This window comes from Magnolia sinica, chromosome 1 (genome assembly GCF_029962835.1).
Source record: "Magnolia sinica isolate HGM2019 chromosome 1, MsV1, whole genome shotgun sequence".
Classification (NCBI taxonomy): Eukaryota; Viridiplantae; Streptophyta; class Magnoliopsida; order Magnoliales; family Magnoliaceae; genus Magnolia; species Magnolia sinica.
Window position 1 is genome coordinate 97,121,628 of NC_080573.1, and position 72,089 is coordinate 97,193,716.

The window sequence follows — 72,089 nt, forward strand, 5'->3', positions numbered from 1 at the left end:
TGTGTAGCACATTGATATATATGTTCAAGGCAATGCATCTCATGCTCAAGGACAATGCTTCAAGTCAAGTACAATGATCTACTTCAAGAATTGCAAGATCAAGTACATTGTTCTCTTCTCTAATGCTTCAGAGTTTTTAAGCTACGAGATCTTGTTCAAGACTCAAGGTGAAGTACAACACAAGAACTACAAGTTCAAGCTTTCAAAGATCTCTGAAGTACAACTCAAGAACTATAAGTGCAAGCTTTCAAGCTTCATCAAGTGTCTAGATCTCAAGCTTCATGATCTTCAGAGATCATCCGTCATCTGAAGAAAAGAATGTTAAATGTTCATACTTCATGTCTCAGGTATGAATGACCTTAGATTGACCTTAGGGTAGGTCATTTAGGATTCATAAGTCAATTACTTATTTTATATGTGTTTTGTTCTGTTCTTAGACTAGTCCTGGACTCTGTTCGACTAGTCCTAGAACTGGCTCGACTAGTCTAAGAAATTCCAAGACCAGTCCTAAGTTGTTGCAAATTTTTAAAAAATTTCGGTTGAGCTACGACCAGTCTTGGAGTCTGCTTGACCAGTCGTGTGAACAATGCCAACTCATTCACGACCAGTCCTGTAGTTACTACTCAAACTCCAGTAATGAATTCTGATTTCTCATGACTAGTCGTGTGCAGGTCACGACTAGTCGTGGAGGACTCACGACTAGTCCTGAAGTGCCTACGACCAGTCGTGAAATGGTTTTATCTGATCACGCTCAAAATTTCAAAATGATGTTGGTCCTATGACTGGTCGTAGTGTCCACAGGACTAGTTAAAGATGTGATTTCTGCAACTATAAATCGAGCACGAATTTCAAAGTTTTATATCCAATTAAAGTAAAATTAAGGCATCACTCTGAGAGATAATTTTGTGTTCTTTTTAAGCTACATTGTGCATATTTAATATTCTCTTTTGTTAGCTTTTTATATTTTATTTTGTTTCAGCATTCCAATCTGATTGGAAAGAGGAATTGTGATATTCCACTTCTTGGAATCAAAATCAAATAGAGCTAGCCCAACTTGATTTAATTTAAAATCAATTAGAACTTAGAACCATTTCAAAGTAAGTATTGGACATTGAACTTCTCTATTCGAACTTCTACTCCGGTTTGGTTCTTTCAGGCTGCTACAAAAGGAGAAATCCCAGTATTTTACATTTGTGTAAATCTTCTATGTTTTTAGTTTCTTTGAGATTAAGCCAGAAAAATCTCTATGTGTTGGTTATCTGAGGAGAGCAAGAAAACTCAAAGTGTGGGGTTTTTGAATTGTGTAAGGCCATTAGAAAGACATAATTGTGAGGGTTTTAGGTGAACCTGAGAAAAACCTATTTTCATAGTGAACGTTGATATCCCCTGTGTGAGGATATTAGGAGTGGAGTAGAAAGCTATGTGGCTGTTGTTTAATAGTTGGTGAACACACAGGTGAACCACTATAATTCTTTGTGTCTTGTGATTTGAATGTTTGTTTATTTTCTATATCTTTTATCATTCAAAGTTGTGGGATGTATGTGTGGATGTGAATGTTGTAATATTTACATTTCAAGCATTATAGGGAATGTTGTAATAGTTTAGACTTCCATTCCTGCAATTTAATTTTTATTCCTCTTCTGCTTGAGATATTGGTACTTAAACTGTTCTAGTAAGGTTGTCCTGCCATAAACCCTTGGTTTTTATGGTGCAAGGTTGTCCTTAGAGCAACATTTGTATCAACCTCTCAAGACTTGAATTTTGGGGTTGCTTTACATTTCCGTACTATGATTTCTTTAAAGTGCTATCTTTCCTTTATTCGTTTAAATTCTATTGTTAAAGATTTAATTTGGCATAGTCCTATTCACCCCCCCCCCCCCACCAAGGACATATAGCTTGGCCTTTTCAAGTGGTATCAGAGCCTAATTGCTCACCTTAATTGTTATATTTTTTGGATTTATTTCCTGAGCTAATCGATTTAAGCTATTTATAAGATGTCAAATTTTGATAACCTTTCAGTTACTAGGCCTTCTCCATTTGATGGCTCCAATTATGCTTATTGGAAAGCTAGAATGAGAATTTTCTTAAAATCCATGGATGAGAGTGTGTGACAAGGCACAATGACTGAATGGATCCCTCCTACCATTGAAGTAACTAGTATCAATGGATCCAAATCTATGAAAATCTCACCTTATTTTTCTTGGACCACTCTTCAGAAAAGTGAGAGTAGTGCCAATGTAAAAGCACTAAATGCAATCACTTGCGCACTATCACCAGATGATTTCAAAAGAATTATATCCTGTGATACTGCAAAGCAAGCCTGAGATATTTTAGAAATGACACATGAGGGAACATCAATTGTCAAGAAATCTAAAGTCCAAATCCTCACAACCAATTTGAGGAAATACATATAGAGGAAAATGAAATGTTCATGGACTTTTATACTAGATTAAATGACATTGTGAACTCTATGTGGGGTCTTGGTGACAAAATCCCAAAAAGTAAAGTGTGTGCAAAGATACTACGTTCACTTCCTGAACAATTCAATTCTAAGGTAACTGCGACCCAAGAACTTCGTGATACAAACAACATGAGTGTAGAAGAACTAGTTGGCTCTTTACGAACCTATGAGTTAAATTTTAAAGCTCCTAAAGGTAAAGTTATTTCCCTTAAATCTTCTAAAAAAAGTTCTCAAGAAAATGATAGCAATTCTAATTTAGAAAACTCAGAAGATGAAATGGCCCTTCTAGCGAAAAAGTTTAACAAAACTTTCAAAAGTAAAAAGAGGGTTGATTTTCAAAAAGCAAATGATAAGAAAAAATCTAAAACTAAAACTTGAAAATCATTAAAAGATAGTCAATGTTACAACTGCCTTGAATATGGGCATTTAGCAAACAAGTGTCCTAAAAAGGACAAACTCAAAAAGAAGAGTATGTTGGCTACTTGGGATGAATCTTCTGGTTCTAAAGCTTCTTCTGATCAGAAGATTCTGAAACCGAGTCGAGCAATAAAGTCAAAGCCCTTATGACTCTAGCCAAGTTCACTTTTTCAGATAATAATGATCTAACTAGTGTAGAAAATCTGAATAGTGATCATGAAAATGAAGAAGATCTTTAAGATGCTTATAATGCTCTTTACAAGGAAAGTTGTAAAATTACTATTAAATTAAAACTTCAAAAAGAAAAGTTTTCAAAGCTTAAAGAAAAATTTGATTATCTTATTTTAGAAAAATTCCATATTTCAGATTGTTTTGAAAAATGCAAATGCGATTTAGATTTCAAAACTTCCCTTATTGCTTAAATCTGAAAATGAAAAACTTAAACTTGAAGTCTCTTCACTTTTGAGTTTAAAGGACACATGGAGGTATGCCCGAGGTGATCCAAAGTTAGAAATACTTTTATCTGGATCAAGAAAATGTGGCAACTGATCTGGTTTGGGCTACGATAGATATATTCCTTCTAAACAGACAAATACTCCTCCTAAGTTTGTAAAAGGAGAGTCCTCAAACTCAAAAGAGAAAAGTTCTAATCAAAATTTTTCTAAAAATACCACAATATTTCAATCATTTAAACCTAAAAGTAACCATATCAACTATAATAATCAAAACCAAAATCCTTTAGTTGAAAAAATAGTTGATTTGCTTAAGGATCTCTTAAAATCTAATTCAGTGGGTCATTCTTACAGCAACTACAAACATAAGAAGACCAACTATACTCTTAAACCCAAAATAATTTTGAAATGGGTTCCTAAGGTTACGTGCTTGGTTGCTCACATGACTTTCAAAGCTACAAGTCATTCAAAGTGGTACTTAGACAGTGGATGCTCAAGGCTTATGACTGGTGATAAAGGTATACTCACCAATCTTAAAGACATGGCTGATGGTTCAGTCACATTTGGTGATGCTAGCAATTGTAGGATTATTATCTAAGGTACGGTTCAACTTTCTAATCACCCTTTATTTGAGAATGTTTTATATATAGAAGGTTTAAAACATAACTTGTTAAGCATTTCTCAAATATGCGATAAAAATGACAGCGTAAAATTTTCTAACCTACAATGTGAAATTTTAAACAGAAAGGGTTTAGTAATATTAACTGGTCGTAGAACTTCTAAAAACTACTACATCGTAAGTGATTCTAGCTCATCTAATCAATTGTATTACATGGCCCATACCGATGAAACTGAGTTATGGCATAAACGTCTTGGACATGTACACTACCGCAATCTATATAGATTGAGCAAAAGAGAATTGATAAGAGGTCTACCTAAATTACAAAAATTAGACAAAATATGTGGCGAATGTCAGATTGGTAAACAAACTGGGAGTACTCACAAAAAGGTGAACTCCAATGCCACATCAAAACTGCTCCAGCTTTTTCATATGGATCTTATAGGACCAACCAGAATGGAGAGTCGAGGTGGCAAAAAATATATACCGGTAATCGTGGATGACTATACCAGATTTACCCGTGTAGCCTTCTTAATGGATAAATCATAAACCCTTGATGAAGTAAAAAGAGTTCTCAAACGAATCCAAATGGAAAAAGGTTCTCAAGTTTGTAAGATCCGTAGTGATCATGGATCAGAATTTGAGAATGACAGTTTTGAGAAATTCTGTTGCGATCAGGGAATATCATATGATTCTCTGTACCAAAAATACCACAATAAAATGGAATTGTTGAAAGAAAAAATAGAATGCTTCAGGAAATGATAAATGTAATGTTGAATAATATGAACCTCCCTAAAAATCTTTGGACTGAACCCATAAATACTGCATGCTATATAATCAATCGGGTTTATAAAAGGAAAATAAATAATAAAACTGCTTATGAAATGTGGTTCGATAAGAAACCTACTGTCAAATACTTTCGAGATTTTGGTAGCAAATGCTATATTTTATGTGACTGTGAAAATCTGGGCAAGTTTGACACTAAAAGTGATGAAGGGATCTTTTTAGGGTATTCTTTTAACAGTTGAGCATATCGAGTACTGAATATGAGGACTGATGTTATTCAAGAGTCTATAAATGTGGTCATTGACGATCACTTAAATACACTTGCCTCAAGTTCTGATAATGATGAAGTTCTTTTAATTGATAAGCCAAATACTTCATCAAATCAAACTAACTCTGAACTAAGGACTGTTAAAGATCATCCAACCACTCAAATTCTTGAAAACCCTCTCATTGGTGTGCGCACTCGTAGACAACTAGAAGATATATGTAATTACGTATGCTTTACATCCCAGATAGATCTAGCTAACGTAAAAGAAGCTCTTACTGACGAAAACTGGATAGTAGTGATGTAAGAAGAGCTTAACCAATTTGTGAGAAATGATGTTTGGTATCTTGTTCCTAGACGTAAAGATAAACATATTATTGGAACTAAGTGTATGTTCAAAAATAAGTTTGATTAACTTGGTAATATAATTCAAAACAAGGCTAGACTGGTTGTACAAGGGTACATTCAAATTGAAGGCATTGATTATAATGAAACCATTGCCCCAGTAGCTCGTCTTGAATCAATCAGACTATTTATATCTATTGCTTACTTTAGAAAATTTAAAATTTATTAAATGGATGTAAAGAGTGCCTTCTTAAATGGCGATTTATATGAAGAAGTTTATGTTGAACAACCAACGGGTTTTGAAGACTCTAAGAATACTGATCATGTCTATTGCTTGAAAAAGGCTGTCTACAGTTTGAAACAAGCTCCCAGGGCATGGTACGAAAAATTGATTAAGTTTCTACTAAGTCATAATTTTCAAATGAGTAGTGCTGATAAGACTCTTTTTGTTAAGAAACCTAACGATCATATCTTAATAGTGTAGATCTATGTTAATGATATTATTTATGGATCTACCTATACTAAAATGACTGTTGAGTTTGCAGACTTAATTAAATCTAAGTTCAAAATGAGCATGGTTGAGGAATTGAATTATTTCTTAGGGTTGCAAGTAAAACAACAACCTAATGGTATTTTTATTTCTCAAACCAAATATGCTCTGAACTTAATTAAAAAGTTCAGATTTGAGAATAGGAAAAATTTTGATACTCCTATGAGTACAACTTTAAGACTCTCAAAAGACTCTACAGGTAAAAATGTGGATCCTAAATTATATCGTAGTATGATTAGCAGTTTACTTTATTTAACTGCAAGTAGACTTGATATTTCTTTTAGTGTTGGTATTTGCGCTAGATATCAATTTGACCCTAAAGAATCTCATCTAACTACTATTAAGCAGATTATGCGATACGTCACAAGTTCAGCTAATTTGGGTCTCTGGTATCCATATGATACTAGTGTTCACTTTGCAGGGTTCACTGATGCTGATTGGGCTGGAAATATCGATGATAGGAAATCAACCAGTGGTGGTTGTTTCTATATCGAAAATTGCTTAGTTTCTTAGTTTAGAAAGAAGCAAAGTTCCGTATCGCTCTCAACTACTGAGGCTGAATACATCGCAGTTGGAAATGCATGTACTCAACTTGTATGGATGAACAGAATGTTAAGTGATTACGAAATTGTATAGGATTCAATGGTTTTATATTGTGATAATTCTAGTGTGATAAATATATTTAAAAATCCAATCCAGCATTCATGAACCAAGTACATTGACATTAGATATCATTACATTCATGAATTAGTGGAAGAAAAAATAATTTCTTTGGATTACATTCCAACCGAGACTCAACTTGCTGACATTTTCAGTAACCCGCTCGACAAAAGAAGGTTTAATAAATTGAAATTTGATCTTAGTATGTGTAATTTAAATTAATTATTCATGCATTTCTGTATTATAGTTTACATATTTATTAAATTATAATTTTAAATTTCAGAATTATGTGAAAATGCATGTTTTTGTCTTTACACGACCAGTCAATGACGTACTCAACCAGTCGTGGCACGACTGGTCGAGGACGACCCACGACTAGTCCTGTAGTGCATTGGACCTTTTAATTTGGAGAAAAATCCTTTCTTCCTCATTTCCTCTATCTTCTCTAATGGGCCGTAGCACGACTAGTTGTACCCAAATATTTGATTCTTCAAGGTTAGTGCATTATTTCAGTTATTCTTGTAGATTCAAGCTCTAATATTTTCATTTTCTTCCTTAAAGTGCTTGGTTTCAAGTTTCCTTGAAGATTTTGGGGTTTTTCTTCACCCAATCTAGTTTTGAGAAAATCCATTCCACATCTTTTACAACTCATTGCTTCGTTGATTTTCTTATTGCAAATGGATGCTAAAGGAAAAAAGAAAACTTCCCGTGGTGCTTCCTCATCTAGATCGACTCCTTTAATAAGGCGCCATCTTCAGTCACCCTAAGATGATCCCTTACATGTGCGAGATTTAAGAATGCACAATGTTATTGTTGAGTGACCTGTTGACTTGAACACATTGCTCCTTTTGGTCTCCTTCCACTTCTCCAATCTATAGGTTGGGCTAACATCTTACATTGGGGTGGGCCAACATACCAATCTATTGCACAGGCTATGTTTATTTGCATTTCTAATTTTTTGACTGAAAATTTAACGTTTAAAATAGCTACTAGAGAAGGTCCATTTGATATAGACTGTCATCTGATTTTTTCTCTAATGGACATACCTGTTAATGACGAGGATATTCTTATTCATACTTTAGTTGAGAAACCCTCTGAATCAGAAAAACGTGTACTAACTAGAGCATTATGTAACATGGATGTGCAATGGACTCATAAAGGGAATGCGCTTGCTTCCAAGTACTTGTTACCCAAATACAGGGTTCTTCATTGAATACTTATTTCAAATCTGTATCCACGTTTTGGTAACAAAACAGAACTGACTTCGTTTATGGTTCAGGTTTTGCATTCCATCGTCTCTGGTACTCAAGTTTGTCTTCCATCTTTGATCAGTCATTTTATCATTCAATTTCATCTCCATCCTGGACACAATGATATTCCTTTTGCCTATCTTATGATTGTGTTAGATACTCACATGCTAGTTGCTATGCCTATTGGAGAGGCTCCCATTCATCATCTTATTTTCAACAATTTAAATATAAACAAGATGAAATTGGAATTGGCACCTGGACAAGTGGATGTGGGTGGTGGTGGAGCTGAAGCAGGAAATGTAGAAGAAGGTGGAGATCTTCCTCCTGATGATATAAATATGGATGACATTTTTGATGAAATTGAATCAGACTCTACAAATGATCCTGACTATGAGCCATCCGATTTTAATGCTCGTCTTCGTGCACTTGAGGAGAAGGTAGAGAACATAAATGTTGCCCATGATTTACAATTTAAATATATGCGCAAGTATCTTAGGTGCTTAACCAAGGGCCTTCATTAACTTGATCCTACCATACCTACTCCTTCTTCAAGATCTGATTAAGTGTTTTTATCCTATGGTCTATAATAACTCTTAAACAACTTTGGTTTCTTTCAGTTTGTGAGACTGACTTTGGTTGACTTTAGTTACTGATATGTGATTTTTGAATTTGCTTACATATCTTTCATATCTGGCCTAATTAACTCCTTTATTACTCTCTTGTTAAGTCTTCCTCTTCCATTTCTTCTTTGCTTCCTTTGTCATATTGTGACAAAAAGGGGGAGAAATATTTCTTTAGATTGATTCTTTATGGATATGGAATGGATGTGGATGTGGGGCAGTAACATACCATAATTTGCATAATTTTTATAGGTTTATGTGTGCTATTTAGGGGGAGTAAGTAAGGAGGTATTTTACCTACTTCATGATGATGTTTGCTAGTTGATGATAGCTGGTGCATGATTCTTTAACCAGGCTATAACTGATTTCCTTTTATAACTGGTGCATGATTCTTTATTGAGATGCTTTTCTTATTTTTATTGAGTGTGTTTTATCACAAATTTGACAAAGGGGGAGATTATAAGTGCTATGGTTATTTGCTCCTTTGATTGTCAAATTTTGTTGTGCTAAAACCATAATCTGTCTTGTGTAGTGCGTTGATATATATGTTTAAGGCAATGCATCTCATGCTCAAGGACAATGCTTCAAGTTAAGTACAATGATTTACTTCAAGAATTGTAAGATCAAGTACATTGTTCTCTTCTCTAAAGCTTCAGAGTTTTTAAGCTAAGAGATCTTGTTCAAGACTCAAGGTGAAGTACACCGCAAGAACTACAAGTTCAAGCTTCCAAAGATCTCTGAAGTACAACTCAAGAACTACAAGTTCAAGCTTTTAAGCTTCATCAAGCGTCGAGATCTCAAGCTTCATGATCTTCAAAGATCATCCATCATCTGAAGAAAAGAATGTTTAATGTTCATACTTCATGTCTTAAGTATGATTGACCTTAGATTGACCTTTGGGTAGGTCATTTCGAATACATAAGTCAATTGCTTATTTTATATGTGCTTTGGTCTGTACTTAGACTAGTCCTGGACTCTATTCAACTAGTCTTAGAATTGGTTCGACTAGTCTAAGAAATTCCAAAACCAGTCCTAAGTTGTTGCAAATTTTTTAAAATTTTTTGGTTGAGCTACGACCAGTCTTAAAGTCTGCTTGACTGGTCGTGTGAACAGTGCCGACTCATTCACGACCAGTCCTGCAGCTACGACTCAAACTCGAGCAATGAATTCTGGTTTCTCTTGACCAGTCATGGAGGACTTACGACTAGTCATGAATTGCCTACGACCAGTCGTGGAATGATTTTATCCAATCGCGCTCAAAATTTTAAAATGCTGTTGGTCCTAAGACCAATCGTAGTGTCCATAGGACCAGTCGAAGATGCGATTTCTGAAACTATAAATAAAGCACAATTTCAGAGTTTTATATCCAATTAAAGTAAAATCAAGGCATCACTCTGAGAGATAAGCTTGTGTTCTTTTTATGCTACATTGTGCATGATTAATATTCTCTTTTGTTAGCTTTTTATATTTGATTTTGTTTCTGTATTCCAATCTGATTTGAAAGAGAAAATGTGATATTCCACTTCTTGGAATCAAAATCAAATAGAGCTAGCCCAACTTGATTTAATTTAAAATCAATTAGAACTTAGAACCATTTCAAAGTGAGTATTGGACATTGAACTTCTCTATTCGAACTTCTACTCTGATTTAGTTCTTCCAGGCTGCTACAAAAGGAGAAATCCAGGTATTTTATATTTGTGTAAATCTTCTATGTTTTTGGTTTCTTTGAGATTAAGCCAGAAAAATCTCCAAGTGTTGGTTATCTGAGGAGAGCCAGAAAACTCAGAGTGTGGGGTTTTTGAATTGTGTAAGGCCATTAGAAAGACACAATTGTGAGGGTTTTAGGTGAACCTGAGAAAAACTTATTTTCATAGTGAACCATGATATCCCTTGTGTGAGGATATTAGGAATGGAGTAGTAAGCTGTGTGGCTGTTGTTTAATAGTTGGTGAACACATAGGTGAACCATTATAATTCTTTGTCTTGTGATTTGAATGTTTGTTTATTTGTTATTTGTTATATATTTTATCTTTCAAAGTTGTGGGATGTATGTGGGGATGTGAATGTTGTAATATTTACATTTCAAGCATTGTGGGGAATGTTGTAATAGTTTAGATTTCTATTCTTGCTATTTACTTTGTATTCCTGTTCAGTTTAAGATATTGATACTTAAACCGTTCTTGTAAGGTTGTCCTACAATAAACCCTTGGTTGTTACGGTGCAAGGTTGTCCTTAGAGAAATATTTGTATCAACCTCTCAAGACTTAAATTTTGAGGTTGTTTTACATTTCCGTACTGTGATTTATTTAAAGTGTTATCTTTCCTTTATTCATTTAGATTCCACTATTAAAGATTTAATTTGGCATAGTCCTATTCACCTCCCCCCTCTAGGACATATAGCTTGGCCTTTTCAGTTGTCCTGTCGAAATATGATTCCTCTGAACCCCATTCTTATCAATGAAGCATTTGATTGATGGGGCATTGATTTCATGGGACGATTCTCCAAATCCTTTGGGAATATTTACTTGTTAGCAGTGGACTATGTTAGTAAGTGGGTTGAATCGATCCGGTGCCAGAATAATGATCATAAAACAGTCATTCAATTCTTAAAAGAAAATATCCTTTCCCGGTTCAAAATGCCTCGGTACATCATTAGTGATAGAGGTTCACACTTTTGTAATAGGCCATTTGAGAACTTAATGAAGAAATATGATATCCCTTATAAAGTGAGCACTCCATACCACCCGCAGACAAGTGGGAAAGCCGAAATTTTCAATAGGAAAATTAAACAAATTCTGAAAAAACGGTTAACCCTGACTGTAAGTATTGGTCAATCTATTTGACCGATGCTTTATGGGCTTACCGTACAACTTTTAAGACCCCCATTGAAATTTCTCCCTTTAAACTTGTCTATGGGAAAGCCTGCCACTTTCTTGTGGAGCTGGAGCGTAGAGCCTACTGGGCTATAAAAAATTGGAACTTTAACTTGGACAATGCTGATTCACAGCACAAGCTCCAACTAAATGAACTTGAGGAAATCCAGAACGATGCTTATGAGAACTCGAGAATATACAAGGACTGGATGAATGTGTTTCATGACAAGATCATCCTTCAGAAATCATTCATAACCAGTCAAAAAGTCCTTTTGTACAATTCTCGGTTATATTTTTTCCAGAAAAATTTCAATCTCGTTGGATCGACCCTTTCATTGTTACTAATGTATATCCTTATGGGGCCATCGAGATAAAGAATCTGACACATGGCAATGTTTTCAAAGTGAATGGGCATCGTCTCAAGCCATTTGTTAAGAAGTTTGATTCAGAGGACATGTTCATGCCTCTGACTGATCCTGTGTACTAGGATTAACCTCCTAGTCTGATGGAGGTGTAGTTAGGTTTATTGTTTGCATAAGATTTAAGATTAGGATAGTTTGATTTCAATTTTTTAGTCTTCGTGCTAACCCATTTACATGTTATGAACTTTGGAAAAGCTTCAATTCTCCTTCTTCAGGTATTATCTTCCCATCACTTCCCATTTCTTTTCATTGTCTCTATGCATTGCATGCTCATATCTTTTACATTGAGGACAATGTAGGTTTTAGGTTGGGGGAGTTGATTAGGTAAACTAATTAGTGTTTTCATGGTTTTGAGCAAAAATTGTGAAATTTTTTAAAATTTCAAGTTAAAAACATGTTTGAGAAATGTTAATTTGTGGAATTAAGAATGCTTTGAGTATGATGATAAGATGGAGATTGAACTTTGAATTGTTGGAGTTTGATCAACCGAGTAGACTATTATCTAAATTCTTGCATTTAATTGATTAAGAGGAAATTTGAATATCATGTTAATCTAAGTCACAAGTGTTGAGTGTCAATTATTGCATATTTTTCCCTGTTTATATCTTGATTTTATGAACATGATAATGCTTAAAGAAATATTTTGTGCATGTTTATGTTGCAAGGTGAATCTAAGAGATTAGATTGAAAAGAATGTTGAAAGCATCGATTTTGATACTCAAGAAATACCAAGGCAAAGAATGGATCTTTGGAGATCAAGATTGAAGACTTTAAAACCCCAAGATTCAAGAAAACCAAGTGGAGAAGGAAGGAAGTCGAAAGAAAAAAGTGTTGTAATTCACTTCACTGTCTGTGTCATCGACCATCGTTCGATGACATCGAAGCCATTGTTCAATGACATCGAATACAAGTCGATGACATCGAATTTTTACATGAAAATCAAGTTGGTCACTGGACATATTAGGTGTAATTCTCGATTACTCGATGATATCGAAGATTTGCTCGATGACATTGAAATTTCTAAAGAATTTTGAAGCAACTTGCTGGACTGTTTTAGACACATATTTGAGGACTCGAACACCGTTCGATGACATTGAAGGAGTGCTCGATGACAAGAAGAGTTACATAGTGTGAAATGTGAAAAGGCACGACATCTGGATTAAAATCCCTTCGATGGCATTGAAGATTGTTCAATGACATCGAAGGTGTTATGCGGAGTTATGCGGACTGCGTAAATTTGATGCGGTTTTTCGATTTTACACAAAAAGGCTATAAATATGGGTTTCTTAAACACTTCTGGGGATATCGAGGGTTTCAAGGAGCAGAGCAAAAGGGTAGAGTCGCCTCCCAAGAATTTTTCTTCATTTCTTTCCTAGTTTTAATGCTTTCTTTGAGGATTTTAGATCTAATCATGTCTATGGTTAGCTAAACCTCTTATTTAGGGCTAAGAGGTGAAGCTTGTAGCGTGTTGGGATGCTTTTCTTATTTTAATTCTTGTTCTTGTTGAACTTCTTTGATTCTAATTTGATATTTAAGGAATACTTTCAGTTTTTAATAGTTTGTTGTGACTCAAATTACAATAGATCTACAATAACTTTGAGTATCTTCCTTTTTTATTTGAGATTGTGGGATTGGTAAATCCTATTATTCATTATCATCTCCTGGGCATGGTAGGGTGATGGAATCCCTTCCAATCCTCGCAATTCTCCTTCATTGAGAATTAAGTCAATGAAAGTTTAAATTTGATTTTATTAATATATCTTCTAATTTGATAGGATAGGACTTGTTCCTTGAATCAAATAAGGAAACATCCTGATGCTATAAGTGGATCCTTGGCACCTTAGTCTCTACTTTTAAATTCACAAGTTTCAATCTACAATATTCATAATTACTCTTCTAATTATTCAGATTTAGTTTTAGATCTTCTTCTAGTTTTAATTCAAATTACATTCAGAATACGCACAAGTTTAGTCCAATTGGATTCGACCTCGGTTTACCGAGATTATTACTACATCACGACCCTACACTTGGGGTTGTGAACAAGTTTTTGGCGTCGTTGCTGGGGATTAAAGGTTGAGTTTTTCTGAATTTAATTAGTTTTAGAATTAGGTTAAGATTAGGGTTAACTTTCTGTTTTATTTTTAGGTTAAGAATTTTTCTGCTTTGATTTTAGAAATTGACTTTGTTTTCTGTTTTGTAGGATTCTAACCTAACAACTCCTACCTGGTAACTTCGTTCTAACTCTCTCTTTCTTACTGCATATTTTCTATAGTTTTCAATTCTTAGATCTTAGGTTAAAAATTTTGAAATTGAGGGCTGAGAGTGTTTCATGCCTAAGTGGGTCCGTGATAACACTCTATGTCTCTTGAGTGACGGAGGATTAGTTGAGGGGTATCTATCCATCACAGGATTAGACACCACTTGAGATCCTCAGAGTCAATTGAAGTGATGGTTGCCAATCAACTGGCCAATTAACCTGTAATTCCTCCAGTTAAGGAAGTTCAGGATGAGAATGAGGTGCATCAAGCACCCCCGCCTCGTACTTACGAGATTATTTACAACTGGTGGGAGTGAGCACACTTTCCTATATGGTTTTTCAATAAAATACAGGAAACATGGATATCAAGCCAGGAGTGATCCAACTCCTTCCAAAGTTCCATGAACTTGAATATGAAAGTCCATATTTACACATGAAAGATTTTGATGAGATTATAACCACTTTATATTTTCTTAACGTGTCTGAGGACACGGTTAGGTTGAAACTTTTTCCCTTCTCTTTGAAAGAGAAAGCTAGGACGTGGTTGCACTCACTACATCCACGATCTATTGGCAGATGGAACGACATGATAAAGGAGCTCATAAAGAAATTACTCCCATATCATAAAACGAACACCCTTAGAAAGTCGATCATGAACTTCACCCAAAAGGAAGATGAAACATTCTTCCAATGTTGAGAGCGGTTCAAGGATCTCGTCAGTTCATGCCCACAACACAGTTTTGAAACATGGCGCATAACAAGTTTCTTCTACAATGGACTGAATCTTCCATGCGCCAAATGGTTAAGGCGACGTGCAATGAGGAATTCATGAACAAAGATGTCAATGATGTGTCGGATTATTTTGACAAACTTGTTAAAAACACGCAATCATGGGATTAGTCATTAGGGCAAATGAAGGAAAGACTGCAAACAAAAAGAAGAATAACAATGAATCAGAGGAAGGAGATTGATCGCAAAATCAATCGATCGAATGATAGATCACGATCACGAGTCGTGCACGCGTGCGCATCATTGGGAAGCGCCTTCCCTGTGCTCGGAAGACTCCGGAATGCTATCTGGTGCTTACGCGTAGCTTAGCAAGAAAGATTAAAGGTAGATATACACAAAGTTTGATGATCTGATTATCTCGTGCTACTCTTACCCTACTCAGAATGGTTACTGGACAAGGGCGAGGTTAGCTACACCTCCCGTAGAACGGATCATGTCATAATCCGCCTTCAGCCATCCGTGCGTGCACGCGCGTCATTGGGAAGCGCCTTCGCTGCACTCGGCGGATTTCAAAATGCTATCTGGCACTTACGCACAGCTTAGCAAGAAAGAGTAAAGGCAGCTACAGAGAGAGATAGTGAGCTTAATGTGGAAACAATTCGAGGACTCAGCGGGAAGATAATGAATTTGCGGATGCAATGACGCCCTCGATGTTTGAGATTCCAGATGGAGATGAACCAAGACTTCTCTCACTTTAGCATCCTCAAATTAAAAATCCTTGGAAGCATGGTCCAGGAAGTTTCCCATGGTAACATACTCGTGTGCTTTTGGCTATCTCTGACATAGGATCAATAATCGTTCCAGCAGAGTCCGGGGGCTAGCCACTGCAGAGCAGCAGGGCATAGCGATGCCCTCGTCTGGCGCCATTCCTGGACAAGTCTGATTACTTGTTTTTCTTTCTAGTTAGAGGACTTTCTTTCTTCAAAGGCTGGAGAACTGAAACTAACCCTAACGTTTAATCTGGTAGTAATGCGGCGAGCTTACTTACTTAAATAGAACCAAAGGTTCCCATATACACTTACCCCTTCGTCGAAGCTTCTGGCTTTTGATCAAGGCTCACTCTTTATGCTCGTTTAAGTAAGGGAATGTACCTCTTGCAGGGAGTCTTTTGTCCCTTCGGGATCCCTCCTCATTCTTTAACGGGACGGAATGCAATATGCAGATCCTGGCGAGTCCATAATACCATCACCTCATTCAGGCTATGCAATATAGAAGCATAGTAAACCAAATGCTACGTGTTGAGGATGTAATGTAATATGCGGTGTGAAAGAAATGACCAAGCTGAAGTGTGAAGTTTGGATGATAGTACGTAGTATCACAAGCTGTGGGGTCCATCACAAGAGACTTCTATCCAAACTAGTCACATACTTAAATTTGGATAGCTAGACTCAATGTGGTAAACTCCTAATCACAGGTTGGTCGTGTGCCCAACCGAAATCCTGGTCATTGCAAAGGTACACATAATGTAGTTGCGCACCACTAACCCGAGTGGACAGTGCATGAATGAATGAATGAGTCAAATGATAAATATGTAACTCCACATCTCAGTACAGTACATCTTTAGGATCATCACCGGGGTCTAGTACACTCTGCGCTAGCTTGCCGCCCCACCAATACACAACTGGATAAGTGGTAGAGACCTCACTATCCGCCTGCAAATTATTAGCCCGGCTCGTCGATAGCAGACCCATCCCTTAAGCTGGTCAGACTCAGCCTAGCATTGCTTACTCCCTCAGGCTGGTAAGGCCACACCCCCTCCCAACCGACCATGACACAATGGGGGATATGGCCCAATTGGTATACGTCCCTCATGCACTCATGTATATCCACTCGGTCTAGACATTGGAGCATCCCCTGGCCTCAGGGGTTTAAGAATTTTCACCCAAGGACATCTATCAGCCCGTATGCTAAAATTAAATATTTTCGGTGTCCCATCTAGCCATCTACAACATGTCTGTGGAGGCCACGACCCTAATGTCGCTAGGGCGTATGGTGGTCATATCACAAAATGTGAGATGCATGAGTCATACCATCTAGTCATGCATCAAACTTATACGCACTATGCACTCATATGAGGTAACTCCGTCTTTCAGGGAGTCCCATAAATAATTAGCTCAATGATGCATGCTATGCTCAATCACTCCTCATAACAAGCATGCAGATGATGCGTATGGGCATGTATCATGAAGTATGCCAAGCATGATTATAATCACATACATCATAGTGGGCCGATATAAGACGACCCATAGCCTATATAGGTGAATGTGTGGTGTGCAATAATCACCTACACATGGTGGGCCTCACACATACAATGGGCCTCACGCATATGATGGACCTCTTACATCACAATTGGGTCTCATAAAATCATAATGAGCCTTATATAATCATAATGGGTCTCATACAATCACAACGAGCCTCGTATGATCACAATTAACCTTACGATGACCTTATACAATCATAATGTTATACTAACACATACTTAGTGTGTATACTAACATAGTCGTAATCAATAATTAGCCTATATATGGTGGGGTCTATAGAAGGATAACAGATCTAATCCATGACATGAGGATCGGTCTTCAACAGAGGATATACCAAATCTAATACCACAGATTCTTCTACCCATGGCCAAAGGTGATGATGCATCCTCCTCATAACAAGGATAAGTCTAGGTGGCCTAGTCATGGGCCTAAGAGTGGGCTTCTAGGTTTAAGTACTTCTACTAGTATCAATGGGGACCCAAAGAATTGGGATAGCCCAATAAAGCGAGATGGATCATACTAATAATAGTAGGGCCCATCGATTTGTGTTAGCCCATTAAGGAGAAATGAGAATGAGCCTAATACAATCACAATGGGCCTTATACGATCTCAATGGCTTGTACCATGATGTTATACTAGCACGTACTCATAGTTGGCATCGATAACCAGCCTATAGACAAGGCGAGGTCCACAGTAGGACCATGAATCTGATCTATAATGTGAAGATCGGTCCTCATCAATGGATATACCAAACCTGACATCATGGATCCCTTCTTTAATGGTGATGATGAACTCTCCTCATATCAAGGTTGGGCCTAGGTGGCTTACATATATTCCTAAGGATCCGGAAAGGGTTCCTTCTCCATACTATCATATAACCCGCTTGATGCCCTAGGGGGCCCAAATAATCCTACAAACAACCAATGGGGGGCCCAACATCTTAGGATAGCCCAATGAGAATAGATGGATCATGTGAATATCAATGGGGCCCAATGATTAAGGTCAAACCACTTAGAGAAGGATGAGAATGGGCCTAACAACGGCCTAAGGGAAGGTCATAACGTGGACATTTAACCAACATTGCTCCCAAGGAATGACCCTCATAGGGCCGAACATATAGTGGGGCCCATGGCCTCACATAAGGGCCACGCATACAACATAATGGGCCTCACACAAGAGCCTTATATACATCACAATGGACCTCACACAAAGGCCTAATATACTTCTCAATGGGCCTCATCATATGGGCCATATATATATATAATAATGGGCCTCACTCATGGGCCATATACATCATATTGGGCTTCATCATATGAGCCATATATACATCACAATGGGCCTCGCCAAATGTGCCATAAATACATCACATTGGGTCGTAAATATATCATGGTGAGCCTGCACAATTCAGATCGGCCCCACTAAATGGACAGCTTGGATAAAACACGTACAATATGGTGGGCCCATGCACCATCGCCCAAGGATGAAAGGTGTTGATATAATACATAAATCTTGATGGGCCACGCAGATGGGGTCCATGTCAAACTGGATTGGATGGTATGGATAAAACGATACATCATGCGGGTCCCATGGACGGACAGGGTGGATAAAGCACATATATCACCGCGGGCCCCATGGTCTAGATGGTGTTGATACAACACATGCATCATGCCAGGGCCCACCGCCCAATCCCTACTAGACGGTGCTAGTACACACGTGCAGGGTGGGCCCTGCAAATGGATGACATGAATATACGACACATATATTAGGGTGGGTCCCACCGTCCAGGGTGCTAGACGGTGTAGATAAGACTCATACCTCACTTATGGCCCCACATAGCACTGTCCATGAATGGATGGTGTGGAAATAGAATACATACATCAACATGAGCCCCACCCTCACACGTGTAGTACGTGTGGGGTGGGTCCCACATTATGCCAAAACGGATGGACGGTGTGGATTTACCACATACCTCATGATCATGATTAGACGCAGACTTGCTGACGTCAATACAGCAGCTAAAAACTGGGGTCCCCACAGACGGTGCCCAGGTGGGTGCCACGCATCAGGGCAGGCCTCACACATGTGGAAGGTGGGTGCCACACATACATCACAGTGGGCCCACCGTCCAGTCTATCTTGACGATAGGGATAAAACACATATATCACATGGGTCACACGTCCAGGGTCTAGACGGTGTGCACCACCTGATATTTGGATCTGCCTCAAACCATAGATGGACAGTGTGGGTCCACACGTGTAACGAGATGTGGTCCATGAGAGTGTGGCCCACCAGAGCTTTGGATCAACTGATATTTGTGTTTTCCCTTTGATCCGGGCCAGTCCAAATGGATTGCAAGTGTAGGCCCCAGACATGGCAACAAGGTGGGCCCCACATGGACAGCGGTGCATCCCACGTGATGGATGACATGGATAAAAATACATGCATCATATGTGGGCTATCATACAAGGGAAGAGAGAGAGAGAGAGAGAGAGAGAGAGAGAGAGAGAGAGAGAATTGAGTGGTGAAGGGAGCTCCGCCACTATGAGCTCCCCTTTGCAAGATACAATGCATACATCAATAAGGTCCCACCACAAGTGGGCTCTCAGATAGAAATTAAGGATGGAAATCCTAAGATCACCCACCATTGGTCTTGTTCTTTAGCTCCTTAGACTCCTTAACTCCTAAGCTTCAACTTTGATGGAAGATGATGGAGATTGAAGGGCTAGGATGAGAGATGAGGGGGTAAGAAGTGGGCCACACCTAGGTTCTTTCTCCTTAGAATTTTTCTCTCATAGTAGCTTGGGAAATGGTAGAGAGAATGAGAGAGGAGAGGGTGTTGTAAGAGGGATGGGATGAGAGGAATGGGTGTGTGTAAGGAAGGGATGGGTGGTGTAAGGAAGAGTTGACTTTAGGGATGGCTTGTGTAAGAGAGGGATGGGTGTGATGGGTGGAGTGATGGGTTGTACTTAACTTGTGATTGATTGATTGATGTGATATATTAGTAGAGATTCTCTCAGGATTTGCGAATGTGCGATGTTTCTTTAAAATTTTTGTGGGCCCACAACTCCTGGCCTGGGTATCGCATCGGTGCGTAAGACACGGTGTTGGAACTACGGCAATGGTACGGTCATAATGGTACAAGTCTCGGGTTGAGTTGACTCGAGTTGACAGGATGTGACTCAGGGTTGTGTGCAAATGTTATCTACGCATCGTGGGTCGCCGAAATTCGACCGGGAGGACCACGGGATCCTAAGGAACGGTACGGAGTAGGTTACAGGCCTTACAATGTAAGTGATGTACAAATTGAAGACCTAGAGGACCATCTCCCTAAGGAAGATTATACTGAATGAATAAGAAGATAGTTTTATGATTTAGTTTTAAATTTTCGCTGCAAACTCGATAATGTAACAAGCTCCCATTAAGAGAGCATTTGATAATTTGTTAAATTCTTTTAGTCAAAGAAAATAATAAATACAGTCGATTTTATTCTTATGAATGGTTACGTTCATGAATGTAACTGGATGTGATCTAAATGAAAAAAAATATGGTGCGATTTTTAAAGCACTCAATTTACACATTATTAACACTCAAAATTCTCAGGCATGAGTATGTACAGGCCACGAAAATTCAAGATGTTACATAGTTTGTAGTACTATCGATTAAAAATTCTGTTATTAGTAATGAGAAATCGTCTTTTTGACAAGCATCATTCAGATCTCTAAAGTCAACGCATACTCTGATTTGTCCATTTTTTTTAAAAAAACCGGGACAATATTTGATATCCATTTAAGATATTTGAATTCTTTAATGAACCGACTTTAATCAGTTTGTTTACTTCTTCTATTAGAGGAATTAGATCGGGATGGAATCGTCTCTGGGCTTGTTTAATCGATTTGTTATCTTTAGAGATATTTAGCTGATGGATCACTACTGATGGTTTCAGACCTGACATTTTTGCATATGTCCAAGCAAACACATCTTTATTTTCTCTCAAGAGTTTGATGTATTGATCGACTTCTTGTTCGGGAAGACTGACATTTATAAATGTATTTTGTAGCTCTTCTTCTGTACCCAAATTTATTTATCGCAGAGTGTTAATCGTCAGCTGCTCCCCATCTTTTATCTGCTTCGGAGCTGTTTCTGGACGCTTGACTACTTCAAAGTTTGTTTCTTGACTAACTGTCAAATTTGCCGCAATCACATTTACTTGTGCTCAGGAGGACGATGCTCTTAATTCGTAAAAATTTTCTTATTTTTCTTCATTCACTCCAATCGAGATCTGGATGCCTCTTCCATTGTTCAATCCTATCAGTTCTTCGGAATTGAAGCCCATGCTTTGCATAATCTTTTTACTGACAGGACAATATCTTTATAAATCTTCCGATGTCAAGCTTTCACAACTCGCTTTATTGTCAGTCTTTTCTTCCGTCTTTACCTCTGACATGGCATAAGACCACAAGAATATGTATCTAACATCTAACCTGTCGTAAGATCACACTAACATGTATAAAGGGTATATACAAATTATTAACTTGATCCAAAACTTCTGTATCCCCAATAAGTTTTTAATGTTGGGCATTCAATTCCCACCATTTTCTATGGTGTGGTCCACTTGAACTACAGATCTGTCTATTTTTGAGTTGAACTATGGATCTGTCTATTTTTGGGCACCTTAAAATGAGCTGGCAAGCATGGACAAACTACAAATATCATGATGGGCACCATAATTTTTATACGTGAAAATTGTACAAATGACTTCACTAAAGTTGGAAGCTCTCTGCCAACATCAACCATAGGATAAATACTATAATTAGTTGGGTAAATAATCATTACTTATTTACCCTGAAGAACACAGTGTAAAACTAAAATATTGGACGCTTCAAATTCAACATAGAAATACCCATTGATATTATCATAAAATCATCCAAGTAAGTAAGTTTTTAACCGGTACCCATATAGAACAGGATACATTATTTGGAAAGCTTATATTTAAGTACATATATGCCACATCTGCAGTAGCACAACTGATTAATGACCAAAGAAAACACTAACATTAGTATTGCAAAGAAGGTACGCCCTGCCAAAAAGATCATCTGGCACAAAAATTTGGTCTTTTGGCCGTTATAATAAGGGGAAATTGACCGTACTCGCTTTGAAGTTTGAGCAAATTACCTAAAAGGCTACATCATTTCATATATTCTAAGAAAGGCCTTCTGACATGCTTTTGAAAATTACTTGGACCAAAATGCCCTTATCCTTGTTTCAGTAGTTGTACAGTTTTCTAGGGAAGAAGAAGTTACGTTGTATTTAATTCCAAGAAAGTAATGTGTACGGAACCCTTTTGTGCGTGCGGGCAAGGACCAAGCTCGTGGGGCCCACATTGATGTATGTGTATAATCCATGCCGCTCATCCTTTTTGCCGTGTCATTTTAACAGCTAGAGCCCAAATATCAGCTTAATCCAGAGCTCATGTGGGCCACATAATAGAAAACAATGGGGATAATGGAACCCACTGTTGAAACTTTCCAGGCTCACTCATTGTGATCTTTGTTAGAAGAGGACACTGCCCAAGTTAGGAATTTTTTGGGCCCATGCCGAGCAGGCCGACAAGGTGGACGGAATGGATCACCCCATTGTGGGCCTTAGGCTATTGTATCAATGGCTATCCTTTCATTTGGTAGTAAAGGATGTGAACATGTAACAACTGCGACCCATATAACATGCGAACCACGACCCATAGAATATGATAACTACGACCCATGAGAACCACAACCCATGACAACTACGACCCTTACCACATTACAACCATGACCCTTACTGCATTACAACCACGACCCAGGTATGGTTCATGGTAGCCATGAGGTAAGGGTCTTGGTTGTCATGAGGTAAGGGTCTCGCTATACAGGTCGAAGTCTTCATTTTAGAGGCCTTAGCAAGGACCATCTAGTGGGGCCTACATTGATGTATGTGAATAATCCATGCCACCTATCCTTTTTGTCGTGTCATTTTAGGGCTAGGTGGATGGATCAGATCACCCCATGTTAGGATTTTTTGGGCCCATGATGAGCTGGCTGGCAAGGTGGATGGATCGAATTACCCCATTCTGGGCCTTAAGCTATGGTACCAATGGTTTGGTAAAAGAGGAAGTGAACACATGGATACCACGATCCATGCAACATGACAACCACAACCCATATAACATGACAACTATGACCCATGCAAACAACAACCCATATGGGCCCATATTGATGTATGTGTATAATCTATGCCGCCCATCCTTTCTTGTTGGGTCATTTTAGGGGTAGGGTTAAACATCAACTACGACCCTTTGTGGATAAAAACCACGATCCATTCTGCATACGAATCACGACCCTTTATATGGATCATGGTTGTCATGTAGCAAGGGTCAAGGTTGTCATATTATACGGGTCGTGGTTGTGAAGTTATATGGGTCGTGGTTGTCATGTTATATGGGTCGTGATTGTCATGGGTCGTAGTTGTCATGTTATATGGGTCGTGGCTGTCACTAGGTGGATGGATCGGATCACCACATTGCGGGCTTTCAACCATGGTACTAAAGGTTTGGTAGAAAAGGAGTGAAAAAGTTGAAAACCACGATCCATTCAACATAACAACCACGACCTATACAACATGGCAACTACGACCCATGCAAACCATGACCCAAATGGGCGCACATTGATGTATGTGAATAATCCATGCCGCCCATCCTTTTTATTGTGTCATTTTAGAGGTGGGGTCAAATATCAATCACGACCCTTTGTGGATGAAAACCATGATCCATTGTACATGTGAACCATGACCATTTACATGGATCATGATTGTCATGTAGCAAGGGTCGAGGTTGTCATATTATATGGGTCGTGGTTGTATATGAACAATCCATGCCGCCCATCCTTTTTGCAGCATCATTTTAGGGGTAGGGCACAAATATCAGCTTGATCCAGTGCTCGTGTGGGCCACAAAATAGAAAATATTGGTGATTGTTTAAACTTTTTAGGCTCACTGTGATGCTTGTTAGAAGTGGACACTGCCTAAGTCAGACTTTTTAGGCCCATGATAAGCTGACTGACAAGGAGGATGGCTCAAATTACTCCATTGTGGGCCATAAGCCATGGTACCAAAGGTTTAGTAGAAGAGAAAGTGAACACGTTGCAAACCACGATCCATGCAACATGACAACAATGATCCAAGCACATGACAACTATGACCCATGCAAACCACGACCCAAATGGGTCCCATTGATGTATGTGTATAATCCATGCTGCCTATCCTTTTTGCAGTGCCATTTGATGGGTAGGGCACAAATATCAGCCTGATCTCGCGCTCGTGTGGGCCACAAAATAGAAAATATTGGTGATTATTTAAAGTTTTCAGGCTCACAGTGATGTTTGTTAGAAGTGGACACTGCCCAAGTTAGGACTTTTTGGGCCCACGACAAGTTGGCTGACAAACTACAATCCATATAAAGGGTCATGGTTCACATGCACAATGAATCGTGCAACATGACAACCACGATCCATGCACATGACAACTATGACCCATGCAAACCATGACATAAATGGGCCCACATTGATGTATGTGTATAATCCATGCCGCCCATCCTTTTTGCATTGTCATTTTCAGGGTAGGGCACAAATATCAGCCTGATCCAGTGCTCGTATGGGCAACAAAATGGAAAACCATGGTGATTGTTGAAACTTTCCAAGCTCACCTTGATGCTTTTTAGAAGTGGTCACTGTCCATTTTAGGACTTTTTGGGCCCACGAGGAGCTAGCCGACAAGGTATATGGATCGGATCACCCCATTTTGGGACCATTTACGTCGTGGTTTGCATGGGTCGTAGTTGTCATGTTTCATGGGTCATGGTTGCCATGTTGCATGGATCATGGTTTGCAACGTTTTAACTTCCTCTTCTACTAAACTATTAGTAGCATAGCTTATGGCCCATAATGGGGTGATCTGATCCATCCACCTTGTCGGTCAACTTGCCATGGGCCCAAAAAGTTCTGTCTTAGGCAATGCCTGCTTCTAACAAACATCACAATGAGCGTGAAAAGTTTCAACAGTCACAATTACTTTCTATTTTGTGACCCATATGAGCATTGGAGCAAGCTGATATTTGTGTCATGCCCATAAAATGACATGGCAAAAAGGCTGGGTGGCATAGATTATACACATACATCAATGTGGGCCCATTCATGTCGTGGTTTACATGGGTCGTAGTTGTCATGTGCATGGATCATGGTTGTCATGTTGGATGGATCGTGGTTTGCAACGTGTTCACTTCCTCTTCTACCAAACTATTGGTACCATAGCTTATGGCTCACAATGGGGTGATCTTATCCATCCACCTTGTCGGTCAGCTTGTCATGGGCCCAAAAATTCCTTACTTGAGCAGTGTCCACTTCTAACAAACATCACAGTGAGCATGGAAAGTTTCAACAGTCAATAAAATTTTCTATTTTATGGCCCACACGAGCGCTGGATCAGGCTGATATTTCTGCCCTGCCCATAAAATGACATGGCAAAAAGGATGGGTGGCATAGATTATACGCATATACTAATGTGGGCCCATTTAGGTCGTGGCTTGCATGGGTCATAGTTGTCATGTTGCATGGATCGTGGTTTGCAACATGTTCGCTTTCTCTTTTACCAAACTATTGGTTCCAGAGCTTATGGCCCACAAGGGGGTGATCTGATCCATCCACCTTGTCGGCCAGCTAGCTATGGGCCCAAAAAGTCTTGGCTTGGGCAGTGTTCACTTCTAATAAACACACAGTGAGCATGAAAAGTTTCAAAAGTCACCAATATTTTTTATTTTGTGGCCCACACAAATGCTGGATCAGGCTGATATTTGTGCCCTACCCATAAAATGACATGGCAAAAAGGATGGGTGATATAAATTATACACATACATCAATGTGGGCCCATTTGTGTCGTGGTTTGTATGGGTCGTAGTTGTCATGTGCATGGATCATGGTTGTCATGTTGGATAGATCGTGGTTTGCAATGTGTTCACTTCCTCTTCTACTAAACCATTGGTACCATAGCTTATGGCCCACAAAGGGGTGATCTAATCCATCCACCTTGTCAGCCAACTTGCCATGGGCCCAAAAAGTCCTAATTTGGGCAGTGTCCACTTCCAACAAACATCACAGTGAGCATGGAAAGTTTCAACAGTCATCAATATTTTCAATTTTGTGGCCCACACAAACGTTGGATCTGGTTGATATTTCTGCCCTGCCCATAAAATGACAAGGCAAAAAGGATGGGTGGTAGAGATTATACACAAACATCAATGTGGGCCCATTTTGGTCATGGTTTGTGGGGGTCATAGCTGTTATGTGTATGGATGGTGGTTGCCATGAATTGTGGTTTGCAACGTGTTCACTCCCTCTTCTACTAAACCTTTGGTACCATGGCTTATGGCTCACGATGAAGTAATCTGAGCCATCCACCTTGTTGGCTAGCTTGTCGTGGGCCTAAATAGTCCTGACTTGGGCAGTGTCTACTTCTAACAAACATCACAATGAGCATGAAAAGTTTCAACAATCACCAATATTTTCTATTTTATGGCCCACGCGAGCGCTGGATCAGGCTGATATTTGTGCCCTACCCTTAAAATGACACTGCAAAAAGGATAGGTGGCATGAATTATACACATACATCAATGTGGGCCCATTTGGGTCATGGTTTGCATGGGTCATAGTTGTCATGTGCATGGATCGGGGTTGTCATGTTGCATGGATCGCGGTTTGCAATGTGTTCACTTCCTCTTCTACCAAAATATTGGTTCTATAGCTTATGGCCCACAATGGGGTTATTTGATCCATCCACCTTATCAACCAAATGTTGTGGGCCCAAAAAGTCCTGACTTAGGAAGTTTCTACTTCTAACAAACATCACAGTGAGCGTGGAAAGTTTCAACAGTCACCAATATTTTCTATTTTGTGGCCCACACGAGCGCTGGATCAAGTCGATATTTGTGCCCTGCCCATAAAATGACATGACAAAAAGGATGGGTGGCATAGATTGCATCAATGTGGGCCCATTTGGGTCGTGGTTTGCATGGGTCGTAGTTGTCATGTGCATGGATCGTGGTTGTCATGTAACATGGATAATGGTTTACAACATGTTCACTTCCTCTTCTACTAAACCTTTGGTACCATAGCTTATGGCCCACAATGGAGTACTTTGAGCCATACACCTTGTCGGCTAGCTTGTTGTTGGCCCAAAAAGTCCTGACTTGGGCAGTGCCCACTTTTAACAAACATCACAGTGAGCATGAAAAGTTTCAACAGTCACCAATATTTTCTATTTTATGGCCCACATGAGCGCTGGAATAGGCTATTATTTGTGTTATACAGCTGAAATGACACTGCAAAAAGGATGGGTGGCATGGATCATACACATACATTAATGTGGGCCCATTTGGGTCGTGGTTTGCATGGGTCATAGTTGTTAAGTGCATGGATCATGGTTGTCATGTTGCATGGATCGTGGTTTGCAACGTGTTCACTTCCTCTTCTACCAAACTATTGGTTCCATAGCTTATGGCCTACAATGGGGAGATCTGATCCATACACCTTGTTGCCATGGGCCCAAAAAGTCCTGACTTAGGTAGTGTCCACTTCTAATAAACATCACAGTGAGCATGAAAAGCTTCAAAAGTCACTAATATTTTCTATTTTGTGGCCACATGAGCACTGGATCTAGTTGATATTTGTGCCTTGCCCATAAAATGACATGGCAAAAAGGATGGGTGGCATAGATTATACACATACATCAATGTGGGCCCATTTGTGTCGTGGTTTGCATGGGTTGTAGTTGTCATGTGCTTGGATCGTGGTTGTCATGTTGGATAGATCGTGATTTGCAATATGTTCACTTCCTCTTCTACCAAACCATTGGTACCATAGCTTATGGCCCACAATGGGGTGATCTAATCCATCCACCTTGTTGGCCAACATGCTGTGGGCCCAAAAAGTCCTGATTTGGGCAGTGTCCACTTCTAACAAACATCACAGTGAGCGTAGAAAGTTTCAACATTCACCAATATTTTCTATTTTATGGCCCACACGAGCGCTGGATCAGGCTGATATTTGTGCCATGCCCATAAAATGACATGACAAAAGGGATGGGTGGCCTAGATTATACACATACATCAATGTTGACCCATTTGTGTCATGTTTTGCATGGGTCGTAGTTGTCATGTGCATGGATGGTGGTTACCATGGATTATGTTTTGCAATGTGTTCACTTCCTCTTCTACTAAACCTTTAGTACCATGGCTTATGTCCCACAATGGAGTAATTTGAGCCATCCACCTTGTCGGCCAGCTTGTCGTGGGCCTAAAAAGTCCTGACTTGGGTAGTGTCTACTTCTAACTAACATCACAGTGAGCGTGGAAAGTTTCAATAGTTACTAATATTTTCTATTTTATGGGCCACACGAGTGCTGGATCAGGATGATATTTGTACCCTACCCCTAAAATGAACTGCAAAAAGAATGGGCTGCATGAATTATACACATACATTAATGTGGACCCATTTGGGTCATGGTTTGCATGGGTCATAGTTGTCATGTGCATGGATCGAGGTTGTCATGTTGCATGGATCATGGTTTGCAATGTATTCACTTCCTCTTCTACCAAACTATTGGTGCCATAGCTTATGGCCCACGATGGGGTGATCTGATACATCCACCTTGTCAGCCAGCTTGTTGTGGGCCCAAAAGTCCTGACTTAGGAAGTTTCCACTTCTAACAAACAACACAGAGAGCGTGGAAAGCTTCAACAGTCACCAACATTTTCTATTTTGCGGCCGACATGAGTGCTGGATCAGGCTGAAATTTGTGCACTGCCTATAAAATGACATGGCAAAAAGGATGGGTGGCATAGATTATACACATACATCAATGTGGGCCCATTTAGGTCGTGGTTTGCATGGGTCGTAGTTCTCATGTGCATGGATCGTGGTTGTCATGTTGCATGGATCGTGGTTTGCAACGTGTTCACTTTCTCTTCTACTAAACCTTTGGTACCATGGCTTATGTTCCACAACAAAGTAATCTAAGCCATCCACCTTGTTAGCCAGCCTGTCATGCGCCCAAAAAGTCCTGACTTGGGCAGTCTTCACTTCTAACAAACATCACTGTAAGCGTTGAAAGTTTCAACAGTCACCAATATTTTCTATTTTATGGCCCACCGGAGAGCTGGATCAGGCTGATATTTGTGCCCTACCCCTAAAATGACACTGTAAAAAAGGATGGGTGGCATGGATTATTCACATACAATCATGACCCATATCACTTCACAACCATGACCCATATAATATGACAACTTCGACCCTTGCTACATGACAACCATGATCCATGTAAAGGGTCATGGTTCACATGTACAATGGATCGTGGTTTTCATCCACAAAGGGTCGTGGTTGATATTTGACCCTACCTCTAAAATGACATAACAAAAAGGATTGGCAGCATGGATTATTCACATACATCAATGTGCATCCATTTGGGTCGTGGTTTGCGTGGGTCGTAGTTGTCATGTTATATGGGTCGTGGTTATCATATTGAATGGATCACAGTTTTCAACGTGTTCACTTTCTTTTCTACCAAACCATTGGTACCATAGCTTAAGGCCCACAATGGGGTGATCTAATCCATCCACCTTGTTGGCTAGCTCACCGTGGGCCCAAAAAATCCTTCATTTTCTACCAAACCATTGGTACCATAGCTTAAGGCCCCCCATTATTTTCTATTTTATGGCCTACACGAGCACCGGATCAGACTTATATTTGGTCCCTACCCCTAAAATGACATGATAAAAAGGATTGGTGGCATAGATTATACACACATATCAATGTGGGTCATTTGGGTCGTGGTTTACATGTGTCGTAATTGCCATGTTATATGGGTCGTGGTTGTCGTGTTGAATGGATCGTGGTTTTCAACGTGTTCACTTCCTTTTCTACCAAACCATTGGTACCATAGTTGAAGGCCCATAATGGGGTGATCCGATCCATCCACCTTGTTGGCCAGCTCGCCGTGGGCCCAAAAAATCCTGACAGCCACGACCCATATAACATGACAAGTACGACCCATGACAATCACGACCCATATAACATGACAACCACGACCCATATAACTTGGCAACTACGACCCATGACAACCATGACCCATATAACATGACAACCACGACTCATATAACTTCACAAACACAGCCCATATAATATGACAACCTTGACCCTTGCTGCATGACAACCATGATCCATATAAAGGGTTGTGGTTCACATGCACAATGGTCCGTGGTTTTAATCCACAAAGGGTCGTGGTTGATATTCGACCCTACCCCTAAAATGACCCAACAAAAAAGGATGGGCAGCATAGATTATATACATACATCAATGTGGGCCCATATGGGTCGTTGTTTGCATGGGTTGTAGTTGTCATGTTATATAGGTTGTGGCTGTCATGTTGCATGGATCGTGGTATCCACGTGTTCACTTCCTCTTCTACTAAACCATTGGTACCATATCTTAAAACCCACAATGGGGTGATCCGATCCATCCATCTTGTCAGCCAGCTCATCGTGGGCCTAAAAAATCCTGACATGGGGTGATCCGATCCATCCACCTAGCCCTAAAATGACGTGACAAAAAGGATGGGCGGCATGGTTTATTCACATATATCAATGTAGGCCCCACTAGATGGTCTTTGCTAAGGCCTATAAAATGAAGACTTCGACCCGTATAGCATGACAACCACGAACCTTATCTCATGACAACCACAACCCTAACCTCATGGCATCCACGACCCATACCCGGGTCGTGGTTGTAATGCGGTAAGGGCCATGGTTATAATGTGCTAAGGGTTGTAGTTGTCATGGGTCGTGGTTCTCATGTAATATGGGTCATGGTTCTCATGGGTCATAGTTATCATATTATATGGGTTGTGGTTCGCATGTTATATGGGTTGCAGTTGTTACATGTTCGCATCCTTTACTACTAAATGAAAGGATAGCCATTGATATAATAGCCTAAGGCCCACAATGGGGTGATCCATTTCGTCCACCTTGTTGGCCTGCTCAGCATGGCCCTAAAAAAGTCTTGACTTGGGTAGTGTCCTCTTCTAACAAACATCATAATGAGTGAGCCTGGAAAGTTTCAATAGTGGGTTCAATTGTCCCCATTGTTTTCTATTATGTGGCCCACACGAGCTTTGGATCAGGCTGATATTTGTGCCCTAACTATTAAAATGACACGGAAAAAAGGATGGGCGGCATGGATTATACACATACATCAATGTGGGCGCCACGAGCTTGATCCTTCCCCACAGGCAAAAAAGGGTTCCGTACACATCACTTTCTTGGCATTAAATACAACATAACTTATTCTTCTCTAGAAACCGTACAACTACTGAAACAAGGACAAAGGCATTTTGGTCCAAGTAATCTTCAAAAGCATGTCAGAAGGCTATTATTAGAATATATGGAATGACGTAGCTTTTTAGGTAATTTGCTTAAACTTCGAGGCGAGTACGGTCAATTTCCCTTATAATAAATAGAGTACCAATGGTCAGATTCCACTTACAAATGTGATTCACCTACTTGTGAGTTGGCCCGATTCTTGACAAGAATGATCTTCATGGTGGGGGTCTACTATTTTCGTGGTACTGATTTCCTACTTAAACATAGATAAATGAGGATTAGTGATGGTGAAACCTCCATCCACTGCGAGGTTGTGCCCACTCACATACCTTGACTCATCACTGCCTAAGTAGAGGGCAGCTTCTGCAATGTCTTCTACCTTTAGCACAACATCCTTAAGGTTTGTGTAGATGCTCATTGTATCCTCTGTCTTAAAGAAGCTCTTGGCTAATGGTGTCCCCACCACGTATGGTGACAAACAGTTCACACGAATGCCAAACTGCCTGAGCTCAACAGCGGCATTCTTCGAGAGCCCCACCACCGCATGCTTGGAGCATGTGTACACATGGGTGGCGGACCCACCAGAGACCGAGCAAATGCTAGGAGTTATTATTGTGTTCCACAGTGGGCTGGGGCCATCACACGGGCTACATGTTGAGTGCCCAAGAAGGTGCCCATTACGTTGGTGCTGAGGACCCTCTCGAAGTAGGCCTTTCCATTATCTAAGATGTTCTTCTTGGGTGTGTCTATGATGCCCGCATTATTAAACATGATGTCGAGCTTCCCGAATCTAGTGATTGGACTATCGACAGCATTTCGGACATGGGCCTCGTCCCGTATGTCGCAGTGGATGAAATAGGTATCAGTGGAGCCTAGTTCTTTGCTAATCGAGTGGCCCAATTTGTCCTGTATGTCAGTAATGATGACTTTTGCCCCATGGTGATGGAATAGTTTTGCAATCTACCTGCCGATGCCGCTTGCACTGCTGGTGATTAATGCAACCTTCCCTTTTAGCCTATCGAGCATGGCCATAACGCATGATGTAAGAGAAAACTTGGGAAGAAAAATTAGAAAGAAATTTCAAAACATGTCGTAGGGTCCCTTTGGTTGCATTAAATTCCATAAACTTTCCCTAGTTAACTTTAGTTATCTTTGTAGAATAATATTATTCTTCTTTGTAAGTATCCCCATCTGATTACATGAAAACATTTTTATTTATATAAAAAAATAAAATAAAAAGATCAATTTCAGCTCAGGGGCATGGTGTATTTAGCCTTTAAATTTGAGTCATCTGCTAATGATCCAAATAGTTTGTGATGTAAAGCAGGTCGCCGACACTTTCATGGCAAAGATGGAATAAAGAAGGCCTATTAGGAGGCAGAAGTGATCAATGTTGGGGGATTGTGGAAGCACACAGAGATGAATCTAAAGAAGTAATCCATTCACACTAAGCAAGCACAAAGAGAACACAATGATTTAACGTGGAAAAATCCTTGCGGGAAGAAAAAACCATGGCACAAAGTGACAGATAGCACTACGAAAGCAAGAATTACAAGTGAAGAGAGCTTACCCAATTCAAACAACTCTTAAGCCTGAGCACCAGCGCGAGCACGCGTGCACGTGCATGGTACACATTGGAACATGCAAACTAAGAATCTCTCTCTCTCTCTCTCTCTCTCTCTCTCTCTCTCTATTTCTCCGTGTAAGAATACTCCACACTCAAATACTTAAAAATCACAAGTTTTCTCCCACTTGATCCACTGTGGGCTAAACAAAAAAGAAAAAGGAAAAAAAACAATATTTCCTTTTTTTCAAATTCGTTTTGGTGGGAAATGAAATTTTTTAAATTTATTTATTTTAAAACTAAAATTTCAATAATCCCCCACTTAGTTTTAAAATAATTACTAGGAAAATCTAGAAAAGATAAAAGACAACTCTTATACATAGAGAAAGATATCTTTATGTTTTGAATCTTTTCTTAGTGTAAGTATTTTTAAAGTTTTGTCGAAATCCCTGTTAGCCCCAACTTTGAATTAATTGCTCCTTACTGACACCACCAAAGATACCACACACATAATAACATCTACGTTATATGAGTTCCCTTATATTACTTGTTTAGTACTTTTAATGGCCATGTGTTTATCATGTTTCATGAATGATCTTGAGACAAACTCTAACTCTCATGAGAAGCAGCACCACTTTTACATTCATATAGGTGAAGTCCTTCTAGTGTTTTCATTATTATTTAAAACACTTGTCTTATAGAGTGGATTTCATTAAGAGATATAAGACTCAGCCCTCTAGTTGTAACAGCTAATGCTCTTCACCATGGATGAGGTTATTTATAATTTTAGTGCTAAAGCTTTCAACTTATCAGTGATTTATTTTTACCCATTAAACCCAAACTTTAGAGATTTTCTAATTTTGGGTTGGGTTTCCATCACCAGTGGAACTTTGGCTGAAGAGTTTCAACCACATCCCTCAATACGTTGTTCATACTACCTCTCTTGTTAGAGGTTTACTAAAAGGATCGGCCAAGTTATTACTTGACTTAAAAAATGAGATCACAATGATTCTATTTTAAATCAATTGCCTTACATAATCATGTCTCATACTTATGTCTGGACTTTCCATTGTATGTACCATTGTAGTCTCTCGCTAAGGTAGCTTCACTATCACAATGAAGTGAGACAACTGGTATAGGCTTGTATAGAGTGTGATTTCTAATAAGAGATCCCTTACCCACTCATCCTCCTTGCCAATTGCAGCCAAGGCTATGAACTTAGACTACATTGTTGAGTGTGATATCTAGGTTTGTTTCGTTGATCCCCAGGAGATAATTGCACCTCCTAATGTAAATATACACCCTGTTGTGGATTTGTTGTCCCCTGCACTCGATATCCAACTCGCATTGGTATATCCTTCCAATATGGCCAAAAAATCTTAGTAGAATGCCCCTAGTTCTTTGATTTCTTTTGGATAAGCTAGAACTCTACTTATAGCTTTACATTGTAGTACACTAGTATTACTAGTAAACATAGTTTATTCACAGCATATGCTATATCCAATCTTGTGCATTGCATAACATACATAAGAATACTTATAGTACTAGCATACTTTAGTTGTGCAACTGCTCTTCCATTTTTTTTTCTTTTAATTTGATACTTATTTTGGATGGAGTTTTCTACTCTTTGATTTTCAAGTGGTTAAACTTATTTAATATGTTTTCAATGTAATGGACTGACACAACGCATAACCCTCACTATATTTTTAAAAAAATTTTGATACCTAGTATAGTATCCACTTATCCAAGATCCTTCATTTTGAAAATGAATGAGAGAAACCTCTTTTTTCAATTACACCTTCCATTTTGTTGCTGATAATTAATATGTCATCTACATATAAACATATAATCATTAAAAACTTTAGAGTATATGCACTTATCAATTAAGCTATGTACGAAGCCATGAGATAACACATTTAAATCAAATTTTTCATGCCACTCTTTGAGTGCTTATTTTAATCCATATAGAGATTTAATGAATCTACATACATTCCTTTCATTTCCTAGTAAAATCAACCTTTTTGGTTGCTCCATGTATACCTCCTCATCGTGGTCACCATTCATGAATATTGTCTTTACGTCCATTTGATGGATATGCAGATGATGTATGGATGCTAAATCGAATAAAATCATAATCGATATTATTCTATCTACTAGCGAATATGTGTCAAAATAATTGATACCATCTTTCTGACAGAATCGCTTAGCTATTAACCTAGCCTTAAAGGTTTGTATTGTACTATTAGTTTGGTATTTATTCTTAAATACCCAATTACACCTTATAAGTTTAGAACTTGGAGGTAGGTCTATCAATTCTCATATTTGATTTGACACAATTGAGTCTATTTCATCATTAATGGCCTCTTTCTAAAAAGAAGAGTCTCTTCAAGTCATAGCTTCACTAAAATTTTTAAGTTTATCTTCTATAGTCAAAACCATAGGTATTTTCCTAATGACCTTCTCTCTATCACCCTCTAGTAGATGAAAAAGAAAGACAATGAAAGTATTTTATTAGGATTAAGACTCTTCTCTACTTTTGTTCTTTGGCTCCTACGAGGTTTGCTGGAAGTTTCATATTGTTATTGAGTTCCCTCCATAGCTTATAAGGACATATAATCTCAATATCCTTTTTCTCCATGGATAGCGAGTCCTAACAGAACTCTACATCTTTAGATTTTATGATCACATTGGATTCTAAGTCCAAGCATCTGTAGGATTTATTATTTTGTGCATACCCTAGAAAAAAACACTTTATAGCTCTCGGTCCTAACTTGGTTCTTTTAGGGTCAGGAGTTCTATAATATGTGAGACATCCCCACGCTATAAGATATGCTAAATTTAGTTTTTTTCCCTTTCAATATTTCATATGGAGAGGTTTTTGTTTTATTAGATGGAATTATATTCATTACATGGCATGCTGCTAACAGTGCTTCTCCACATAGGCTTAATGACAACTTTTCTTGTATTACTATTGAGTTGGCAATTTCAACTAAAGTCCTATTTTTTCTCTCAACCACAATATTTTTTTTTTGTGGTGTATAGGGTGTTGTGCACTGGTGTACTATGTCATGTATTTCAAAATAGCTATAAATTTGATTAAAAAAAGTATTCTCCTCCTCTATCATTGCAGAGGATTTTTATCTTTTTAAGTAATTGATTTTCTACTTTGAATTTATAGGCCTTGAATACATTAAATGACTCATCTTTAGATTTTAACATGTACACATACACATCTTAAATAATCATCTGTGAACGTTGTAAAGTACCTCTTACCTCCGTGTAAGAATGAAATTCAACTCACATATGTCAGTATGCACTATGCTAGCATCTTAGACGATCTCTCAATACCAGAGAATGGTTTCTTAGTCATTTTAGACCATATGTATGCTTCACATTTATCATTCTCACTATCATTGTATGAGATTAAGCTATTCTTGGCCATGAGTCTAATGGTGTGTTGAGTGAGAAATATTTTATATTTTTCTCTTCTTGTGCATTAGTTTTTTAAGCACAGATGTGTTTAATTGATCTATTTACATATGTTTTATTATGCGAGGTAATTTGAAGAGCTACAATGCAAAAAATGATTAAGGGGGTTAATTAATGACATCCACCATTCAAAATTAAAACCTTCATAGGACCACAGGAATGTGTATCTAACATTTAGCCTGTCATAAGATGACACTAACATGTATAAGGGGTATATACAGATTATCAGCTTGATCCAAAACTTCTGTATCCCTAATAAGTTTTTAATGTTAGGCTTTCAATTCCAGCCATTTTCTATGGTGTGGTCCACTTGAGCTACAGATGTGTCTATTTTTGGGCACCTTAAAATGAGCTGGCAAGCATGGACAAAATACAAATATCATGATGGGCACCATAATTTTTATACATGAAAATTTTACAAATGATTTCACTAAAGTTGGAAGCTCTTTGCCAACGTCAACCTCAGGATAAATACTACAATTAGTTGGGTAAATAATCATTCCTTATTTACCCTGAAGAACATAGTGTAAAACTAAAATATTAGACGGCTCAAATTCAACATAGAAATACCCATTAATCTTATCATAAAATCATCCAATTAAGTTTTCGGCCCATACCCAAATAAAACAAGATACATTATTTGGAAAGCTCATATTTAAGTACTTATATGCCATATCTGCAGTAGCATAAATGATTAACAGCCAAAGAAAACACTGACATTAGTACTGTAAAGAAGGTACGCCCTGCCAAAAAGATCATCCGGCATAAAAATTTGGTCTCTGGGCCGTTATAATAAATAGAGTACCGATGGTCTGACTTCACTTACCAATGTGATTCACCTACTTGTGAGTTGGCCTGATTCTTGACAAGGATGATCTTCATGGTGGGGGTCTACTATTTTCGTGGTACTAATTTCCTACTTAAACATAGGCAACTGAGGATTAGCTACGAGGTTGTGCCCACTCACATACCTTGACTCATCAATGCCTAAGTAGAGGGCAACTTCTACAATGTCTTCTACCTTCAGCATAACATCCTTAAGGTTTGAGTAGATCCTCATTGTATCCTCTGTCTTAAAGAAGCTCTTAGCTAATGGTGTCCCCACCACATATGGTGACAGACAGTTCACACGAATGCCAAACTGCTCGAGCTCAACAGCGGCATTCTTTGAGAGCCCCACCACCGCATGCTTGGAGCATGTGTATGCATGGGTGGAGGTCCCACCAGAGACCGAGCAAATGCTAGCAGTTATGATTATGCTTCCACAGCGGCTGGGGCCATCACGTGGGCCGCATGCATGGTGCCCAAGAAGGTTCCCATTACGTTGGTGCTGAGGACCCTCTCGAAGTTGGCCTTTTCATTGTCCAAGATGTACTTCTTGGGTGTTTCTATGATGCCCGCGTTATTGAACATGATGTTGAGCTTCCCCGAATCTAGTGATTGCACTATCGATAGCATTTTGAACATGGGCCTTGTCCCGTACATCTCAGTGGATGAAATAGGTATCAGTGGAGCCTAGTTCTTTGCTAATCGAGTGGCCCAGTTTGTCCTATATGTCAGCAATGATGACTTTTGCCCCGTGGTGATGGAATAGTTTTGTAGTTTGCTTGCCGATGCCGCTTGCACCACCGGTGATTAGTGCAACCTTCCCTTCTTGCCTATCGAGCATGACCATAACGCATGATGTAAGAGAAAACTTGGGAGGAAAAATTAGAAAGAAATTTCAAAACATGTCGTAGGGTGCCTTAATTTGGTTACATCAAATTCCATAAACTTTCTCTAGTTAACTTTAGTTATCTTTGTAGAATAATATTATCCTACTTTGTATCCCCATCTGATTACATAAAAACATTTTTATTTCTCTAAAAAATAAAATAAAAAGATCAATTTCAACGTAGGGGCATTGTGTATTTAGCCTTTAAATTTGAGTCATTTGCTAATGATCCAAACAATTTGTGATGTAAAGCAGGTTGCAGACACTTTCATGGCAAAGATGGAAGAGAGAAGACCTAATAGGAGGCGGAAGTGATCAGTGTTGGGGGACCGTGGAAGCATACAGAAATGAATCTAAAGAAGTAATCTAATTGCAACAAGCAAGCACAAAGAGAACACAATGATTTAACATGAAAAAACCCTTATGGGAAAAAAACAATGGCCCAAAGCGACAGATAGCACTACGAAAGAAGGAATTACAAGTGAAGAGAGCTTACCCAATTAGAACAATTCCTGAGCTCGAGCGCAAGCGCGATCACGCGTGCACGTGCATGTTCCAATGCTATGCATTGGAACATGCAAACTAAGCATGTCTCTCTCAATTTCTCCAAGTAAGTATACTCCACACTCAAATACTTATAAATCAAAAGTTTTCTCCCACTATATCCAATGTGGGCTAAACAAAAAAGAAAAAGAAAAAAAAATAACATTTCCTTTATTTTTTCAAATTCGTTTTGTTGGGAAACAAAATTTTTTAAATTTATTTATTTTAAAACTAAAATTTTAATAATTGTTGAGTGTCAAATATTGCATATTTCCCCCATTTATATCTTGGTTTTATGGACATGATAATGCTTAATGGTATATTTTATACATGTTTGTGTCACAAGGTGAGTTTAAGCACTAAGATTGAAAAAAATTCTAAAAGCATGGATTTCATGCTTAAGAATCACCAAGGCAAAAAATGGATCTTTGGAATCAAGATTGAAGATTTCAAGACCTCATGATTCGAGAAAACCAAGTGGAGAAGGAAGTGCAGAAATTCATGCAAAAATTCACAGAATCCAAGCTTCTATGTCATCGAAGGTTGTTCGATGACATCAAAGCCAATCTTCGATGACATCGAAAAATTATAGAAAATCAAATTTGGTTGCTGGACAAATTGGATGCAGTTCTCAATGACATCGAAGGTAGTTCGATGACATTGAAATTTTGTAGATTTTTGGAGCAACTCACTAGAACACATTGGACACATTCTCGATTCATCGAAGTCAGCTCGATAACATCGAAGGAAGTTCGATGACATTGAAGGTAGGTCCGATAACATGAAAAGTTACATAGTGTGAAAGGTGTTACGCAGGTGCGAAAAGGCGCGACTTCCAAATTCAAGTTACCTTCTATGACATTGAAGGTTATTCGATGACATCGAAGGAGTTACGCGGACTGCGTAAATTTGAGGCGGTTTTGCGAATCTATTTGGACAAGGCTATAAATATGGGTTTCCTAAAGACTTCTAGGGATATTTAAGGTTTGGAGAAGCAGAGCAAAAGGGTGGAGTCGTCTCCCAAGAGTTCTTCCTTTCTTTCGTAGTTTTTAATGCTTTCTTTGAGGATTCTTGATCCAATCATGTCTATGGTTGGCTAGACCTCTTAGATAGGGCTAAGAGGTGAAGCTTGTAACATTTTTGGGATGTTTTTCTTATTTTAATTCTTGTTTATGTTGAACCTCTTTGATTTTTAGTTGATTTTAAGGAATACTTTTAGTTTTTAATAGTTTATTGTGACTCAAATTACAGTAGATCTGCGATAGCTTTGAGTATCTTCTTTTCTTATTTGAGATTGTGGGATTGGTAAATCTTGTTGTTCGCCATTGTCTCTTAAGCATGGTTGGGTGATGGAATCCCTTCCAAATCTTCACAATTCTCCTCCTTTGAGATTAGATCAATGAGAAATTCAGAGATTTGACTATCTCTTTCTCCAACGGGATATGATAGGACTCTAGTTCCAGTTGGGATTCCTAAATCAAGAAAGGTAGCATCTCAATTGCTACAAGTGGATCCTTGGCACCCTAGTTCTTACTTTTAATTAATAGTTTAAACAATATTCACAATTATTCCTTTTATTCCAGATTTCTAATTAGATCTTCTTCTAGTTCTAGTTCTAGTTACTTTCAGAAATGTACGAGTTTAGTCCCTAAGGATTCGACCTCGGTCTTACCAAGATTATTACTACGTCGCAACCCTACACTTGGGGTTGTGAACAATAATTCCCCACTTGGTTTTAAAATAATTACTAAGAAAATATGAAAAAGATAAAAGACAACTCTTATACATAGAGAAATATATCTTTATGTTTTGAATCTTTCCTTAGTGTAAGTATTTTAAAGTTTTGTTAAAATCCCTATTAGCCACGGCTTTGAATCAGTTATTCCTTAATGACATAATGAAAGATATGACACACATAATAACATCTACGTTATATGAGTTCCCTTATATTACTCATTTAGTACTTTTAATGGCTATGTGCTTATCATGTTTCATGAACGATCTCGAGAAAAACTCTAACTATCTTGAGAAGCGACACCACTTTTACGTTTATATAGGTGAAATCCTTCTAGTGTTTTCATTACTATTTACAACACTTGTCTTATAGACTGGATTTCATTAAGAGATATAAGACTCAACCCTCTAGTTGTAACGACCAGCACTCTTCACCATGGATGAGCTTATTTACAATTTTAGTGTTGAAGCTTTCCACTTATCAGTAATTTATTTTTACCCATTAAACCCAAACTTTATAGAGTTTCTAATTTTGGGTTAGGTTTCCATCACTAGTGGAACTTTGGTTGAAGAGTTTCAACCATATCCCTCTATACATTGTCCATACTTCCTCTCTTGTTAGAGGCTTACTAAAAGGATTAGCCAAGTTATTACTTGACTTCAAAAATGAGATCAGATGATTCCATCTTGAATCAATTTCCTTACATAATCATGTCTCATACTTGTGTTTGGACTTTCCATTATATGCACCATTGTGGTCTCTCGCTAGTGTAGCTATGAAGTGAGACAATCGGTATAGGCTTCGTATAAAATGTGATTTCTAATAAGAGATCCCTTACCCACTCATCCTCTTTGCTAGTTATAGCCAAGGCTATGAACTCAGACTCCATTGTTGAGTGTGATATCCAGGTTTGTTTCTTTGATCCCCAAGAGACAAGTGCACTTCCTAATATAAATATACACCCTGTTATGGACTTGATGTCTCCTGCACTCGATATCCAACTCGCATTGGTTTATCCTTCCACTATAACAAAAATCTCTAAGTAGAATAGCCCTAGTTCTTTGATTTCTTTTAGATAAGCTGAAATTCTATTGATAACTTTGCAATGTTCTACACTAGTATTACTAGTAAACCTACTTAGTTTATTCACAACATATGTCATATCCGATCTTGTGCATTGCATAACATACATAAGACTACTTATAGCACTAGCATACTTTAGTTGTGCAACTGCTCTTCCATTTTTTTTTCTTTTAATTTGATACTTGGACCAGATAAAGTTTTCACCTCTTTGAATTTCAAGTGGTTAAACTTGTTTAATATATTTTCAATGTAATTAGACTGACACAACACATAACCCCTATTATATATTTTTTTAATTTTGAAACCTAGTATAGTATCCACTTATCCAAGATCCTTTATTTTGAAAACGAAGGAGAGAAACCTTATTATTATTATTATTATTGTTTTATTAGTTAAACCTTCCATTTTGTTGCTGATAATTAACATGTCGTCTATATATAAACATATAATCACAATATAATCATTAAAAACTTTAGAGTATATATACGCACTTATAAATTAGGCTACAAAACCATGAGATAACACATTTGAATCAAATTTTTTATGTCAATATTTGAGTGCTTATTTTAATCCATACAAAGATTTAATGAGTTTATATACTTTTCTTTCATTCTCTAGTGGAATAAACATTTCTGGTTGCTCCATGTATACCTCCTCATCGAGGTCACCATTTAGGAATATTGTCTTCACGTCCATTTGATGGATATACAAATGATGTATGGATGCTAAATTGAATAAAATCCTAATCAATGTTATTCTAGCTACTAGTGAATATATGTCAAAATAATTGATACTTTCTTTTTGACAGAATTCTTTGGCTATTAACCTAGCCTTAAAGGTTTGTATTATACCATTAGTTTAGTTTTTCTTCTTACATACCCACTTACACCCTATAAGTTTAAACTTTGAGGTAGGTCTACCAATTCTCACATTTGATTTGAAATAATTAAGTCCATTTCATCGTCAATGGCCTCTTTCCAAAAAGAAGAGTCTCTTAAAGTTATAGCTTCGCTAAAATTTTTAAGTTTATCTTCTACAGTCAAAACCATAGATATTTTCCTAATGACCTTCTCTCTATCACCCTCTACTAGATTAAAACAAAGACGATGAAAGTCTATTTTATTAGGATTAAGACACTTCTCTACTCTTGTTTTTTGACTCCTGCAAGGTTTGCTAGAAGTTTTAAAATCTTGTTGAGTTCCCTCCATAACTTATAAGGACAGATAATCTCAGTATCCTTTTTCTTCATGGATAGTGAGTTCTCACGGAACTCTACATCTTTAGATTTTATGATCGCATTGGATTCTATGTCCAATCGTCTGTAAGATTTATTGTTCTATGCATACCCTAAAAAGATGCACTTTATAGCTCCCAGTCTCAATTGTGTTCTTTTAGAGTCAGGAGTTCTATAATATGTGAGACACCCTATAAGAAATCCTAAATTTAGTTTTTGTTTTTCCTTTCAACATTTCATATGGAGAGGTCTTTGTTTTCTTAGATGGGATTCTATTTAGTACGTGGCACACTACTAGCAGTGTTTCTCCACATAGGCTTAATGACAACTTTTCTTGTATTACTATTGAGTTGACTATTTCAACTAAAGTCCTATTTTTTCTCTCGACCATAATATTTTTCTATGGTGTATAGGGTGTTGTGCACTAGTGTACTATGCTGTGTACTTCAAAATAGCTATAAATTTTATTTAAAAAGTATTCTCCTCCTCTATCATTATGGGGGATTTTTATCTTTTTAAGTAATTAATTTTCTACTTCAAATTTATAGGCTTGAATGCATTAAATGCCTCATCTTTAGATTTTAGCATGTACACATACACATCTTAAATAATCATCTATGAATATTATGAAGTACCTCTTGCCTCCTCGGGTAAGAATGAAATTCAACTCACATATGTCAGTATGTACTATGCTAGTATCTTAAACGATCTCTCAATACCAGGGAATGGTTTCTTAGTTATTTTAGAGCATATGTATACTTCACATTTATCATTCTCACTATCATTGTATGAAATTAAGCCATTCTTGGCCATGAGTCTAAAGGTATGTTGAGTGAGAAATATTGTATATTTCTCTCCTATTATACATTAGTTTTATAAGCGTATATGTGTTTAATTGATCTATTTATATATGTTTTCCTACGTGAGGTGATTTGGAGAGATACAATGAAAAGAATGATTAAAGAGAAGATTTAACGCTCAAAGAATAACTAAGTAAAGATTTGGATATTTAGAAGTGATTATTGTAGATTTTAAGTGCAAAAGAGAGATAAACTAAAAAAAAATTCATAAAGTAAGTCAACAGAAATAACAGGCTATTCAGTCCCACCTGAGGTTGGTTCAGTCCGACCGAATGTGTACAAAACAATCTAATAAGAATTGTGATTTTTGGAAGAAATTTAGCTTGACACTTAGGTGTGTCCAAAGCCATGTTTAGTGCCACCAAAGGAGAGTTTGGTGGGACCTGAGGGAGACAGAAACTTTATATATATTTTACAAAAATTCGGCTATAACCGAGAGAAAATTCGGTGCGACTGAATATATGTTTAGCTGCAACTGAAGACAGTCGTTAGTGTGATCGAAACGTAACAAAAGTGCATAAAATTGAAGTCAGATCCAAATAAGTGCAAATTTTTCCTATATTAAAGGGTGAATCTAGCCTTCCTAAGGACGAATGAGGCAGAAGAGAAAGTGCAAGGAGTTGTGGAGCTTTTACAAAGTTCTTCTTCTCCAATCCTTCGATTTTTATTCAGTTTTTATGTTTTTCCTTTGAATGTAGTTCAATCATGTCTATGGTTAGCTAAATCTCTCAACTAGGGCTAAGAGGTGAAGCTTGTAATTGTTTTTTATGTCTTAGTTTATCTTGATTCAAGTAATTAATTTGATTATTGAACAATTCATTGATATTGGTTTGAATGAAGATATATTTTTAGTTTACCTTAATCCACTATCGATTCTGGGTACATTGGATGCTTAGGAAAGGTAGAAGTAATTGCTTATCTATTTTGTAAGTGATTGATTTATAAAATCCATTGATCTATCGTAGACTAAGGGAATGATAATTTATGTGGGATCAATTCAATTGAGGTTTAAATCAGTTTTGGGCTATGAATGATGATTTTACTGCCCTATTATCCCGTAGGATAGGATAAGACTTTGATTCCAGATGAGTTATATGATTGAATTAAGTGAATTAAATATTACGAATGAATATGAGTGGATATTTAACACTCTAGTACTTTATCTTTATTGATTTTCTTCTCAATAACATCAGTACTTCTTAAATCAAATTTCAAAAATCTAGTTCTAGTTCTAAAGTATTCCAGAAATCTTATAAGTCTTTGTGGGTTCGACCTTGGTCTTACCTAATAAAGCTACATCACAACCCTGCATTTGGTGTTTGTCTTAGTCGAGTTTCTGGCATCGTTGTTGAGGAATTCGGCTACGTCTTTCTAAAATTTCTTAGCATTAGAATTAATGTAGGATTAAGATTAGTCTTCGTTGTGTTTCTAGATTAGGATTTTCTAAGATTTTTAGACACTAACATTGTTTCTTTTATTTTATAGAATCTAACCTAGAATCACTGATGGAGTATTATCCTTCCAACCCTCTTACTCTAGTTATTCAAATTTCTTATTTTGTTGTTGTTTTTAGAAGTAGGTTTGAGAGTTGTTCATGCCCAAGTGGGTTCGTGACAACAGTCTCCCTCTCTTAAGTGAAGGATGATTAGTTGAAGGATTTCCTATCTATCGTTGGATTAGACAACACCTAAAATCCTTTGAATTAGCTGAGAATATGGTTGGGAATTAACCTCAACATCATTTTATTGAGCAACAATATGAAAATGAAGTGCAAAACGTCTCACCCGCTAAAACTCTACATCATTATTTGTAACCAGCTAGGACGAGCACACCTTCCTGCATAATTGTAATGACCCTGGAAATTTTGTGCTAATCTTTCCTTAAGTAGTTATTTTTGGGGTAATTAGCACTATGCTCGATTGCTTGTGAAATCTGCATCAATCACTTTAAATTGTATCTGCATGGCTCAAAACTTGTAGATTAGTTAGCGCTATGTTACTCTGAAATCTGGGATCCATCACTAAATCCAGTTGTTCTGGAGAATTTTTAGAAGATCTGGATCGGACCTGGACTGCGCGTCGAAAGTCCGATAGCAATGATCTTAGGCTGTTGCGGTCATTATGTTGGGCTTGACCATCACCTCGAAAATCAAGTCCATGTGATGTTCTAGGTCGATTTGTTTGAGCTCGGAGTGAAGAGTGTGAGAACGGTTAGAAATTTATTAAGCTTTTATGAAATCTGAGTCGTGTCGGTTGCGCGATGATTTTAAGCAATCTGACCATTGGATTCTGACCCAATTTCATCCTCTGATCAGGGAAGGTGGCCCAGGCATGTCCTTGTGCTTGTGGACCTGATCGAGATTCTGTGACCGTTGAATTGAGTGTGGTCCGCCACGGCTGATCTGAAGATCCTGTCGGTACGAAAACTCAGCTTGACCTAGATCCATGGTCAGTGAGCTTAAGTCCGACCTTTCGTGGTTATAGGCCCACCAGAAGTGCTTCGTTGGATCGTGAGAGGTAGGTTTTGGTTATACCCTAAGTATACCTTGGCCCTAGGGTTATTTTCGTCAATATTAGGCCTATTTATAGTCCTTAAACCCTAGCTCTCTTTTCCATACGAATTTTCTCTAACCCTAGCCAAGAAAGAGAGTGGAAAAGAGAGAGAAAGTGAGAGAGAAGTTGGTGAATCATCTTAGATTCTTTCTTATTCTTCTTCATCCTTGAACCTTCACTTTGAATCGTTATTCTAACGATTCTGAGTTCATCTTTGGGTATGCTAGATGTATGTGCGACAACGCCTTGGCAAAAGGAATTGTCCAAATGTGTATTTTTTCAACATACATCATGTATGTTGTTTTATGTATTCTAAGTGTTTGTAGAAATGTCTGAATGATCTAAAGTGTGATAATTGAACCTAGTATGGGCGTTGAGAAGCGATTCTCAACTCTCCTACTAGTGTGTATGATTTCCTTCTTGCAAGTTACTTTCCTTGTTGTTTAAGTTCAAGCATTACATATGCTTACATTTATGTTAAGTTGATATTCTTTAAATGCTTGAGTACCACATGATTGAAGTTGTTGTTCCATTACTGTTCTACATTTAATACAATTATCTGTTGTAGTGTAATGTGTGTGGGACTATGCATTAGTCTAGGAAATCGGTAATCTGCCTTAAGATCGTGGCTGAGGTTGCTTTCGCCACGTAGGACGTATTAGACGAACCCGAGTCGTATTAGAGTTGGCGGCAGTGGTTTGGCCACACGGAGTGTTTGCACACTCTATGTCGTTCAACCCAACGTGCTCTCATGCTAGTCGAGTTCGTCAAGTAACCCGATTGTCCGATGAATGTTCACCATGTATGAACGCTACTGCTTGAATCTAGGGTACCGAACTTACCAGTGAAATCCTATTAACCATGGTACCTTGATCCGCTAAGACTTATGAGCCGAACATGGTGGTATGGGACACCTTGGTGGAGCTGTCGACCTACGCTGGGGTGACGAGCCTCCCCGTAGTGACCAGTGAGCAACTAAACTCGTGAGCCGATTATGGTGGTATGGGATACTATATTCGTGCTGTCGGCCTACATTGATTGGTGACGAGCCCTTTGTAGTGACCTCGAGCATACTTAGATACCGCATTGAGGTGACGAGCCGAACTGTGGTAATAAAGGTGTGATAGGCATGCATTAATTGGTGACGAGCCCTTTGCTACGACCTGAAAACATATGATCGTATGAGATATCTAAGACTGACGACCTTAGAATGGATCCCTGTTTGGATGGTGATATGAGGAAGGTATCTTAGCTTCCTAATCCTGCTGTATGAAAAGGACTAATAATAACTTGGTAATCATATCCATGCATCGCATTTCCATATGCTTTGTAGATGTGGCGCACTTTGAGGTGGTGTCATGCGTAACGTAGGATGAAGACGCTGAGGGTGTACGCGTGAGGGCACGCATCATTCTGCATGCATCCTTGCATTAGTAAGAGTACTTAGGACTTGTTTAATTGTTCTATTTTATCATTACTGCTTGATTGAACTGATAACATGTTAACCAATGCCTTATTATTTCACTGAGTTGATCACTCACTCTCACGTTCTAGGGCGGTGTTAAACACCCACCAGACTCTGTCTTAGGTTCTGATGTTGAAGATGTGGATGCGACTTCTGAGGCAGAGCGGGAGATGGATGATGATGAGGCTGCCTTCTCTTATATGTAGTTTTCAGACAGGTTCTAGCGAGCTTTGTTCTGATGCGCGGGATTCTGGGATTATTTTTGGGATTTAAATGATGTAACTTGATACTTGTAATTTTGATAAGTAACACTTTCATACAACCTGGTTGGTATATGTATTTCAGGGATTTGCACTTGTACACATATATTTCTATAGGTCTTCTGCTTGCTTTCTTCACTTATCCCTGAATTATATCTGTGTTTTGGCTTAATCTATTCCATGTTTTATCCACTAATACAGTCAACATACATCCATCATTAAATATGTTACATAGGTGATGTTTTGGAACTCGGGAGTTGAGTTATGCTCGACCCCCGAATTTCAGGGCATTACAAGTTGGTATCAGAGCATGATCTGGATTAAACCGGACCTAGGTTATGGTCACACATCGCACGTTGTTGCCACTTTAGTGTATTTGGGTGCGCGTCTATTATAGATTGTGTGTTTGTGTTCCGTAGCTTCTATCGGCGAAAGTTTCTTGAAAACGTTCACCGAGATTGAGTCTGTACTCTCTCCTGATCACACACAGCGACCTGAAACCTTTTCTAGATCATCTATTAATGAGTTTAGATGGTTTATCATCCTGTTTTAACCCTTAAACCTTTAAGAAATCTTTATTTTTAATCAAATTTCTGCCCGAATGGCCCGTTAGGCGTCAAATCATGTAAGGGGCCGATCGAGGCATTTCTTGTGGGGCCCAGGGGGAGAACCACACATTTTTAAGCATGGGGGATCAGGAGGACCTCGCCCAAACGGTGAGGCATCGCCGGTCAGTCCAGAGACTGGCGATACCATCGCCGGTTTGGTGAGGGCTCGCCGATCAGCGGGCTAGGCGGGCCGGGCCGATCCATTTTAGGTCTTGTGTGGCCCACCCCTCCTTGATTCGGTGATTAAAACCCTTCATACACCCTTCTTCCTTCACAAACTCCCCTCCCAAGCTCTCTTTTTCTTGAAATCCTTCTCCAAACTCTTCCAAATCTTTTTCAAATCTTCTTCTTCTTCCATTTTTGTGTAAACCCCATCACCCCATCTCAAAACCCTCACCCCCATTGCTGTTTACCCTTTCTTTCATTCTCATTTGAGCTCTTACATTCCCTTTTAGGCTCTTAAGTGTGTGGAAGCTTCACCATATTCCTATTTCTCTCTTTCTCTCATTTCTCATGGCCCTCTTTGAGATTGTCACGGCCATCTTTTCCATTTCTTCCCTTCTTTCTTTGATGGGAGAGCGCCTGTGGATGAAGCCGGGCCTAGCCGCCCTACCCGTGCACAGAGGTCGAGAGGTGCCGCCACGAGCATGTTCGCCACTCGTGAATTCCGGACCAAGCAGGACCTTGATCCTCGAGCTCCCGTTAGTAGAACTTTATTGGTGGAGCTGTCGCATGGAGTCTATGAAGGCCGTAGAGTCCTTTTTGAGGCTCATGTTGATCCGCGGCTGTTTAGTGAGTTCCTGTTGTTGGAGCGCCTAGAAGGGGCTGGGTGGAGTCCCTTGTTCGAGGGCGAGTATCGCACGAATGCTAGTACTGTTCGAGCCTTTTATGTCAATATTCGTGATCCTTCACTGGAGCCTCTGCAGTTCAAGATTCCTTGTGGTAGTGGTCGGGAAGCTATGGTCGATGTCGCTTTGATATCCCGACTCCTGAATGTACCACTTGGTGAGGTGCATGCCAGCGAGAAGAATTTGAACAGTATGCACGAGAGGGATCGTCGCACCCGATCCTTGTATGGTCGTCTGGTAGAATGGCAGCCGAATAGGAGTCTTCTGGCTACCAACATGACGGACGATTTCTATTTGCTTCACCACATATGTACGTTCAATGTATACCCAAGGTGGAGCAACCGCGGCGAGTGTACGCGCCTGATGGTGGATTTCCTGTATCAGGTGGGGCAAGAAGCGAAGTAGTGTGTGCCGACGTACGTCTTGTGTCAGATTATTCTCATCGCTCGTTCGTCTAGGAGGACCGAGTTGCTTCCATTTGGCCACCTCATTTGCAAGCTTGCTCATGAGTTTGGCTATAGGCTTGGAGTAGAGAAGTCGGTTCCTATTCGTCATATTAATCTGAGGACTCTTAAGCAGATGGAGATCGGTTCTGGTCGGCATGCCTCAGAGAGTGAGGCTGAGTCAGAGAGCGATGGTGAAGAGAGTTATGCTGAAGGTGGTGCTGAGATTGAGGAAGAAATAGATCAGGACGAGGAAGAGGATGAGGTATAGGATTCGAGTGATAGCTCTCCTCCTGTGGTGCCAGAGTAGAGCGCAGAGCAGACTGCCAGAGATGCCCGTATTGCTCGGCTTGAAGAAGGGTAGGCTGTTTCACGCCAGGATATTATAGATCTTCGAGGCCTTGTTAAGTATAAGTTTAAAAAGGTAACTCGAACTCTAAACTCTATCCTGTGTTGCTTGTAGGATAAGGGTGCCCCGCCTCCATCTCCTGATTTCGACGAGTAGCTATCGTCGTGGTCATCCTTTGCTTTGTTTATTATTTTCTTTCTGTGTGTAGCCTTTGTTAGCTTTGTAGTTGGAGTTGTTGTAGTTGTTTGTAGTTACTGTGGTTGTTTGAAGTGTTAGATGTTGTAGTTCACATGCTTTCCTTGTCATGATTCATGTATTGCTGCACTACTTGTATTGCGATGATTTTGTTTAATGGAATGCATGTTGTTTATCTTTGGAGTTGTGTTATGAATGCTGTGTGGATGGATTATGTGGACATAGAATCTGACAGGTTGCATCCTCTGTTGAATGTAGGGAATGCCTCCTAAGGGTTCGAAGTCTTCGGCCCGTCTCTCTTTGGTTGAGTCGCTTGCTGGGGTTCCTCCCTTGAGCGATAGCCAGACGGATCCGCAGGCGGGCCCGTCTCATGTCAATGTTGAGCCGACACCTATGGCTCCTCCAGTCACACCCTCGGTTCCTGAGCCGAGCCGTGCACCTTCATCTACTCCGCATACTGATAGGTTTGAGCAGATGATGCTGTTGATGCAGCAGCAGCACCACCACCAGCAGCAGCAGCAGGAGTTCCTCTCTTCCATGGCTGACATCTTTGCTCAGTCAGTGGGGGCGAGTCCACCTGCTTCACCTATGCCTCCATCTGGGAGCGCCAGTGCCAGCGGTACTTTCGAGCGATTCCAGTGCTTGCGACCTCCTACATTTGCGGGTTCTCATAGACCCGAGGAGGCCGAGTATTAGATCGACCGCATCTCTAAGATGCTGAGACCGCTGCACTGCTCTGAGGTTGAGCAGGTTGAGCTTGCCTCCTTCATGTTTGAGAAGGAGGCCAGTCTGTGGTGGGACAGTGTTCTTCGCACTGTCGAGGAAGGTTTTGTGTGGTCGTGGCAGGCGTTTGAGGCACGCTTCCACGAGAAGTATTTTCCGGTTACGTACCGACATGAGAAGGAGAGTGAGTTCCTTCGCCTCCGCCAGGGAGGGTTGTCGATGACGGAGTATGAGAACCGGTTCACTGAGCTGGGTCGGTATGTTCCTTTGATCCTGGGCGATCAGCCGATGAGGATGCGGCGTTTCTCTGAGGGATTGAGACCTGAGATCCGATCGAAGATTTGTTGTGCTAGCATTTCTTCTTATGCGGAGCTGGTGAGCATGTCCTTGCGAGCAGAGCAGGACGGGGATAGGTCGTCCCGCATGTGAGCACCGATGGTTCCTAGGCCGCGACCGGACTTTCAGGGTGCACCTTTCCTCGGCAAGAGGCCGCGAGCAGATTCTCCTCCTAGGCGTTCAGCGCCGCCCGCTCAGCAGATGAGAGCTGATCTTCGATGTTCATATTGTGGGAAGACAGGGCATTTGGACCATTTTTGCTTCTCCTGTATGCGAGCTAGTGGATTTACTCCACCGTAGAGGATTAGCCGTCCGATGCCTTAGGTGATTTCTCCTCCACCTCTTCGATTAGTGCCAGCTCATCCATCCTTCAAACCTGCAGTTCCTAGCTTCAGGCCACCTCAGTGGCCCATGGTTCCTCCGCCGAATCGTCAGCAGCAGGCTCGAGTTCATGCGCTTTCAGCTGAAGCGCCTATGTCTGACTTGGTGCCGAGATCCTTCGAGGTGACAGCGCACATTGAAGGTATTCCCGTTTCTATGTTGGTGGATACAGGGTCCACTACTTCTCTTATATCTTATGCGGCAGTTAGGCGTTTGGGTTTGAGATCTGTTCCTATGCAAGGAGTGACGCTTATTACCGCTACGGGGATTTCCTCTGCTTTGGGCAAGCGTTGTATGGATTATTTGGTCGATCTGGGAAGTGGATCGATCCGTGTTGATTTCTTAGTCGCACCGCTTTATCATTACGTTGTTATTATGGGTATGGATTGGCTCACGAGGATGCGAGCCGAGATTGATTGTGAAGCTAGATCAGTGGCGATCCATGGACCTGAGGGCGAGACTGTTACTTTCCCAGTTCAGGTCAGTTACCCTCTTCGTATTGATTATTATTCTTCTCTGTTGGAGAGTATGGCCGAATCGGCGTTAGTTAGTACGTAGGTAGTTCGGGAGTTTGAAGATGTGTTTAAGTCGATTCCTGGATTACCTCCTCAGCGTGAGATTGATTTTGCTATCGACCTCATGCCTGGTGCGGCGCCCATTTCATTACCCACCTATCGTATGCCTCCGAGTGAAATGGAGGAGTTGAGGAAGCAGATAGATGGTTTGCTGGATTTGGGTTTTATTCGGCCTAGTGTGTCTCCTTGGGGAGCACCTGTTTTGTTTGTGAAGAAGAAGGATGGTTCCTTGTGATTATGTATTGATTATCGCAGGTTGAATTTGGTAACTGTGAAGAATAAGTACCCTTTGCCCAGGATTGATGATCTGTTTGATCTATTGAAGGGGGCACGGTACTTTTTGAAGGTTGATCTGCAGTTAGGGTATCATCAGTTGCGCGTCAAGGATGGGGACGTGCAGAAGACCGCTTTCAGGACTAGCTTCGGTCATTATGAGTTCCTTGTGATGTCGTTCGGTCTGACGAACGCACCGGCCGTGTTCATGGATCTGATGAACAGGGTGTTTCGGCCATTCTTGTTCCGATTCGTCATTGTCTTTATCGATGACATCTTGATTTATTCGGCGAGCCGGGAAGAACACGAGGAGCACTTAAGAGCGGTTTTGGATACTCTTAGGAAGAATCAGCTTTTTGCGCAGTTCAAGAAGTGTGATTTCTGGAAAGAGGAAGTCAAGTTCCTGGGACATGTGGTGTCCAAGGAAGGGATAGCCGTCGATCTTGCCAAGGTAGCTGCAGTGCAGGACTGGAAGCAGCCTGGTTCAGTTACTGAGGTAAGGAGTTTTCTGGGTCTTGCAGGCTATTATCGACGCTTTATTCAAGACTTCTCGAAGATTGCCAGACCGTTGTCGCAGTTGACACGGAAGGATTTGAAGTTTGCTTGGAATGAGCAGGCGGAGTTAGCTTTTCAGGAGCTGAAGGACAAGTTGACGTCCGCCCCTGTGCTAGTATTGCCAGAGCAAGGGGTTAAGTATATTATATATACTGATGCCTCTCGCGTTGGTCTGGGTTGTGTCCTTATGCAGAAGGACAGGGTGATTGCTTATGCTTCGCGTCAGTTGAGGAAACACGAAGAGAATTACCCTACGCACGACCTGGAGTTAGCAGCTGTCATATTCGCATTAAAGCTTTGGAGACATTACCTCTATGGTGAGGAGTTCGAGCTCTTTTGTGACCACAAGAGCCTTAAGTATATTTTCACGCAGCGTGATTTGAATATGAGGCAGCGCCGATGGATGGAAACATTGAAGGACTTCAAGTTCGATGTTTCTTACCATCCGGGCAAGGCGAACCTTGTGGCAGATGCGTTGAGTCACAAGAAGGCTATTGAGTTTGCGGCTCCGCTGATGATAGCAGAGTGGGATATGTTGGAGTTCGTGCGAGTTTTTGAGCAGAAGCTTACGGTGGTTGAGCCATATGAGGTTATCGCACACATTCGTGTACAGCCCCTTATCGACGAGAGGATCGTTGCAGCTCAGGCAGATGATGAGCTTTTGGTGAAGATGAGGAAGCGGGTTGGTACAGATGAGAACTCCGACTGGAGTGTTAGTTCTGATGGGGGCCTACGTTTTCGTGGCCGGATATGTGTTCCTGACATCCCTGACTTGAGACAGGAGGTTCTCGAGTTAGCCCATAGTTCTAAGCTTGCGATGCATCCAGGTAGCTCGAAGATGTATCAAGATATGAGGAGATGTTATTGGTGGGACAATATGAAGGTCCAAATTGCTGAATTTGTTTCTCGTTGTCTCACGTGCTAGCAGGTCAAGGCAAAGCATCGCCGACCTCCTGGGTTGTTGCAACCCATGCCCATAGCTGAATGGAAGTGGGACTTCATCTCTATGGATTTTATTTCTGGGTTGCCAAGAACGAGGAAGGGATATGACTCTATTTGGGTGATCGTCGACCGATTAACGAAGTCGGCGCATTTCTTACTGATCAGAGTCACTAACTCTGTAGACGAGTTGGCTAGGTTGTATATCAAGGAGATAGTACGTCTGCATGGAGTTCCCTTGGAGATTGTGTCTGATAGAGACACGCGTTTCACATCTATCTTCTGGACTCGTATTCAGGAAGCGATGGGTGTGAAACTGAAGTTCAGCACCGCGTTTCATCCGCAAACAGATGGGCAGACGGAGCGCGTGAATCAAGTCCTGGAAGATATGTTGCGAGCTTGTGTTTTGGATTTCAAAGACAGTTGGGATGATTGTCTTCAGTATGCAGAGTTCGCGTATAATAATAGTTTCCAGGTGAGTATCGGCATGGCTCCCTATGAGGCGTTGTATGGTCGCCCGTGCAGAGCACCACATTGCTGGGCAGAAATTGGTGAGCGTAGTTTGCTTGGCCCGGAATTGGTGCAGGTGACTTCAGAGAAAGTTGACATCATTCGACGTCGACTTCTGACAGCCCAGAGTAGGTAGAAGAGTTATGCTGATACGAGGCGTCGACCGCTTGAGTTTGAGGTTGGAGACCATGTTTTTCTGAAGGTCTCTCCTATGAAGGGAGTTCTGCGGTTCGGTAAGAAGGGGAAGCTGACGCCGAGATTTATTGGTCCATTTCAAGTTCTGGATCGAGTGGGAGCGGTAGCATACCGCCTTGCTTTGCCCACACCTCTTGCGGGCGTGCATAACGTATTTCATGTTTCTATGCTGAAGAAGTACGTTCCTGATCCTTCTCATATTATCAGTTGGGAGCAAGTGCAGTTGAGTGAGGATGCCACTTATGTATTGCGACCGACGCGTATTCTCGACCGGAAGGAGCAGGTATTGCGTAGCAAGGTTATCCCTCTTGTGAAGGTGTTGTGGACGCATCATGGTGTGGAAGAGGCTACTTGGGAATCTGAAGCTGAGGTCAAGAAGACCTACCCTCTGATCCTTAAAGATTATATGAAAGTATGAATTTCGAGGACGAAATTTTCTTTAAGGGGGGTAGATTGTAATGACCCTGGAAATTTTGTGCTAAACTTTCCTTAAGTAGTTGTTTTTGGGGTAATTAGCGTTATGCTCGATTGCTTGTGAAATCTGCATCAATCACTTTAAATTGTATCTGCATGGCTCAAAACTTGTAGATTAGTTAGCGCTATGTTACTCTGAAATCTGGGATCCATCGCTAAATCCAGTTGTTCTGGAAAATTTTTAGAAAATCTGGATCGGACCTGGACCGCGCGTCGAAAGTCCGATAGCGATGATCTTAGGTTATTGCGGTCACCATGTTGGGCTTGACCATCACCTCGAAAATCAAGTTCATGTGATGTTCTGGGTCGATTTGTTTGAGCTCGGAGTGAAGAGTGTGAGAACGGTTGGAAATTTATTAAGCTTTTATGAAATCTAAGTCATGTCGCTTGCGCGATGATTTTAAGCAATCTGACCGTTGGATTCTGACCCAATTTCACCCTCTGATTAGGGAAGGTGGCCCAGGCATGTCCTTGTGCTTGTGGACCTGATCGAGATTCTGTGACCGTTGAATTGAGTGTGGTCCGCCACGGCTGATCTGAAGATCCTGTCGGTACGAAAACTCAGCTTCACCTAGATCCATGGTCAGTGAGCTTAAGTCCGACCTTTCATGGTTATAGGCCCACCAAAAGTGCTTCGTTGGATCGTGAGAGGCAGGTTTTGGTTATACCCTAAGTATACCTTGGCCCTAGGGTTATTTTCGTCAATATTAGGCCTATTTATAGTCCTTAAACCCTAGCTCTCTTTTCCATACGAATTTTCTCTAACCCTAGCTAAGAAAGAGAGTGGAAAAGAGAGAGAAAGTGAGAGAGAAGTTGGTGAATCATCTTAGATTCTTTCTTATTCTTCTTCATCCTTGAACCTTCACTTTGAATCGTTATTCTGACGATTCTGAGTTCATCTTTGGGAAAGTTAACCTAACCCTAATTTGTGTTAGAGTTTAGAATAGTTTGGTGTTGTTGTATCTCATTTCTATCCTTGCTTTAGGGTATTCTATCGCCGTTGATGAAGACAGCTCGTCTGAAATCAATTCGGTGTTTCTTTTCTGGCTTAAGGTGCGGACTTTAAGTATATAGGTTATGGTTTTCAAGGCTTTCAATGCCAGTTCATGATTTATTCTTGTTATGGATGAGATTTCACATGCCAAATGTTGTGTTTACATTGCTTTCCTGATATGCATGTGTTACTTTGAGATTTGTGTATTCTATGTGTATGTATAAAGTACTATATACGTATAAAATATGAACTTGTGATTGCCATGATTATTTGTCGTGTATGTATGCTAGATGTATGTGCGACAACTCCTTGGCAAAAGGAATTGTCTAAATGTGTATTTTTTCAACATACGTCATGTATGTTGTTTTATGTATTCTAAGTGTTTGTAGAAATGTCTGAATGATCTAAAGTGTGATAATTGAACCTAGTATGGGCGTTGAGAAGTGATTCTCAACTCTCCTACTAGTGTGTATGATTTCCTTCTTGCAAGTTACTTTTCTTGTTGTTTAAGTTCAAGCATTACATATGCTTACATTTATGTTAAGTTGATATTCTTCAAATGCTTGAGTACCACATGATTGAAGTTGTTGTTCCATTACTGTTCTACATTTAATACAATTATCTGTTGCAGTGTAATGTGTGTGGGACTATGCATTAGTCTAGGAAATCGGTAATCTGCCTTAAGATCATGGCTGAGATTGCTTTCGCCACGTAGGACGTATTAGACGAACCCGAGTCGTATTAGAGTTGGCGGCAGTAGTTTGGCCACGCAGAGTGTTTGCGCACTCTATGTCGTTCAACCCAATGTGCTCTCGTGCTAGTTGAGTTCGTCAAGTAACCCGATTGTCCGATGTATGTTCACCATGTATGGATGCTACTGCTTGAATCTAGGGTACCGAACTTACCAGTGAAATCCTATTAACTATGGTACCTTGACCCGCTAAGACTCATGAACCGGACATGGTGGTATGGGACACCGTGGTCGAGCTGTCGGCCTACGTTGGGGTGACGAGCCTCCTCGTAGTGAACAGTGAGCAACTAAACTCATGAGCTGATTATGGTGGTATGGGACACTATATTCGTGCTGTAGGCCTACATTGATTGGTGACGAGCCCTTTGTAGTGACCTCGAGCATACCTGGATACCGCATTGAGGTGACGAGCCGAACTGTGGTAATAAAGGTGTGATAGGCGTGCATTGATTGGTGACGAGCCCTTTGCTACGACCTGAAAACATATGATCGTATGAGATATCTAGGACTAACGACCCTAGAATGGATCCCTGTCTGAATGGTGATATGAGGAAGGTATCTTAGCTTCCCAATCCTGTTGTATGAAAAGGACTAATAATAACTTGGTAATCATATCCATGCACCGCATTTACATGTGCTTTGTATATGTGGCGCAGTTTGAGGTGGTGTCATGCGTAATGTAAGAGGAAGACGCTGAGGGTGTACGCTTGAGGGCACGCATCATTCTGCATGCATCCTTGCATTAATAAGAGTACTTAGGACTTGTTTAATTGTTCTGCTTTATCATTACTGCTTGATTGAACTGATAACATGTTAACCAGTGCCTTATTGTTCCATTGAGTTAATCACTCACTCTCACGTTCTGGGGTGGTGTTAAACACCCACCAGACTCTGTCTTATTTTCTCATGTTGCAGATGTGGATGCGACTTCTGAGGCAGAGCGGGAGATGGATGATGATGAGGCTACCTTCTCTTATATGCAGTTTTCAGACGGGTTCTAGCGAGCTTTGTTCAGATGCGCGGGATTCTGGGATTATTTTTGGGATTTAAATGATGTAACTTGATACTTGTAATTTTGATAAGTAACACTTTCATACGACCTGGTTGGTATATGTAATTTAGGGATTTGCACTTGTACACATATATTTCTATAAGTCTTCCGCTTGCTTTCTTCACTTATCCCTGAATTATATCTGTGTTTTGGCTTAATCTATTCCATGTTTTATGCACTAATACAGTCAACATATATCCATCATTAAATATGTTGCATAAGTGAGGTTTTGAAACTCGGGAGCTGAGTTATGCTCAACCCCCGAATTTCAGGGCGTTACAATAATCTTTCCACATAATGCAGAAACGTGAATTTTAAGCTGGGAGTGATCCACTTACTTCTGAAATTCCATGGACTAGATTTCGAGAGTCCATACCTGCATCTCAAAGAGATTGATGAGAATGTAGCAACCTTACACTTTAATAATGTATCAGATGACACATTGAGATTAAAATTGTCACATTTCTCATTGAAGGAGAAGGCTAAGACTTAGTTACACTCCTTGAGACCGAGATTGTTTGGGACATGGGCTGTGATGACCTGGGAGTTTCTTAAAAAGTTATTCTCAGTTCATAAGAACAATACCCTTAGAAGGGCCATCATGAACTTCCCGCAGAAAGAGGAAGAAACCTTCTTCTGATATTGAGATAGGTTTAAGAATCTCCTAAGTGCTTGCCAACATCATGACTATGAAGTTTGGCATGTCATAAACTCTTTCTATGATATACTGACTTCACCCATGCATTAATTCATAGAGATAATGTGTAATATGGAATTCATGAACAAAGATCCTGATGATGCGTGAGACTATTTTGATATGCTAGTAGAAAATACGTAATCATGGAATACTTCATCCATACCAATCAATCTCAAATCGACTCAATCTAAAGAGAATGGAGGAATATATGTCTTAAGATAAGAAGACGACGTCAATGCTAGCATGGCTAACCCTACGAAAAAGGTTGAGGCCATGCAATTGAAGAAAGTAAAAATGGTTAAAACGAAGGAGACTGTTGAAACTGTTTGTAGTATTTGCACAATTAACATACACTTGACGTATGGGTGTCATACAATTCTTTCATTCTAAGAGTTGCTACATGAGAAATCCAATGTCGTAGATAATAACAAAGGCCGTTTAGTGCTCCCATATCAAACACGTGCAATTCTAGATGGTGAAACAACCCGATTTTTTAATATATAATATATAATACAATATATGTATATATATAATTTATTTAAATATATAAATATTTACAAAATATTCATATTAGGTGAACCTAATTTGATTCAAATCGATTCAAACCAAGTCAAGTTTCAGTCAATTTTCGAGCCGAGTCGAGCTCGGTCTAGCTTGGATTTGGCTTAAAAAATTTTCAAGCTCAAAAAATTAGCTTGACTCATCTTTAACTTGGGTTTGAGCCAAGTCGAGTCGAGCTTTTCTAAGTCGAGTTAAGCAAGCTAACCAAGTTAACTTGTTTCGTGTACAACTTTACCTATAGAGTTGGAACATAAGGCGTATTGGACTATGAAAAATTTCAACTTCAATATCGACAAAGCTGGTTCACCATGCAAGTTACAACTTAATGAACTTAAAAGAAATATGATACGAGGCTTACGAGAACTCTCAAATATACAAGGATAGGATGAAAGTGTTTTATGACAAGGATGAAAGTCCTTTTGTATAATTCTATAATTCATATTTTTCCTGGTAAACTGTGTCTTATTTGATCGACCCCATTAAAGTCAAAATGATTTATCCTCATGGGGTTGTCAACATAGAAAATATGACAAATGATAATATTTTCAAAGTAAATGGTAATCGCCTTAAACTATTTACTGAGAAATTTGATTTAGAGGATATGTCCATCCCTCTGAATGATCCTATCTATTATGACTGATCTTCTAGTCTGATGGAGGTCCATATATTAATTTTTTTTTACCTTCTTAGGATTAGGTTAGAGTAGTTTAGGTTTGTTTTAGTTTTTTTTTTTTTTTTTAATTGGTAATCCCTTTAGATGATGGAGACTTCATGTCATCTCATTAATTTTTTTCAGGTTTTCTCTGTTACTCATTCCTTTTTTATTTTCATTATCTCATGTTATGATTCATTACATATCCTTTTACATTGAGGACAATGTAGATTTTAGGTTGGGGTGAGGTTAGATGAAATTAATTGGTATTTTTAATTTTGAGAAGTAAAAATAATTTTCAGATTTCAAAACTCTTTTTGAAGATTGATATTCTATGTATCTAAATATATTTAAGTGTAAAATGATAAGATATAAAGTAAAATTTAAAAGTTTATAGTCAAGTTGATTAATAGATTTCTGAATAAAATTCTTTTAATAAATTGATTGATAAAAAGATTTAAACATCACTTTAGCCTAGTTCACAATTCAAATCTAACTCCTACTGTTTTAGCTTGATGATTACTCAAGATTGTTAGGAACCAAGTATGAAGATCCTTATCTACCTTGGTATGAAGAGAAGAAAAGGATCAGATAAAAAATAGTTAGAATTTTTTAAAAAATGGCTACATATTGTATGTGCTTAAATGAGAAAACAAAACAAAGAAAATTTAAAAAAAGAAAAGAAAAGAAAAGATGATAGCGTGAAAGCCATCAATGAAAAAAAATGGCATGCCCCATCTTGGAAATTGGACTCACAAGGAACCCGATGGCCGGTTCTGGCCACAACAGCCTCCGTAGTACCCCATTCTTGGCTCCTAAGGCAGGCTCCGATCCTGGGATCCTACAAGGAGGATTTCTATAATAATATAATCATTTCCAATACGAGTATACCCAAGATCACAGCAAGTACATCTGAGAACAACTAAGGACACACATCACAAAAATCCACTAAGAATTTGAACTTTTACAAATGTACAATATGTTCAAAAGGACATATATAAGATAATAGAAAATGGGAGAAAGTCAGCAACACTAGGTCCTCAAGCTCAGCTCTAATCCACGCTCTGCCACTACGATGCCTGCCGCTACGATGCATGAGACTCTAGGAAGCCCTATTTATAAGTAGGGAACTCCAATTTTCGTAAAAAGTTGAAAAATCCAAGAAACCACCTCAAATATACGTGTTTTCCCAAAATAGACTTCTCGCTACATAGTTCATTTAAAACAGACTTCCTGCTACACAGTTTCCTAAAATAAACTTTACAGCTTCAGAATACATTTATTCAGGATGATTTCAGGATTCTTCACTTCAAATCTTCAATTCTTTTCATTCCTCACTTGGTTTTCTGAGATCTTTGGCATGTGAATTCTTCAATCTTGGTCTCCTAAGATCCATCCCTTGCCTTGGTTATTTTTTAGCATAAATTCTTAATTTTTAGCACCCCTTTTCAATCCAAGCTCTTAAATTCACTTTGCAACACATGCATGAGTAAAATAGAATATTAAGATGATTTATGTTCATAAAACCAAGATATAAATGGGAAAAATTATGCAATATTTAAGTCTCAACAATCCATTACACCATTGGATGACTGCTGCTCTACAAACCCTATACAGTCAAATGAGTGTAAGAGACCTCACTACCTACCTGTGGACAACCAATCACCAGAAAGGCTTGACAGCAGTGGACCCATTTCATGAGCTAGTCAGACTCAGCCTAATAATGTCCTCCCTCATAGGCGGATAAGGCCACATCCCTACCCAATCGGCTACACGACAGTGGGAGTTGCGGCCTAACGGTACAAGGCCCTCATGCGCTCATAGTTTTCACTCGGTCACGGCATTGGGGAAGTCCCTTGGTACCATGGAAGTTTTAAAAATTTCACCCATGGGCATCCTATACACCCGGTATGCTTAAGTATCATTTTCGGTGTCCACACATATGGCCATCCACGAATGTCCCTGTGGAGGCAAGGCCCTGATGAAGCGAGGGCAATATCATCATGAAATGCGATGCTAATGCATGAGTCACACATATAGATCATGCACCAGCTTCAGGCACTCAATGTGCATAAGGGGAGAAACTCCATCCCTCTATGACAATCAGACAATGCAATCAATACAAATAGATGATGCATATGGGTCACAATGATATAAATGCGCTACCTGTAGAATATTTATTCATCCTTCATAAGGAAGAACAAAGATAAGATATATAAAGACAAGTACTCTAAGGAGAAATGAAGTTCTCTTAGTGAAGGCTCAATAATTTGGGATGACCCATAAGCTAGGGGAGTCCTAAAACCTCAAGGAAGAAATGGGCCTAACAAGGTCCCAGGTGGGCCTTCAACCACCTATCAGGTCCTTATGTGCCTACCTTAGGGCCGCCAAGGAGGATGTCTAACCTCAACTGCGTCCCAAAAAGGTAGCCTGCTACATTTGTAAAGAAAAGTCCAAGGCCCAATCAATCCCTGGCCTAGTGGGCCATACACTAAGCCCAATACATAGGTAACCTGGTGGGCCTTTAAGCAAGGTTAGGCCCCAACCAAAAGGGTCATGGGTTCACTCATTGTGGTGGGCCTAATGGACAGCCCATTATCCCAACATATGGAAAATCTTTATATTTAACACAAGTAAGTTGGGCCTCACATCTCAGCCCAAGTATGGAGTTATTATAGTGGGTAAGCAAGGGCCCAAGTACTTGAGTATTTGGCCCATAAGACCCATCACAATAGCATGGTAAATATAAGACCTAAGGGTCCAACGAGCCTATAAAAAGTTCCAGCCCAACCAAGGCTATAAGGCCTATTAATTAACTAGAAGACTAGCCTACGAAGAATCCAATTGGAATAGGCTTTTAATCATGCATTGATTAAGTCCAAAAATAAAATTAAAATGGTAAGATAACTAACTTAAATCCTCCTCAAATCTAGTGGGTCATACTGCCCCAAAACAACATTTATAGGCAACAATTATTGGGCTCATTGCCAAATTCCAGCCCACCCATTTTTCTGGGTTGGTTGGAATCCAACAACAAAAATTATTATTTTATAGTATATGAAATTCCTGATGGCCTACGTACATAATCGTGGGTCCCACTAGATGAGAAGGAAATGCATAACACATATTAAAACTGGGCCATGTTGCTGGAATACAGGCCCAGCAACAGCCCAAGGTAGGGGCGTTCGATGGTGGGTAGTCCTACGGGCCTTGGTATTTGGCCCAAAACTGAGCCAAACTTACAAGCCGCACCACGGTCAGTATAAGGGCCTGATGGCCCTAAAATTTTACAATATGGTCATTCCATAGGTAGGACACAGCTTTAAAATTTTTTATAATTTTTGAACACTCAAAAGTATTTTAATTAATTTAAATGAGACAGACTATCGAAAAAATCTGGTTAATCTGGACGTCTGAACGTAGTGGGATAGTCCGGCCCTTGCCATGATGTGCACAGGACTCCATTGGTCCCAAATCTGTAGGTAGGTCCCACCATTGGTTAGCCACCTCCCTATAAATTTTCATGATTTTTATGTACTTATAAGTATTTTAATTAACTTAAAGAATACAATCTGTCATGGGTGAAATATTGCTGGAATATAACTGTCCTGATTTTGGGCCATCCAAATGGGTGGGTTCTGGGCCTCCAAAATTCTTGAAATTTAGAAACAAGGTCCCTCATCAAGCATACAATAAGGTGGGACCCATAAATATAGCTCACCTTTGGAGAAAATATTTTTAAAAATTTTCTTTTTATGGGACTATGCTGCTGGACTGCACAACAGAAATTTTTGGTAGTCCACTATGTTGGCCCACCATTTTGGATGCCCAAATGGGATCCATTGGCCCTGAAATTGTGCAACTAGGTCTTACCATGGGTAGGACACCTTGCTGAAAAAATTTAGAATTTTTGGGATAGTATAAGTATTTTATTTAACTCATGCAAATTATGGACAGCAAGGTATTTTTGAAAAAAAAAAAAATCGGCTGCTGAAAAAATGCTGCTGCCCCTGACTTTTGTACCCCATTAGAGTGGGCCTAGGTTTGACAAAATTTGGGAAAATACAAGGCCAACATCCCTGTATAAGTATACCATAAGGTGGGATCCACAAAAGTGGCCCACCATTTCAAAAACAAATTGATAATTATGTTTGTACAGCAAGCAGAGTGGCTGGACAGTCCAGAAAATCCGAACTATCCACCCTCCTTGGCCAACTCTTTTGGGTGATCGAACAGGGACGGATGAAGGAGAAATTTAACACACTTCTAGGTGGGGTCTACACCTCTAGAAATAATCTAATAATGGGGGTAAAACATCCCTTAAATCAGTCCTTAATACATGCCAAATACAACCCAAAAATGGTCAAGATTTTTTTTTGGACAGCAAGGTATGTCTGAAAATAACTGAACATAACTACTAAATAAAGGGGGAAATACCCTACAAAATTTATGTTATGGTCCACCTTAGTGGGCCCCACAAACATCCAGGCCATACTCCCTTCATAAAACTCATTGCACATATCCAAAATGGAGCAAATGGGACACCAATGTCCATATAATGGACAGCAAGGGGTGTCCACCTTGCTTGGACGGTCTGGATATTTCAGGGCTACTAAGTGGGCCTCACACATCAGGAATCAAGAATAAAATAATGGAAAAATAGAAATCCTTCCACAAGAGAGGGTCTTTGCCACTATTGAGGCCCTCCCTTCATCACCACACACTCATATCATCCATTAGACCATGCACAATCTAGATCTAGCACATGCATGGAGTTAGGAATCAATCCAATGGTGGGAATGCCTCTCTTACCAAAATCTATGGTCTAAATGACCCCCAAAAGACATGCATCAAAGGAAAAATGCCATGATGGGGTCTATGGAGGATGGCCCCATCCATGGAACATGCATGCAAAGAAATGGGCCATTGGCCTTAATCATGGAGACCTGAGGGACCTCCATCATCACTTGATGTGTCCCACAAGTTCCTATGGATGAGATGAAGGAGAATCTAAGAGCACCCACCTTGCTTGGATCTTCAAGATTCTTGTTGCATTGGAATCCTTTGGCTCCAAGGATCATAGATGAAGGGTCAAGATCGAAAATAAAGGGTTAGATGAGGAGGGAGATGGAAGAGAAGTTGCTGGAATTTCTACCAAGGTGGGATGTTTGGGTGTTCTAGCAAGGAGAAGAAGAGAAAATGAAGGAAGAGAGGGAGAGATGGAAGGGTTATAGGAGTGTTATGATTAGTTTTTAAGAAAAGATGAATTTCGAGAAGAGAAATTACTCATTACTCATGGGATATGGTGAATCATGATTACCTAGAGAAAACAAATCTCATGATGTTCTGTTGAAAAGAGAAACCATCATTGCTAAGCTAGGGGTGGCTTGTATGGGGAATAGTGCACTAGGGTGGGGTCCATATGGGGAAACGTACAAGCCAAGTGTGTCACGCCAAAATGCAATCAATGGTCTAAATAATGTGCAGCCTACAACTTTTGATGGACACATTAGATTTACGCATAAGACGCGGCGTTGGAACCGCGGTGATGATGCAGTCGCAATGGCATAGGTCTTGGGTCAATCCGTGCCGGGTCTACGTGACCGAACTCAAGGATGACTACAAACACTATCCGAGGGTCGCGGGTCACCGAAATTTGACCGGTAGGACCACGGGATCAAAATAAACGAGATGCATACTCACACACACATGCACACAGGCGAACTTGGGTCGGGTCTCATAATCGTCCCCACCAACAAAGAAATTTCATCCTCAAAATTGATAAAATAGGAACAACAAAATGCATATATATATATATCGCAATCATCAATCACAAGAGAAGACAATATAAGTAATATAAACAATCAATCATCGAACAAATGGGGATAACACTCTCTAATCTCGGCTTCGTGTTCCCAAGATGCCTCGGCCTCCGAATGATGACCCCATTGTACCTTCACTAAGGGAATGACCTTGGTCCTGAGGACCTACTCCTTCTGATCAAGAATATGAATCGGCTACACGATATAAGAAGCATCCTCATGGACCTTGAGTGGCTGCCAATCAATCACAGGAATAGTGTCTGACCCACACTTCTGCAACATAGAAACATGGAACACATCATGGATCGCGGACAACTCAGGAGGTAAGGCAAGCCTATAGGCTACATCGCCCACGCATCGGTAATCTCAAAAGGTCCAATAAAACTTGGGGTGAGCTTGCCCTTTACTCCAAAGTGAACCATGCCCTTCATAGGCGAGACCTTGAGATATACCATGTCCCCAGCTGCGAACTTGAGGGGTCGACGCTGACGATTAGCAAAACTCTTCTGCTGACTCTGAGCTGTGCATATCCTCTACCTGATAACATCAATAACCTCTGACGTCTGTTACACAAGCTCGAGACCTAAGTGACGACGCTCTCCAACCTTGGTCCAATAACTAGGAGATCTGCACGGTTTGCCATAAAGTGCCGATAGTTGCCTGATAGCTGTTGTTGTACGTGAACTTGACGAGATGCATATGCTTATCCCAACTGCCCGTAAAGTTGATCACAGAAGCTCTGAGTATATCCTCAAGGATCTGGTTGACCCTTTTGGTTTGCCCATCCATCTGTGGATGATAAGTGGTGCTGGGATGCAAAGTGACCCCCAACGCTTGTTGGAAATCCTTCAAAACTGAGATGTAAATCTAGAGTCTCGGTCTAAAACGATTGAAACTGGGACGTCGTGTAGTCTCACTATCTCCTCAATGAACACCTTTGTGAGCCGGTCCATTGACCAGGAAGCACGCACTTGGATAAAATGAGCTAACTTCGTCAGACGATCGACAATAACACATATGGTATCGTGACCGCTCTGAGTCCTCAGTAAACCTGCGATGAAGTCCATTGATATGTGCTCCTACTTCCACTCTGGAACGCTCAATGGCTGTAAGGGACTAGAGGGTCTTTGGTGATCGACCTTAACACGCTGGCATGTGTCACACTCGGCCAAAAAACTCGCAACTAACACTTCATCCCCTGTCAAAAGTACTGTCTCCTCATATCACGATACATCTTCATGGAGTCTGGGTGAATGGTAAGTGTCGATCGGTGTACCTCGGCCGACGCAACTCTAGCACATCTAGGACACACAGTCTGCCTCTGAAGCGTAATCCACCATCGGAACCCATCTGCTAGTCTGACTACCACAGATGCAGCCTCTCCTTAGTACTCCTGAAGTGACTCATTCGTCTGCTGAGCCTCGATCACCCTAGCCACCAAAGAGGGCTGAATCGATAAGCTCGAAAGCTGAACAATGGAAGACTGTAGGCTGAACTCAAAGTGAAACTCTGAAACATCCTCAAGCATCTGCCACTGTCGAACCATCATATGTTCCACCAAGCCTTGTGGCTGACGACTGAGCGTATCTGCCACCACGTTTGCCTTGCCTAGGTAGTACTAAAGATCAAAATCATTGTCCTTCAATAGCTCCCTCCATCGCCTTTGACGCAGGTTCAACTCAGATTACAAAAATAGATACTTCAAGCTCTTATGATCCGAGAAGAGCTTGAACCTGACCCCATATAGATAATGCCTCTACACCTTCAGTGTGAAGACAACTGCTGTAAGCTCCAAATCATGGGTGGGGTAGTTCAGCTCATAGACCTTTAGCTAGTGCGAGGCATACGCCACTAGCTTCCTGGGCTGCGTTAGTACAGCACCCAAGCCAACTCTGGATGCATCGATGAAAACAATAAAACCTTCACTCCCATTAGGAAGAGTGAGAATAAGAGCGGATGTGAGGTAGTCCTTCAAGTCCATAAATGCCTCCTCACAGGCGTCACTCCAGACGAACTCGACGCCCTTCCGCTTCAACCGGGTCAGCGGTGCAGTAATACGGGAGAAACCCTCGATAAGCCATCGGTAATATCCAACTAGACCCAAGAAGCTACGGATCTCGGACGTGTTCATAGGCTGGCCCCACTGACACACTGCATTAATCTTCGAGGGGTCCACAGCGACACCCTCCCTCGTAACCACGTAACCGAGGAACTTCATTTCCTCCCACTAAAACTCACACTTCTCGAGCTTTGCATGCAGTTGGTAGGCACAGAGGGTCTCAAGCACAATCTGCAGGTGCTTAGCATAGTCCTCTCGGGTCCTTAAATATAAAAGAATATCATTAATGAATATCACCATGAATTGATCGAGGAATGGCCGAAAAACCTTATTCATCAGCTGCATGAATACGGCAGCGCATTGGTCAGTCTGAACGACATGACCAAGAACTCGAAGTGACCATAGTGTGTCTGAAAAGCCATCTTCGAAATGTCCTCCTCTTAGACCTGAATCTGATGGTAACCAGAGCACAAGTTTATCTTGAAAAAATATTGTGCACCCTGCAACTGATCGAACAAATCATCAATATAGGGAAGCGGGTATCAGTTCTTGATGGTGACTCTGTTGAGCTCACAATAGTCCACACAGAGCCACAATGAACCATCCTTCTTCTTCACAAATAATACTGGGGCTCCCCAAGGTGAACTGATGGGACAAATGAAACCTAACTCCCGGAGCTCATCCAACTGCTCCTGAAGTTCCCTCAACTCCAACAATGCAATCTGGTAGGGGGCCTTCGATATGGGTGCAGTATCGGGCACTAAATCAATTTAGAACTCCACCTGCCGATGCGGCGGTAATCCCGGTATCTCCTATAACACATTCGAGTACTCACAAACAACTGACAGTTGCTCAATACACTCTACCACAGATTCCTCAACCACTGAAGCTAAAAAACTAGATAACGGCTCTCCTATGGGCTTGGTGATAAACTGGAATATTGACAAGCCTGGAATGTGGAACGTGACTATCCTCACAGCAAAGTCTAAGAAGGAACAATCCTCCACAAGACAGTCCATACCCAGAATAATATTAAATCCTGTCATCGGCATCACGAACAGATTGGAAGGAAAGAACATCTCACCCACTAACACCAGGTAAGAAGGGCAGCGATGGGTCAATACCACAGACTTCCCCATGGGAGTCAAAATGGCTAAGGCCTTAGACATGGACTCCGATGGAATACTGGTCGATCGGCAAAAGTGCTCGGCCACAAAAGAATGGGAAGTACCCGAATTAAACAAAATATGAGCAATGAAAGTAGAAACAAGAAGAATACCCTCAATGACTCCACCAGCCGATGACTGCGGGTCCTGGCCTAGTGCCTACTGTGCAAAATAAAAGTGGCCCTCAGCTGGTAGGGGAAGCAACCCAGAAGACTAGGGTCTTAAGTCTGCGCCTGCTGGGCTGAGATACACACTTGACCCAGGGACTGGACATACGGATATTCCCTCTGCTGGTGTTGCGGCTGCTGCTATCTCTGTTAAGGAGGTCCGCTTGGTTGCCTTTACTGCTAAGGAGGAACCCTAGGAGTTGCAGGTGGAAGCTGTGCTCTCTGTTGCTGAGGAGGATGAGGAGGGGGCAATTGCGGTGGCCTCTGCTGTTATATGGGGAGAGGGCACTCACGCCTCAGATGCTCGGCCTGTCCATAACCAAAGAAAACACTGAAAAAGGAGCTGGAAGACGAAGCGGATGGCGGTGTTGATGATGATGAAGAAGCTACTGACTGAGCCGCAGGCTGTCAATACCTTGATCTGCCCCTCCATCTCTATTGACGGTGCTACCTGGAACTGCCAGCTGGAGCTCTCCTCTTTCGGTCACCACGGGAACTCTGCTCTCTCGATCTCTGGGTCATAACCCAGTCCTCCTCATAAACCAGTGCCCGATGCATAACTTGGTTGAACGTCTCCAAACATTGCTCTACCACACGGCTACGAAGGGCAAGCCGCAAGACAATCACAAAATGATGGGCTCTCATCTTCTCATCGCTGGTGAGATGAGGAGTAAATCTAGACAAGGCCAAGAAACGGGCCTCATACTGAGATACGATCGAATCTCCCTGAACCAGGGTCTCTAACTCGATCGCCAGCTGGATCTGAACGTGCTCAGGGAAGAACTTTTGGTCAAAACGGACCACGAACTCCTCCAATGTCTAAATGAATTAAGGCCCGACCATCCTGGATACGGATGACCACTAATGACGGGCCTCACCCTGAAGAAGATAGGTCGCAAGGGGTACTCTCTAATCCGCAGGACACTGTATAGTGTTAAAAATCCTCACAACTTTAGTCCGCTAAGCCTCAGTGGTAAAAGGGTTAGGGTCACCGCTAAACCTCTGGGGATCATGTTGCCGGAACTCTCGAGCTATTGCGCTCGCACGTGGCAAGTCAGACTGCCTATAAACCTCGGCAGTAATAGGCTGACGGGTTTGCAATGCAGTAGCTACAAGTTACATTAACTGCTAGAAATGCTTGGCTCCTATAGGTACTATCGAAAAGGTAGGAGCAGCACTCGCCTCGGGTGGAGGTATGGGTGCGACTGACAGGGTAAGAGCCTCTGTAACTGGAACAGTAGGCTGAGGAGGGTGAACCGGCGAGGGAGCTGGAGTAATTGAAGGAGGGAGTGCTATAGAAGGAACATGTTGGATCGGGACCTCGGGAATTGGATCCTTATTGGGAGTAGGATGTGCTCGAGTAGGACGGGCATCTCGGGTGCCTCATTCACGAGCACCACGACCATGGGTACCGCGACCACGGGTGCTGCGACCTCAGATGCCACGTCTAGGCAGCAGTGTCGACAAAACAACTATAATGTAAAGAATCAGGGCAATTACAGGCTCAATACAGAGCAAAAGGAAAGGTCTCGGGACACTACTTGTCTTATGCCATAAGCAGACTGCGATGTTACCCCGAGTTATTCTAGAATTACTTGCCATGCTCTGATACCAAATCTTGTCACACCCCAGACTCAGTAATTGGACTCACAAGGAACTCAATGGCCGGTTTTGGTTGCAACAGCCTCCGTAGTACCCTATTCTTGGCTCCTGAGGCAGGTTCCGATCCTGGGATCCTACAAGGAGAATTTTCATAACAATATATCATTTCTAATACGAGCATACCCAAGATCACAGCAAGTACATCTAAGAAAAACTAAGGACACACATCATAAAAATCTACTAAGAATTTGAACTTTTACAAATGTACAACAGGTTCAAAAGGACGTACAGAAGATAATAAAAAAGGGGAGAAAGTCAGCAACACTGGGTCCTTAAGTTCAACTTTAATCCATGCTCTGCCACTACGATGCCTGCTTAGAATTTCCTACATGCATCAATCGTGCATAAGCTTATAGAAGCTTATAGGGTGGTGAAAGTGTGTGATGATGGTGTACAGAAGAATAATAGGATGTGTAAGAAGAGAATCATGCTCAATGAGGATATCACTAGCCTTACCAAAGCTTATCATGAATACTGAGCACCATACCAAGGCAATGCATAAAGGGGCTTATACAGCCAATGCTAATATGATGCAAGTAATGCCAGTGCTTATATCCAATCCACTTGTTAGGTATGTTTCCAATCATAAGGAAATCACCGGGGTCCATTACACTGCTGGATGACTACTGCTCTGTAGACCCCACACAATCAAACGAGTGTAAGAGACTTCACTACCTGCCTGTGGACAGCCAATCACCAGCAAGGCCTGACGGTCGTGGACCCATTTCATGAGCTGGTCAAAATTAGCCTAATAATTCCCTCCCTCACATGCGGATAAGGCCACATCCCTACGTAACTGACTACACGACAGTGGGAGTCGCGGCCTAACGGTACAAGGCCCTCCTACGCTCATAGTTTTCACTTGGTAATGGTGTTGGGGAAGTCCCTTAGTACCATGAAAGTTTTGAGAATTTCACCCATGGGCATCCTATGCACCCGGTATGCTTAAGTATCATTTTCGTTGTCCACACATACGACCATCCACGAATATCCCTGTGGAGGCAAGGCCCTGATGAAGCAAGGACAGTATCATCATGAAATGCGATGTTAATGCATGAGTCGCACATACAGATCATGCACCAGCTTCAGGCACTCAATATGCATAAGGGGAGAAACTCCATCCCTC

The 72,089-nt window shown here is 40.2% G+C and overlaps 1 non-coding gene and 2 pseudogenes across 1 annotated transcript; all 3 read right to left on the minus strand.

The window, feature by feature from the left end:
* Positions 1-14,610: 14,610 nt before the first annotated feature.
* On the minus strand, positions 14,611-14,717 carry LOC131222499 (small nucleolar RNA R71). Its single transcript, XR_009160074.1, has one exon. It is a non-coding gene; the product is annotated as a small nucleolar RNA R71 (small nucleolar RNA).
* A 16,868-nt stretch (positions 14,718-31,585) lies between these two features.
* LOC131247899 (secoisolariciresinol dehydrogenase-like) lies at positions 31,586-37,413 on the minus strand (annotated as a pseudogene).
* A 34-nt stretch (positions 37,414-37,447) lies between these two features.
* LOC131247906 (secoisolariciresinol dehydrogenase-like) lies at positions 37,448-38,221 on the minus strand (annotated as a pseudogene).
* Between the last annotated feature and the right edge of the window lie 33,868 nt (positions 38,222-72,089).